The sequence below is a fragment of the Sapajus apella genome, unplaced genomic scaffold, assembly GCF_009761245.1.
Source record: "Sapajus apella isolate SASKATOON/1434 unplaced genomic scaffold, GSC_monkey_1.0 scaffold13, whole genome shotgun sequence".
NCBI classification, from domain to species: domain Eukaryota; kingdom Metazoa; phylum Chordata; class Mammalia; order Primates; family Cebidae; genus Sapajus; species Sapajus apella.
The window spans coordinates 30,545,814-30,615,252 of record NW_022436953.1 but is presented as its reverse complement, the minus strand read 5'-3'; the positions used below and the strand labels follow the sequence as shown (position 1 = coordinate 30,615,252).

General features: G+C 42.4%; 1 protein-coding gene across 1 annotated transcript; it reads right to left on the bottom strand.

Moving 5' to 3' along the window:
- Nucleotides 1–24,921: 24,921 nt before the first annotated feature.
- Nucleotides 24,922–29,119, bottom strand: NPS (neuropeptide S). The gene is made up of 3 exons (XM_032281137.1): nucleotides 29,058–29,119; nucleotides 28,866–28,947; nucleotides 24,922–25,976 (listed from the first exon to the last, which is right to left on the bottom strand). The coding sequence occupies exons 1-3, from the start codon at nucleotides 29,063–29,065 to the stop codon at nucleotides 25,797–25,799; spliced, it is 270 nt and encodes an 89-aa protein (XP_032137028.1). The 5' UTR covers nucleotides 29,066–29,119; the 3' UTR covers nucleotides 24,922–25,796.
- Between the last annotated feature and the right edge of the window lie 40,320 nt (nucleotides 29,120–69,439).

Sequence of the window (69,439 nt, the reverse complement as noted above, 5' to 3'; positions counted from 1 at the left end):
AGTGAGCACTTACTAGTACCAAGCTCTTACTGTAGTGAGCACTTACTAGTACCAAGCTCTTACTGTAGTGATCACTGTGTGTGTGGATGAGTGGGCACCACACAGGCTCACACAGTCATGGCTGGGAGAACCTCGGAATGTGAGAACACCTAAGGCCCTCAAGAGACCATTTTAGTCCAAAGCCCTCATTTTCCATGTGAGAAAGCTGAGGTCCAGAGAAGACAAGTGAGATGTCCAAGGTCTCCAGCAGGCCTGGGGTCACTACCCAGACTTCATGACCTTCTGTTGCACTGTGTGGTGTGGAAGGAGCAGGAACACATACATTTGAATATCAGCCTGTTTCCCAACCTTGCAGTAGGGCTGGGGTCACCTACCCCCAGGCTGGAGGTGAGTGGGGTAGCCTTCCTTACAAGGCTTTTGATGTGCCTCAGTGGAAGCAGACTCCTAGAACTCAGCATGGTTACCTGGCCCTGGCCTTTGGGGTCCGTTCCACTGGTGCTGGGAGTGAGGTGGAGGGGATCCCATGGGTGGGAGGCAATAGGCGCTGCCAGCCTCTTGGTGCCTGTTCCTCAGTACAAGTACTGCCCCATGCTCTGTTAAAAGGAACTTTATAGTGGAGTAAGTGTGAGGGATCCCAACACATTGTTCAGCTTTGTGTAATTTGGCAGATCTAGGAATAATGGTTCCCCACCCACCTGCTGAACAAGCATCGTCAGGAACAGCTCAGGAATTGTTATTCCAGCCAGGGGTGATTAAATATGAAACCAGACTTCAAGAAAACAAAGCCAAATCTAACCTGTGGCAAGATTCTCGAATGTGGGTCCCTTGGGTGATCCCTCCCCATTCCACTGTCCTCGTGGTTGAGATGGGCTGCTGGCCCGGTACAGTTCATGCTCCTTCGACCCCAAGCCTGTAGTGATCCCCACCTGCCTGACCCCCAGATCTATTCTTGGTTCTTCTTTGAACCTGGCTTCACCTGGGCTACCACATTCAGTGGGTCCCCCCTGGGACATTTCCCATGCCCACCCCTGGAGACCACACTTGCTGACCTTGAAAGTTCAGCTCAGACCTCTCGAGGCAGAGCCTGGAATGGAGCCTGGCGTAAGCATCATGCCTGTGCGAGCTCCTCTCACAGCTCTTGCCCTACTTGGTGAGGGACGTTTTCCAGCAAAGTGACAGCCACAGCGTCTCGGCTCCTGGTGCTACACTTGACCTGGATGAATGCATAAGAGCGTACAGACAATGGTTCAGATTTTACAACATATGATCAGGTGGAAGCCGAGTTCACTTTATGTTCATTGGATGTAGCTGTTTTGATTCTTCCCTTTTCTTTCTCTTTTTAATTTTTTTTTTCTCTGTGCCTTAACACTTCAAGATAGCTAAGGTCACTTAAAGTTCTAAAGTCAACATAAGTTCTCTGGAGCATAGCCAGTACAAAAGCAGAGAGAGAGCTGGGCTCCTTTTCAATAAGGACCAAAGGATTCACCCACCCCCTGTGGGGATATCTTGAGGCTGCTAAAAGTTATCGTCTGTGGTCGTCGGCTCTGTAAGCTGGGCTCTTCCTACTTTTATAAAAGTGAGGACAACTGTCCCATTAACTTAATGAACCAGGCTGTGTGATTCACTAGACTGAAACTGTGAAATTCAGCAATTCCCCCTGGAAACCACCAGTGTGCCCTCTAACGCGCTGCCCACCGTTTATTGGGGAATGGAAAGCATATGCCTTTTTCAGGTCATTTTTACTCTGCAAACGACTGAAGAATGACAGGCAATTATGAGTTGCTATTAATTTTTATGAAAAGAGAAAACAATAACCTTTAGTCGAAATTGGGATCCCTTTTTAAATGAAGAAAAAATGACTTTGCTTATTCCAGTCAATAAAAAAGTAGACAAAACCATTTATTAACCAGTTGGTGGCAGTGTTTTCATTAAGAAAAGATAAAGTGATATTATTATGCACACTTTACTTTGGATTCATTTTATCAAATGTTTAAGAGGATGGACTTTAGGTACTTCTCACTAACATGCTTAAAACTCCAATAATATTTGAAACTTCCAACAGAATTTGGAATTCCAATGGGAAACACAGTTTTTAAGAGTTCCTAAGTCTCCACCTCCAGGAAAATACATAAATTATATGATGCAAAATTGAAACCTTTGCTATATTTTCTATTGCTAGCCCCTTTGCTAAGGTTTATACAAATGGTAAACAGCACTACTTGGCTGGGAACACACTTCCACTGATGGGTTTACAAATTGACTTGAGCTATATGGATATGATGCGCTTTTACCAGGTTAACAGTTCCTCTTTCCTGTGTTCTATCAAAGGGGAGAAAGGAAGTCATACTCAGCTTTCTTCTCTAAAATTATCCAACGAGTGTTTTTCTTACTCATTCCCTGCAGACAAGGAAGTCTGCCTGCAGGGAAGGGAGTCGTACGTCACAGGCAAGCAGAGCACCCCGAGTTTTATTTCTGTAACACAGTCACATGACAACATCCTTGCCAACATTTAAATTTCATTACGCCAAGAGAGATTGCCAATCAGGTGTGGGAATAACATTGTCCTCCTACTGAAAGGCACCAAAAATATCCATAGCCTTGACCTCTCCATCTGGGAATATGATTTTACTCCTTCTCCAAGGGACTGAACCCTCCCACTCATATGTGCTACTGGCACCATCTGTACCTTCTCCATCTGGGAATTGGATCCTAAGCCCACACAGATGTACTCAAAGCCAATGTCTCTACCCAGCTGATACTCTGACCTCTTGGCTCCAGAGGAGACACAGAGTAGCACAAAGTAATTTGTCAGTCTGTATCTTCCCCTCCTCATCCAGAACCTGTGCCTTCTTACTCTCCCTGGGATTCGAATTGGGTTATTGCGTGCTCAGAGTTTTATTTCCAAGGGTATGTTGTTCTAACTGGCATTGCATTCAGGATGATCCTTACTAATTAGTATGGCAAATCTCCCTCGCCCTTCCCTGCTGCCCCCAAGATGCCCTCCAGGCCCATACAGATGGAGGATTGGGGTCACCCACTGAGCACTGCACAGCAAATTTACAGGAAGATGAAACTGGCAGGTTGGATTTGTAGGTTTCAGTTCATGAAAACTATTGCATATGAGTGAAATGTACATTGTCAATTCAATCAAGTGGGAATGCAATGCCTGCCCTAAGAACAGGAGCAGGCTGGCCAAGGGAAATGGGCCTTGAACGCTTTTTTACTAGTGGTTACTCCAGTCTTCACACTGGCCAGCCTCATAGAAGCTTGTAAAGATGACTAACTAAGCCTAATGCTTGTAAGAAAAGCTGTCACAAAGGGCTTTGTGGCAGGGCCTTCTGAGGGATCTAAGCCTCCACTATCCTGCAACATCCACACAAGTCTACATGAAGTTTCCAATTCCCTCAAATGGGACTTTTTCCAATGACCCAGGACATTCATGTCTTTATGGATGCTGGTGCCTGGAAGGCACTTAGCATTTGACCTGCAAATGGGGTAATTGAGTCTTGGCTTCAAACCATTGGGCAGCAGGTCAGGGGGTCATTGCAGGGCAGAGTAGCTGTTTTTTCAAATGTTGGAAGATTGTCACATTGAAGAAAGGAGTTAATGTTAATGAGTGGCCAATTCCCACTCAGTGTAAGGAAAAATTCAAACTGCTCCTGATGATATACAAGTGAGAACAATCCTAAATGTGGAATTAGAATGATTCAGGTTCAAATCTTCACTTTCCTACTCCCCAGCTGGATGACCTTGAGAAGGCTATTTAACTCCTCTGGTCATCTGTTTCACCTGCTCATTCTGTTTCTCAGAATTGTTATGGTGGTCAAGCTCAAATGCATGTGATGGGTCCCAATTTGAACTGTAAATATTTTCACCTGAAGTGGTCATCATTTTTAAGAAGCAGAGCCAGTGGCTACCAAGGTCATAGGCAAAATAATTCATAGGGTAAAATAGTTTCATTCATTGTTCATTGAACTGTACTGTTCATTTACATGATTTCAGATAATCCTCTCAAGAACCTTTGAAAGAGTGTTGGAATTCTCATCCTGTAGGCAAAGGAAAATGGGGCTTAGAGATGGGGAATAAATTGCTCAGATGACTGGCATCACTGAAACTGGAATCCACATCTGCGAGGGCTCTTATCTCTTCTGGGTCTCCCACATGCTCCTCTTAGTCAAGGAAAAAGGTTGTTCCCAGTGATTCCAACAGAGTCCACTGCAATGCAGAATAGAAAGAGAACGGAAGAGAAGCGTGCACATCTTACTACAAGTCTCTACTCACTGAAATCCAGTCACACCAGGAGATCAGCAGTAGTTTAAACGTTGTTTGCAACTTACTCTTTGACAGAGCTGCCCTGCTCCTCTCTGTACATAGCAGCTAAACCTGTACGTGTATACGGTTTGAGAAGATCACAGGTTGTCTTCTAAAATATGCTCTTAATAGCTCTAAAATTCCACTTTAATCTGAAGTATATATTCTATAAACACAGCTGTGATCTCCCAAGTGTACCACGAATGTCTGAACAGTTGGGCAAAAGCTTCACTGGCGTAAATGGACTTGCCTCAGGCATGTCTGTTGCAGCCTGGCATGAAGTGGAAAAATTTTCCTGTGATATTCCTTTTGTTTGCTAATAAATGATTATAGGCAGACTGAGAGTGAGCTAAGCCCTACAATCAGTGTTGTAAAGACAGGAGGAGGAAACGTGCCTACCTACGCATTGCAGATCAAACTGTTTGCTCCGAAAGTCCTGCTGCCTGAAATTCTCCTGTACAGCATCAAGAGCACATATCAATCAACCAAAATGTCATCTGCTCAGAAAAAAAGAATCTGTGCAGCCTCTTTTTCCTTCTCTTATCTTTCATTCTTTCCCTTTCTCCCACTTCTCCCTTCCTTTCTTCCTCCCTTAGTCCCCTCGTCCTTTTTCTCTGCTTGTCAGTTACTTTTTAGTTTTATCAAACTTACACATGTATATAAGTTAAAGAGCCAGTTAATCATACGCGTTTCCTCACTCCCTTTTCCCCTTCCCAGAGGCAATGACTCTCAACACATTTCATTGATTATTTTGTTGTTCACCTCCGTATCTCCAAAAAAGCTTGTATTCCTTCTTTATTTTTTGGTTGCAGACATTATGGAGTTAAGTCATCATTTTCATGAGATCAACAGTTGTTTACATATTGTGACTTTGTAACATCAGACACAGGGACGCCATACAGTAAGCTAACAGTACTCATCTTTTCTGGCACAACTTTTGTTTTCTCTGGAGTTAATAAACTTATCTCTCTAATTTGATGAATTATCTATGGATTCATCCTTAACCCAGCCACAACAAAAGCTTCATTAGTAGTCTAATCTCCTCTTAAGACATTCAGACGCATCTGGATCATTGTCTGTTCAGTCTTCTTGAAGAAGCCTCTCAGAGCCTCTTGACCCACTCCAGCCTGAATTAGTGATCCTGTAAGCTTGGGGCACAGCTGTCCCCTGGAATCACCCTTCAGCATCATTTGCACGGATCCTTTATTTATCTTTTGTCTTGATCACATGCTCACTTTCTTGACCTTTCATGTTACTTTCTTGATCTATACTCTATTTTGGTGTGAAGCACATCTATCTACAGACTCCTAAGAAAAGATGCATGAGAAGTGAATCTTTGAGACAGTGCTTGCCTGAAAATATCTTTATTTCACTTCCACAGTGTCCTTCAGAATTACAATGATCTCATGTGATTGGCTCTCAGCTTTACATGAGTGTAATTGAGAAGACTGAAGCCTTTTTGATTCTGGATCTTTATGTGACTTTTTTATTTTTTAACTTACAGATGCTTGTAGGATCTTCTTTCTTTGTCCTGAATGTTCCAGAATTTTATGATATGTGAATAGACTTGGTGAGGCCTACTTTCAACTATTATATTACATGTTGGGCAAGCTCTTTTAAACTGGAAATGGATGTTCTTCCATTATTGGAAATTTTCTTGCATTATATCTTTGGTTATTTCTTTCCATGTGTTCTCTCTTTTTGGAACTACTATTTCCATATTATTTAAAGGTTGAACCTCTTAGGCTTTTCCACTAATTATTTTCTTCTGTTTTACATTTTTAAAATCTATTGTTCTGCTCTCTGGGAGACTCTCTTGACTTATATTTCAAACTTTCTACTGACTTGTGATCTCTATGGTAATGCTTTTTATTCCCAATGGTGTTTTGTTGTTGTTACTGTTCTTTAAATATTCCTTTTCTGTAGTGTCCAGTTCTTATTTCATAGTTTCATTATATCCTCTTATCCCTGTAAGGATATACTCACAGTTACTGGATGTTGCTTTGGTCCAGTTTGGTTTTGATGTTGTATTCCTCTTCCCGTATAGTTCTATTTCCTCCAAGTTGCTTTTTTAAATTTATAAATGTTGGGTCTCTATCTTCCAAGCTAGAGACTTTCCTCAGATGTCCCTTAATATTTGGTTGTCTTCTCCTATTAAGTAGAATGCACTGCAGAGTTGGCCGTGAGCTCTAAACACATCAGGTGGAGGTTTTCCTCTATGTATCTCATTGCTAGGTGGGCTGGATGACTGCTCAGTTGGGGAACCTCCAATGTTAGCATCTTTGTGTCTTTCCTTTGGGTGGCCAAATAACCAAGGGTTGAATCTCCAACTCTTCTGACTGGAGGGTGAAGTGTCAGCCTTATGGGAACTGAGTGAGGGTAAAGGATTGAAAGAGATTCTTAGCACCCAGGATATCCATATTCACCTGACCCCTAAGTTCTCGGTAGTGTACCTCTGCATTCAATTAGGCCTAGTTCCTCCAATCCAGAAATTCTCTTTTTTGTTATTGACAAAGAATAAATTTCCAGTCTTGTATCATGCAAGGGGCACAGGGGAGAGGTATAAACCTAGAATGAGAGAGGGAAGCTGGGGTCTGATTTCTTCCTAAACCAACTTCAAAAATACTTCTTATTTTAGTCAACCACTTTAACTCTACTTCCAGAGGTATCCAGTGCCACTAAATATTAAGTCTCTGGAGGTATAAATCATCTTTTTTGGGGGGTGAGGGGGAATGGGGTCTCACATTGTCACCCAGACTGGAGTGCAGTGGTGCAATCTAGGCCCACTGCAACCTCTGCCTCCTGGGTTCAAGAAATTTTTGTGACTCAGCCTCCCAAATAACTAGGATTGCAGGCATGTGCCACCACACCCAGCTATTTTTATTTTGTATTTTTAGTAGAGACGGGATTTTACTATGTTGGCCGGGCTGGTCTTGAACTCCTGGCCTCAAGTGATCCACCTGCCTTGACCTCTCAAAGTACTGGGATTATAGGCATGAGCCACCACACCCAGCCGAATCATCTTAATTCTAATTTTTTTCCATTGTCAGTTTAGGATTAAGTTTTCTAGGGTCTGACAAGTAATCTACCCCCTTTTTAATCTTCTTTGTCCCTTTCAAAATTTTATTGCTGTGGTTTCCTCCCTTATTCTCCTTATCCTTGGGATTTTTGCCTGTTTTAAACATCCTTTTGTTGTGATTTTAGAGGAGCTTCTGGAGGCTATAAACATAGATGTATATGTTCTATCTTTCACCTTTAGCAGAAAGCCAGCCAAGATTTCCTTTTAACGGCTGATGTCATGAGAAATTACTTGTTTATATCTACCTCTAATAACACATATTAATGTTTAAACTCATTTTCTCTTGTCCCATTTTCCATGATGATGAAAGACAGCTAATCGATGTTTTTCTTGTGCACATTTTCAAGTACTCTATTAAGACACCATTAAACGTAAATGGAAGTGACTCCTCTTTTTCATTAAGAATCATCTTAACTTTTAATTTCTGCTTAAGTGTAGTTTCTAATTCATTGTGATTCCTTAGATATTTTTTAGTTCTGCTTATTCCTAGTCACTTCTTAAAAATAAACCAAGGTTTAAGTAAGTAAATAATTTATTCATTTAATCAGTAAGTATTTATTATTTTCCAGTCACTGTGTTAAGTACAGAAATAGCAATAGGGAATTAGAGAAATATGTCATGTGCACAGGGACCTCATTTCCTGTTCTAGTGGAGCTTAAATTCTAGTAGTCATTCTCTAAACTGATGATTAAAATTTGGCATGGCCTGTGTTTTTCTGACTGGCTATTTCTTTAGTGTTTGCAGTCACTTTGAATTCTTTTCGAAGTTCTTTTCTGCAGGGTAATGATCCCATTAACAGGTCAAAAAATTCTCACACAAAAAAGTAATTGTTTTGGATGCCATTATTTGGGGAAAAGATTAGATTTTGGTTTCCATCAATTTGCTATGAGAGCTTCACTTGTCTTCTTGGCACATTAGTTATATTTACATGTAATATAGAAATTCCACTTCACAAAGCTTATTTTCCAAGTTCTAATGGTTACACAATAGAAGAAAGAAGCATCTCCTTATATTATTTTATAATCTTTAACTACAGTTTTCAAACAAACATTTTATGTAATATATTTATATTGGCTTACCACTAAAAACTATGTTAAGATATTTATGTATTTATAGGAACCATGTTTGGGACATGGTTATTGTATGGACATATAATAAAAATTGAGAATATGAAAAAAATCCATTGCAAGTTCTATATTTTGCATTTTGCTATATTTTTGCAGGCTGGAAAACTGGCATAAAACTTGCACCTAGCAAGAAATATGCGAACCATATTGAAGTTTAGAAATAAATGCATCCTTATGAGGATATATTTAGCTATAAAATTGCCCAGGGAGTTCCTCATAACCCGGTGGAAGTGACTACTCATGCCTAATGTGCCTACCGTTGTCCATGGCCTGGAATCCACATGCAGCCATATTCCTTGAAGCAAGCAGTGCTGGATGCTGCCTCTTCTCCCTGAAAACATGCTTTTTCTAAGGAAAGATGGCGGACCCAGGACACATTGTGACACCGCCATCTCCTGTCACTCAGGCCACCTGTCCTATTCCAAAAAGCTGAGGGAAGGTGGTTAGACATCAAGAATGATCCATCCTGAAGACCCAGTCCAGTTTGTATGACATCACAGCAACTGGCAGACTTATGTATCTTTCAACCAATTCTTCCTGGTGTTTAAATGTTTTGTAGACACTCTGGAAGACACAGAGAAAGCCTGTCTTCGAAGAAAAGTCCAGTGGACATTTCTCCTTCTGTGGACTTCCATGAGATTGTCTTCCATGAACTGCTCCCTCCTGAGGCTGATCCTCCACAACATGGTTTTGTGGTTGTCATTTATAAATGAGGTTCATATGTAATGAGACTCAACATGTCACGAACCGTGTTCACACAGATGGGTCTTTCTCCTGGCCACAGTTGATTGAGCCAGGAAAGAGTGCCCGCCTGGAGCCTAGCCAGTCAGAATCCCTCCACCAGAGTTTCCCAAACAGCAAGAACTCAAAGCACAAGTTTCCTTCTCAGGGAGATTCCCTCTCCCTGAGCAGCTGAAGCTGTTAGATGAGCACAGGGTACTGCCAGGTCCAGCTATGTGAAGGAAGCTGTTCTGTCTAGTGGGAAAAGAGAGAAGCCAACAGAGAGAGAATGGAGGAGAGCTTTCAAGACAGAGTCCGGCTGAAGCTGAGCCTGAGATCAGTGGCTTCTGCGGCCCGACTGCCCTCCTTCCTCCATGTCTGAGAACACGCTCTGTGTTTCAGAAGCTCCATAGAACTTGGCTCTCGCCACCTGCCATTGAAGGAGTCTTGACCAATAGCCCACCCCAGTCCAACACATGCTCTTTCATTTTCCTTAGAACTAGATGTTGCTGATTTCCTGTGGTTCTTCCTCCAGCCCATTGAACCAAAAGCTTCTCAAATTTTTTTCTGTTTCCAGAGCTCACGTCAAGCAGTGTTTCAAATTAGAATAAAGAAGGGGAGACAAAAGAAAAAGAGAGAGTCTGTTGGGATCAAAGTTGCTTTGAAATACACAGGAAACATCTCTCTGAGCCAGCAACAATGAGAGTCCAACTGGCATGTGTGGTCAAGCCACCCTCAGAGGGGATGCTTCTTCCTCTGCTTATAAGAGAGTCCCTTTTTGGAGCGTGGAGCTAAATGAGGGTGATTTGTCACATTTCTTTCTTTGCTGGTTCACTTACTCAGCTCACACACTATTTTAATATGCCTCCTACTCAGAAGCAACTGCTTAGGGACAGGGGATGCATCTTTTCCTCCTCCATCTCCTCCTTCTTCTTTGAATCCTGTGATCTAGAGTAGAGGAGGTGCACCACAGATCCTTGTACATGAGTAGATCAACTGTCTTCCTTCTCAAGGAACTGGTTACCATGCAACAAGCCAAATGTATCTCTTGATGCTCCCTAATGAAAAAAAACTTTATGCCTATCTCTAAGGAACCAGAATTATGATGTCTTGATGTTTCTCCTGCATCAAATCCCCAAACCTACCATATTACAACCAAAACAATACCAACACACAGCTTGAGAGGGCTGTGGCTACAATTTCACAAGGGTTGGAATTATGGATTTTGTACTCACAAAGAAGTGTTCTGAGTGTCAACAGGATTTGGGGTTAATAATAGTGCAATATGCTTAGTTTTTTATATGTAAATATTTTCTGCAACTTGAGCACCATTCTAAAATTAAACGTGAAAAAAGAAACTTGTGCACATAACTTAAGCAAAGAAAATTTAGCTGAAAGTAAACAGACATCCCACACAACCACTCTACTATAAGAATTCTAAAATCTTATGATTTTTTAAAATATGTAGTTTAAATCTTACAATCGCTTTTCTTCTTTCCAGCAACTGAATATCTTACTGTAGAGGAGAGGAGGGAAATGGGACTGGAATAGATGTTTCTAATCCATTAACATTTTTTTAGCATATCTTGCTCCAACATCTGTCTCAGGCCATTTCACCAAGTAGAAAGACTCTTTTCTTTCATTAAGCCAAATTATATTTTGAAAGTTTAAAAGCTTTTAGCAGCACCCATTAGCAGTATTTTCTTTGTGAAAATACACAGATGGAGGGGTCTCCTAATGGCAAGCGATTTTCCAAGCCAGGGCTATTTAAAATATATAATAATCACAAGGAGGTATTAATCAACAAGACTTTGACAATAAAGGCATCAGATTTGCACCTGGGAGTAGCTGCTTCAAGTAAAATATACCCCTTGACTGTCTGGGGTCCTAATGAGAAGTCCTGGATTTTCTCTTGGGCTGTGAAATATTAGAGCCCTGTGCGAAGCAGAATCAGAGAGAACAGAAAACGCAGAGGTGACTACAGTCAGCAAGTAAGGTCACTTTTCATCACTTAGGATTGTAACTATAAAATTGTAAATATCCACATGAGCCCCTAATTTGTTAGTGGAGTGTTTATAGAGCTACTGAGTCATTCAACTGGAATTACATAAGACACTATGTTACCATTTAAGAATTATATTTCTTGTCATATTTTATACTGACTCCCGTGTATGATGCTGGGGGTGTGAAACAGAGCACAAGCCAGGCACGGTGGCTCATGCCTGTAATCCTAGGACTTTGGGAGGCTGACGCAGGTGGATCTGTTGAGGCCAGGAGTTTGAGTCCAGTCTGGCCAACATGGTGAAACCCTGTCTCCGCAAAAAAATACAAAAAAAAAAAAAAAAAAAAAAAGCTGGTATGGTGGTCCATGCCTATAATCCCAGCTACTTGGGAGGCTGAGGCATGACAATTGCTGAAATTCAGGAGGCGAAGGTTACAGTGAGCCAAGATCATGCCACTGCACTCCAGCCTGGCTAACAGAGCAAGATCCTCTCTCAAAAGAAAAAAAAAGAAAAGAAAAGAAACACAAAGCACACCTCCTCTATATCAAAAGCAGACAGGCAAGGTCGTAGCCATGGAGTTAAGACACTAAACTATGTTGGATCTCAGGAAGATCTATAACTAGAGTCTCAAAGAGAGACCTCACATGGTTTTTATGACTGTGATGGTGATGATGGAGATCCAGGGGATGAGGGGAGTGCTTGCTATGAATTATGCTAAAAGTAGCAATTTTTTGAGTACTTACTGTCAGGCTGCATACTGAGTACTGTATGTGTATTACCTCATTTAATCTTTGCAAAACCCTGTTAATCCATTATTGTTATTAAGGACATTTCACAGAGTAAGATCTAATTCCCTGATAAGTAAGTAACTTGCCTAAGGCAGCCAGCTAGTGCATGGTGAGCTGGGAGTACCCCTAGGTCTATAATGCCAGAGTCTGTGACCCTGACAGGGATTGGATAGCAACCAACGCCTTCTAGTCCCACCTGGTTTTGCTCATTGATCTGAAGCCAGGAGCCCAGGGAGATCTGCCTACCCACACTTGATTTGCAATGTAGCTGTGTCTGTTTCTTAAGTGCAGTTATATTAACTGGGATCTTGCAAATGTCTGTTCTTCCAGCCTGATACAGTTTACTGCTTCTGAGATGGCAAACTTAAGGAGACCTTAGAAATTGAATAAAGATTTAAACCTTCCAAAGGTTCTTATAAAAAAAATTGGACATAGACTTTAAAGTTACTTAGCTTGAAGAGTTACTAGTGAAAGCATAATATCAATGGAAACATTGGTCCTTTGCAAAATTCTTACATAATTTGAAACTTCTGGGATCGTGGACAAGAGAGTTCATATTCTCAGTGGCAAGTTTGTGCATAATCTTTTTGAAATATAACATAATACATTTTTAAGTCAGAAAACAGAGAAGTGCTTATCCTGAGAACCCACAGATCGCGGATGAATAATTAGAAGTATGTTCCTGGTTTATTTCTATGGAGCTCAGTTTCATCAACTGTAAAAACTGAAATTACGGCATCTTTTCTCTCCATGTCACAGAATTATAAGGATCAATTCAGATATGGGTGTGAAAGCTTTTTGAGATATAAAAAGGAAAAAGTCTTATCCAAATGGAAGTGATTTTTTATTTTATTTTATTTTTGAGATGGAGTTTCGCTCTTGTTACCCAGGCTGGAGCGCAATGGCACGATCTCGGCTCACCGCAACCTCCGCCTCCTGGGTTCAGGCAATTCTCCTGCCTCAGCCTCCTGAGTAGCTGGGATTACAAGCACGCGCCACCATGCCCAGCTAATTTTTTGTATTTTTAGTAGAGACGGGGTTTCACCATGTTGACCAGGATGGTCTCTATCTCTTGACCTCGTGATCCACCCGCCTCGGCCTCCCAAAGTGCTGGGATTACAGGCTTGAGCCACCGCGCCCCGCCCAGAAGTGATTTTTTTACAGTTATAGCCACAAGATAAAACAAAAGAATTTTAAAAGCCTCATTCAACGCCCCCTTCTCTTGTCCTCTGTTATGTCATCTTTTTTCATGCTTATTGGTAGGAGTTTATAACCAAAGATGCCACTGACTTTATTCTCTCTCCCTGCTTCCAATTTATCTGAGATAGCTAGTCAGTGCACATTTCAGATGGAGGGCAATTCAGAGCTTTCTCGTACCCACACAACCTGGAAGCTAAGGAAAGGAAGTCTCCCACCCAACAAGAGGGCACCTTTATATTAATTGTGCTTGTTGAAAGTTTTATGTAATACTTCCAGTAAAACAACACCCTAAGGCAGATGTGTTGGGCAACTGAAATGCTATGGCCAAATTATTAGAGAACATCAAAGTTGTTAGTAAAAACCAAGACATTGGAGAAAGTGCTGACATCTGACTTCAATGAAAACAAAGAACAATAAGGCTCTTGCTCAAGCATCCAAGCAGCCAAGGGGAGCAGTGTACCATAGAAGTACTCCTTTGCAAGCTGCAGAAAACTCCCCTCAAAGATGTTTAAATGAAAAGAGAATTTATTGGCTCACATCAAGTGAAGGGCTAGGGTGGATATGGCTGCAGGCATGATGGACTCCAGAGCCCCAGCCCTTGTCTTCAGGGACTGGTGTATCCCCGTATTCCTGTATCCCTCAACACTATTGAAAGTTTCCCCTTGCTATGGAAAAATGGCTACCAACAGCCCCCAGGCCATAGAAAAAAGGAATTTTCCTTCTAGGTAGGTTCAGCAAAAACCTGGGCTCCACATCATCACCCCTGCACCCATCCCTGTAGAAGGGCGCTCAGTAAGCTGACCAGTTGCACGTTGGTCACATGGCCACCCCTGCAACTGAGGCCAAGCCCAGAGAAACCACACAGCCAAGAGTACAAGAATGTGGGTCCTCGATGTGCAATGTTTTGTTACCAGAAGGGGGAATGGATACTGGCTGGTGGCAAGCAGCCAATCCACTGTGCAAACCTGAGGAAAACGAAAGGACATCACGACCAACTCACTTCATGACATCTCCTTCTTAATTTCTGCAAATACAGTCCAAATCCTGGCCTCTGTGATTAAATATCAGGCATGCTTCTGTCCCTAATGGGGAACCCATCTCATCAGCTGAGTCCCCACCCATATCCCCAGCATCCTCCAATGTCTTGAAAACCAGAGGAAACTTCTAATTAAAAGAATTTTTGAAGATTTTAAAAAATCCACAGAGATGTACCCTCTCCCATGGGACAGTATTTTATGTTATTAAAAGAGGCACTTTCACTCACTATCCTGGCCTGAGGTGCTTGCCTTTGAATTTGTGTTCACACAATATCTGCAGCAATGCAGAGGATATAGAGTGACCACTTGGCCCACACGTGGTGGTCAAGAGGGCTTTCTCCAGTGATCCTTCCTGGAACCAAGAAAGAGTCACACCAAAGCTTTGTTCCTCTCTTGAGCCCTGAGAAGCAACATTCTAGAAGTTCTTTCCTGTGCCTGGTAATCACCAGTGCCCTGCATCCTGCTACCCAAACGAGAATAATGCTGGAGGCAGGGAGGAAAGCCAGGCATTTTCATCTGACTTTTAAACCTTTCTTTTGGCAGATGAGGAGCTGAGATTGCAGCCCTATCGTTTCAATCCTGGACAAGAAGCAGCCCATATTGAAAGACTAGTTTGTGTCTCCAAAACAATACAGCATAGGGGAGGGAGAAAATAGAGCCAAGAGGCTCAAAGCTGAAAGAATATTAATTTAAGCTTGGTGTTTCACAGATGAGGAAATTGAGCATAAGTAGTGCAATGACTTGGTCAAAGTTCTGCAGCTAATCAGATGAATAAACAAGGCTGAAAGGTCTGTTTGGGAAGGCATAGTAAGTGCTTGTACATAGAAAGCCCTCAATACATGAAAACAGGGTTTGGAGCCAAGCACAGCTGGATTTAAGTCTCCTCTGTTTCAGCTGTGCAGTCTTGGGCAATTTAATGGATTTCCCTATGCTTAATTGAGATAATACTACCTATGTCATACTATCCTCGTAAGGATTCAGAATGCTTACCAAAATACTTGCCATTAGCAAGCACTCAAAAATGCATGATTATTCTGGAATTTTACTTTTAGAAAAGATGTAAAGAAGGAAAGAAGGGAGAAAGGAAAACACAAAGTGGTCACTTTTGAAAATCAACTAAATCAGAAAATTTCTTCACATACTTAGAAAGTAAAAATGAACAAAAGATAAAAGCCTAAAGAAGACAATAGAATGAGATTAAAATAGACCTGGCAGGCCTAAGTAAAGATAATGAAGAGAAAAACAGTGCCATTGCAGAAATCCAAAATGTTTTAGAAGCTGCGGTTGCCAGAATTGACGCTGCAGAAACCAATTCAATAACATTCAGGACAGGACTGAAAAGTCACAGATAACATAGAGACAGAAGACAAAGAAACAAAAGAATGACAGAGAAAATTACTGTTCTGGGCTACATATTTGAGCCTCCCAGATTGTCTAGGCCGGACACCTCTTTGCTCCCTGGGGAGCCTCAGCAGGGAGGCTGCCACATCCCCCAGTGAAGACAGCCTGCATCAGGGGCTACAGCCACACACACAGTACAACGAACACATGCACCTGGCCCCAGGTCAGGGCCTCAGGCACTTCTCCTAATACCACGGGCTTAGGTTTACATCTGCATGCAACCTCCTTCTCCTCCCACGACCTCCAGGCTCAGATGAAGCATCACCACTGGGACAAGGACTGTGACTCCCGGCAGCTGCCAGAGGGTCCAGGTAGCACAATCAGTATGAAGGAGTAGGTGGTGAACCCTGTGGCAAACTTGGATGGAAAGGAGCAGGCAGACACATGTGACCCAAGAGTCGGTGACAAATGATTGGTAACTCCGCCCTCTGCCTGATGAACTGTTCCAGAACACAATGGTTCCTGAAGCCACGGAACACCAGCTGTCTGCTGCGGCCTGTGAGACCAGCTCAGGAATGCACAGCCTCGCTGTTGCTGTGCCTCTGCCCTTGTTTCACTCGCTGTCATTGTTCTTTCGTCGTTGCTGTCCTGGGATTGCATTCCAAACAAAGGGTTGCCATGAAGTTTTGCTCATATTCTGCTTTGGGGGGAATTCAGACTTAGATAATGACCCAAATGTGATAGACAATGGAGATGATATTGGCTTCCATGAATTAGAGAATACAACCAGAGAATAGAGAACAGGCCAATGGAATTAACTATAAAAATGTAAAAAAAGAGGACTTTCTAGAAATGTACCATGACCTAGAATATTATTAGGGAATGATAAATGTTGGGGTTTATCCTGGTAAGATTACTAAATTTCAAAACAACTGAAAGAATCTTACAATATTCAATAAGAAGAAACAGGTGGCTTAGAAGCAAAAATAAAAAATAAAAGATAGGCTAGAATGCCTCCTCAACAACACAGGACTCCAGGATAAAATGGAGCAATCAAGTGTCTACAATATTTTGACAGAAAAAAATGCAAGTCTGAAAACTGTATACTCAAGAAACTGTTATTTATGTGAAAAGTCTGCAGAAGGACATTCTAAATATGCAAAAAGAATTAACACATGAAATGCACCTGACATAATCTCACCCAGTAAGTAATACTGTCCTGGAACAGAGATTTAAATAAAACCTTAAAACCTTTTATTATCTTGAAATGGGAACATATTTTCTTTTTTATGACCAGAAGCCAGAAACTGTAAAGGAGAAAAAAGAAAGATATTTGCAAGGCAAACACAAACAATGCAAAATATAATTACAAATATGACAGAAATGCTAACATCCAATTACATAAGGAAGTTTTAACATCAGTAAGAAAAGATGCCCAATTGAAAAATGGACCAAGTACATAAAAAAGCAACTTATAAAAGAATTCCAAGTGTGTGTGTGTGTAAAAATGTTTGTTCTTACTCATAATAAAAAAAAAAGTACAGATTCAAACAAGAATGTGACATTGCTTTTTACTTAACACACTGGCAAAATTGAAAAGGATAGACAATGTTCAGTGTTCCTATAATGACGTGACTGCTCTGGGGGGCAAGTTACAATAAGCGTTGAGATTGTAAACGTGTATATCAGTTGACCAGCTTTCTCACTTCTAGCATTTTATTATTATAAAACAAGAGGACAGAATTGTAGTAGTATACATTGTAGCAGTCTTCCCGTTAGCATAGTGCTGTGAATTATCTAAATGTGCATTAACAGAAGATAGCTTAACTAAGTATGATATAGCCATTCAATTGAATATCATACAGATGTTCAACACAGTGGTATATTTCAGCATTCTTCAACCTGGAAAGATATCCATCAATACTGTGGAACTGAAAAAGTGGATTTCAGAATGAGAATTTTATAATCATGTTTATATAAAAAAGTATGTGTGTGTGCACGCACGCATTCTCCCACCAACGTCACACGGGTAACTGAACGCATGAGGGTGGTTCCGTATGGGGAGAGAGATAGGGGTACATTTTTACTTCTTTGTCCTTTCTTAGTGTAAATTTTCTAAATGTCTGATTTTTAAATTTACAGTAAGAGTCACATTAACACAACTGTCTTTATTTAAGAAACAAACACTTAATCTTTTTATGCCAAGAGATTATGACTTTCATTGGAGAGTTCCTGTGAAGTTGGTCTTTCTGTTTGCCACTTTTACCATATTAGGGTTCCAGAAATAAAGAGCTCCCAAGTTAGGACAAACAGAGGCTATACATTCAGAACTTCTATAGCAGGGGTCAGGCATCATCACTTGCATTTGACAGGGACTTGAAGGCAGGCAGGGGAGTGGGAAAGTTTCATGGTGAAAGAAAGGATGGCTTCCGATGTGATATGCTGGCAGCGTGTCGGTGTGGGGAAATTGGAGGTGGAATAATGTGAAGTCAGACATCCCATGTGATTGATGGGAGAACATACTTGGCTTTCTCTGCTGTTTCTGAGTTGGAAATGGTGGCGGGGGAGTGGGAATTAGGAATACTGGCAGTCATTGACCATGTCCTGGCTGTTCTGAGCCCATTGCTGCAGTGATTGGCTTCCTGGACTGGCTTGCAGCCTTGTGAGTGTGCATTGTTGTACACGGTCTGACCATTGCCCATTTGTATATTCATCTCTCAATGCATTGCAATTAAGTTACATTATTGGCCACATCATTTCTAAAAAATATAGAATTCTTCCCTTGGGACTCAGCCATACCAGCCTCTATATTAGCTTAGCAATATACTCAGAATAATATCTAATCCATATTTCCATTATCAGCAAGTATTATCTGGCCTTTATTCTTTACTGATTTAATTTATAAGTATGAGTTATACAGCCAACTTTTGATTCAGCATTAAACTGGAATGTTCATAACACCCCTGCTGTGGCTGGCTACCATTTATGGAGCACTCACATGAAATTAAGCACTGGGTTGAGTGCATAACACGTATTATTTCCCTTATCTCTCACTACAGCCCCATTGGGATGTCACTGTGAGTTCCATTCTATGGATGAGGAAACTGAGGCTTGAAGAGGTCCAGGAACACAGCCACAGTGGACCTTGCTAAGTGGAATGCCCTTTGAGCTTGGGTATGTCTGACTGTAAAGCTGGTGCTTATAAATCCCAGGAAATGTGAGACCCTGTAAAATGATTTGACCACATATAAAGCCTGGGTTACCAAATCCCAGAGAAGCCTGAGAGAGAATGCAATGCACCAGCTCTGAGCTGCAGATCTTGCTTCTTAAAGACTATAAAGGAATCTTAACCCATAATTCTTTTTATGTACCTGGAGAGTTTCCATCATGATTGCAGGAAGCAGGATTCTAGCTAATGTCATCCTTTGGCAGTGACCAGAATGCACTTTGATAATTACTAACCTGCTTCTCCAAGAATGCATGGAGTTCCATCGTGAACAGGGAGCAAGAGTGACAAACCCCCTGTAGGCTGTCTTCTCCAGTGAAACTTTTAGTGCATTTACTGTTGTAGGTGGCAAGATACCACAGCTCCATTCTTTACAGAAGGGTTACTTTACAATGTTATATCAGTGTTTACCAAGTGCATGGGCAGCTTCTTTATAATTTCATAATTTTCCATTTGAACTGGGTCCTGTCATTTTCTAATTGCTCCTTTGTTCTTTCCCATGGGAATACATTTCACCATGGGAAATATATCTTGAAAATTTCAAGACATCTTTGTTTCCCCTCACTGTGTCCTTTTTGCCACTTCCATTTACTTACTCTCCACACTCTCTCTCCTGTAATTAAATGCAGCCAACTTTTCTGAACCAGCCCACGACACTCAAAAATGTTGGAACACTTAAGTAAGATAAAGACTTCAGACACTGGGTTGGAGGCACATTCATGTACTGGAGTCAGACTGCCTGGGTTCCCAACTTGGCTTTACTGCTTACAAGATACATGATCTTCGGAAGGGAACTTAACCTCTTTTCACCTAGTGGCTTATCTGTGAAATGGGGCTAATAAGAGTATCTACCTAACAAGTATTTTGTTGCATTTTTAGGATTGTTATGGAAATTGAGTGAAACCATATGTAAACATCCTGCAGATGGAACAATCCTGCAGAACCTGGTCTTGGTCTTTGTTATTCTGGAAAGGGATGTTGGCGCTGCATGAGCTGCATCTGTGGCTCCATCAAGGTTTGTGCTCCAGGGGAAGGATCTTGCCTGTCATTTCCCTTTGTGTGAGGCAAGCATGAGAATGACCTTGCAGGCTAGGAACAAACACTGAGCTGGTGGGGTCAGCTGCTCAGAAAACCTGTACACCTGGCTTGGGGGAAGGTGGCACTGGGGGAAGTTGAAAGTGTGCACAGCCCCCATGAAGAGGAGAAGCACAGGTGAGGGTCCATCCCAGACAGCCCTGCGAGAGCCATCAGGGTCAACCAAAAGACCATATTTACCCCATAAAGGAGAATTCAAGCCACAATCTTCCACCAACACAGAAGCCTGCCTCTGTCCTCACCAGATGAGTGTGTCTGAATATTAACAAAGAGGAGCTCAGGAGGGAAAGAGTGGAGAGGAGGCTCCTGGATGCTCACCGTTATTTTCTGATAGGACAACAGGAGAAATGAGCGTAGTGAGTGTAGGAACAGGCCTTGGATAGCAAATTGCCATATTCTCAGCCTTGCTACATGTGGGAGATGAAATCCAATTGTTTTCAGATTTCCCTTCCGTAAAATGTTGATCTCTTCCTGCAAGTACTCAAAGATGAATGGGAATGAATTTTTGGAGTAAAAATTTTGTAGCATACATCTTTGTTTTTTAAGGATTGACATTAGAAATAAATAGCCAACAGAAAAAAAAATGAGAAGAGCACCCTAAAAAGTCAACTGCAAAAGTAGAAATCTTAATTATTTTATTTCTTTGCTTGAGCTTTAACCCCCACTCTCCACTCATACTTACGTGTATAAGTCAGGGTTCTCTGGAGGGACAGAACTAATATGTTTATGGAATTTACCAGGTACTAACTCACAGGATAACAAGGTCCCTGAATAGGCTGTCTGCAAGCTAAGGAGCAGAGAGCCAGTCCAAGTTCCAAGACGGAAGAACTTGGCATCTGATGTTTAAGGGCAGGAAGCATCCAGCACAGGGGAAAGATGTAGGCTGGGAGGCTAGGCCAGTCTCTCCTTCACATTTTTCTGCCTACTTTATATTCTAGCCACGCTGGCATCTGATTAGACAGTGCCCACACAGATTAGGGGTGTGTCTGCCTTTCCCAGGCCACCGACTAAAATGTTAATTTCCTTTGGCAACACCCTCACAGACACACCCAGGATCAATACTTTGTATGCTTCCATCCAATCAAGTTGACACTTAGTATTCACCATCACTTCATGCATCCCTCCAAAAATAATGGGGGATATTTCTGTTATAATCTCAGTAGATATTTCTGAGAACAAAATGTTTCTCATTCACATATGAAAAAGAATTCAGAGCCATGGCATTCTAGCTTCAAGGCGAGTTTCGGAGGATGGGCCAGGAATCTGCTCTACTGTCCCCAATTCCCTCAGCACTTTGGAGAGCAACTGCGTTCCCACCCCAGTGCCCTGGTCCAATCAAGGGCTTCACATCACAGCTTAATTACTTCTCAGGGCAGAATTGCGAAGCGGGCAAGGAAGGATGAATCTGTGTTGCTGGATGTCGTTCACACAACAAACTACTCCTACTTTTATTGAAACCTGCTATGTGTGTATTTCAGTTTCATTCTTAGGAATTTATGAAAGCCAAAAATACATTTGATGATTTTTTTTTTCTTAAAAACCCTCCAGTGGTTTCCTCTGTCACTCAGAGGAAAAACAAAAGTCCTGCAGGAGCCCTCCTACCTGTGTGATGCCATCTCTCTCCACCCTCGCCCTACTCACTCCAATCCAGGAAAGTGGAATTCTCACAATTCTCAGCAATGCCTTACCTAACCACTGAATCAGAAATTGTACTCCATCTCTACCCCACAATACTCCAGCTCCCCTTCCTTCTGAAATACTATGTACACACACACATATATACACATATATATAGGATTATATATTAAATATATATTCTTGTTTTCTCTAATTCCGTCACCGCATCCAACGCCAGTAATTGTGTTCTATTTTCTTCACTGCTGCATTCCCAGCACCTAAAACATAGAAGGTGCTCAATAAACGTTTGCCAAAAATGTGAATTAATAAATGAACAATCTTCCAACATAAATAATACTGGCCCCATTTTATAGATAGATGATGAAGCTTGGGCTCAAAAGCATTCTAGAAGCTTGAGCAACATGGTACCATTCAGTGAAAGAGGAACCCAGGATTCAAGCACAGTTAGTGTGGCCTGGGTGTCTTTGATATCCGGCCTCCTAAGCTTCCCTTTGCCCTCCCCTTTTCCACACCAGCATTCTCTGTCTCCAGGTACCTGTGGCCCTCATGAATTCTTTTCCTTCCCTTCTGATACAGTCTCTCCAAATAGAACATGAAGCTCAATCACATTCAGGTAGAGTTGACAAAAATTGACTAAAAGGTAATTCATCCCTTGGAATGTTTGCATTCCAAGGTCTTACAAAGCTTTGCTGACGCATCCAGCTCTAAAGGTGAAATTCAGGTCTCCAGCTGCAGCATCCCTGGTGTTGGGGGATAGAGGGTCACCAGGGTCCTCTCATCACTGCCCCCCTGTCCCCACAAGCCACTCTCCTACCTGCCAATGCAGCCTTGAGAGCAGGCCTTGCTCTTAAACATTTTATTCCTAAAACTTTAGCAAGAGGTACAATTTTTCTTCAAAAAGAAATTTTTCCTGCCTACCAGCATTTCATCTGCTATGATTTTTGGAGCACAAATAGTTTTTCATAGGCCTTTTTCCCCCTGAGATTAAAATGATATTTTAGATCTAGAAGTGGGAAGCGAATTTTTCCAATTATGTTTTTGGCTTTTTATTATTCCAACCAATCCATATAAATGCAAATAATAGAAAATTAGGAAGATTCTCCTGAAATAACAATCTTTTCTCTTCTGTACACAAGATGCCCCACTGACACCACACTTACCATGAGCTTATTAATGCAGTCGTAACTTGTTTTCTACTTCGCAGGAGTAAATAACGCCTATCAGGCTATCTAATTAGCTTTCCTGCCAATAACGTTAGGCAGATAAGAAATGCCAATTTCCCTGACAAGCTTCTGTCAGATCTTGCACATTTTATTGGAAGCATTTTGCATGTTACCCTTGAAAACTCACAGTGCTGCAGAGCCCCTTTGCCGCATTTGCAGATGCTCTGAGAGGACTTCAGTTTCAGGGCCAAGGGTAAGGACAGTGGCTGATGGCTTAGATTTTTAAAGCCGCCTCATAGGAAGAGGCCATAGTGACAGAAAACAGAGACACAAGTGTTGCCTGAGGACCTCGCTTCATCTGTGTCCATGTACACAGGGAGAAGTGGGAAATGGAATGATTGTTTGGGGTTAAAAAAATTAAGGTACATTCACTTTGAAGGTGTTTGTTTGTTTCTGATTTCAGATATTCCTTTAAAATCTCAATGACTTCAGTGATCTCTGTGGCCACGAAGCAGGAAGGCAACTGGATGCCATCGGTGGGTCAAGGGAATGGCTCCAGATCCTACGCCAACATCTGGAGCACTGCTGGGCTGATTTCTCGTTTCAACACCTGCACAGCAGTCTCCCACCTGCCCCACTCCACACCCCCTGGGAACAGAGACAGAGGCCACGGTGCCACTGAAGGGCTAGTTTAACCTCTCATGTGACTGCTGGTGGGGGAAGGTGCTAGAAGGACCAGACCCTCCACAGGCAGACGAGGGAGCAGCAGAGGACCTGGTGGAGGACGCCTGTCCTGAGCTAGCTCTTCCTCTCCCAGTGCCACCTGTACCCTATATCCCCACCTGCTTATCCTTGTGGATACCCACAAGCCATGTTTGCATCAAGACTCAAGGCCATGCCTTTGCATCTAGAAAATCGGCCCATAGCTGCCCGCTCTGGTGTGTGTTCATATGCACTTGTGTGTTTTGGGGGAGCACTGATGGGCAGGAGGTGATCTTAGAAAGAAAATATGGATTTGTTTAAGCAAATGTTTAAAAATTATTGAAGGGTACATCTCGCTTTCCTATACATGGAACATCCACTGAAAGAAGGACCAGACCGAAAGGCCACATGTGTCCTTCTGGACCCAGGGAACAGCGCTGGTGCAGTGGGTGACACAGCAGAAGGAGCAATGTCCTCCTCCACCTCCTGCTGTCTCATACCCCTGCGTAGGGGTCTGCCCTGCCACAGCCCACATGTCCATCCCATTCGGGAAAAAGTTACTAATGGACCACATAAATTGTTTTTTCTCTCACAAGTGGAGCTTTGAGACAGGTTTACTTTTTTAAAAAAAACTCAATTTACTCTGTACCAGTTGGGAGAGGAAGGACATTTGAGAATCGGTAGCATGCGAACACTCAGTGATAAGGAGACGATGTAGTCTGTGACTACAGGCACATGACCCTGCCTGCATCTCTGACTGCTGCAGAGAGAACCAGGCATGGATCCCTGACCCCAAAGGGAAATTAAAGATGCTGACCTGGGGGAGGTGCTGGGCCTCATGCTGTGAGGCCCTGAAGAGCAACACAAAGCCCCAGGTGGATGGAAGTTATGGGAGAGCAGAAACAAAGGTCTTGCAGACCATCCAGTTTGCAGGGAAGAAAACACAGCTAGAAGGGGGCAAGGGACCCCGGAGGGCAGGGCTGCTGCCTGATGGCTTCCACTTCTACCAAGCTTCTCTGTACCTTACAAAATGTTTCCCTGAGGTTCCCTGATCCTTAAAATAAATGCTCCTTCCTGTAACTCACATTTACATGATCTATGTTACTTCGTCCCTTAATGCTTAGGATGAATCTATGCAACAAGAGTGAAATAAGCACACACCACAAACATGAAACCACTTGTTTTTGTAGAAGTCACCAAGAAAGCACAGAAGACCTCTAGGGGCCTCGGTTTCTTTCCGTGGGCACGTGGCACATCACCAGCAATACAGCATGTGTGAAGACCGCTTTGTGTGGAAATTGATTTGGTTGAGCAGACCTAGCTGGTTACAGTGAGACCAGCTCACCATGAGTACTGTTTTCTGAAGACTCTGTGTCTCTATCCAAAGCTGATGACTAAGGACAGGTCACCACAGGCAGCTTCCACTGCCCCTAGTCTAGGAGCTGTGTATGGCTTACAGCAAACACCCTTAGTGTGCTGCAGAATCCAATATGCATGAATAGATTTATTAACTTTATGCTTTTGAAATAACACATCAACCAATGTCACATTATCCTTTTAAAAAAGCAATGTCAGGAGTTTCAATGCAAAGAGTGGGGAGTCTTTCCTGGAAGGAAAGGGGAAAGAGAGGGCACTAATCAGTGTGATTTGTGGAACACGTTTCCAAACGGCTGCCCCAGCAACACAGGGCACTGCCAGTCTCTCTGTTATTGTTGTTACCGGCAGCATTTCTTTGTTTAAAGATTTTAAAAGGCAACGAATTTCTGAGACAAGACAAAAGAACAACCTATAGCTAAGCACATTTGGAATTGGAAAAGGGAGGCAAGAATTACATCTAGAGGACTGTGGCGATGTTTGTTCTTGGTATCAGCTAATTAATTAATTGATACAGCTGTACCACTCACCTTAACTTTAGTTAATTTCACAAGCCCCTTAGAAACAGAAATAGTACATCCCTAACCCCAAGAATTGGCCCTGTTAAGCCATTTGAGAAAACAATATAAAAGGAATAATAAACATCACACTATTCGTGTTACGATATCATAGGCAGGAAATAAAGTACCATTGTGATGACTGTGAACGTGGTCATGCATTCTGGCCAAGTTAAGACCAAAGGTAATGTGTCCATCCCATTTGGGAAACAGCTACTAATGGACCACATAAATTGTGTTTTCTCCCACAAGTGGAAGCTTGAGACAGGTTTACTTTCTTTTTAAACTCAATTTATTCTGTACCAGTTAGGAGAGGAAAGATATTTGAGAATCGAGAGCATGCCAACACTCAGTGATAAGGAGACGATGGACCTTGAGCATGTCAGTCACACCCTACAATCTGAGACTAACTCCTGGAGTCCTTTGCACACTTAGTCATGATTTTGCTCTTCGAAAGGAAGTTTTTTTCATCCCTGTGCCAACTCCATTGCGAAAGGACCTTTTCATAAACATCTTCTCCGAAATTGGCTTTAGGAAAGCTAGTTCTTTGCTCCTGTCCAGTCTAGCTGGGCAGCTGTTCAGCAGAATGAGAAAGTAATCAGATTTTCCAGACACCTGTCAATTCAGATGGGGGAGGAAAAAGAGAATACAGCCTTAGGGCTAAAAGTGTATTTCAACAGTAACAATTTTCAAAATCTTATGGCGATAAATCTAATATATCAATCATCTTAAAGGCAGAAGTTTTACTAAAACACAATATTTATCTAGATACGAAATATTATTTGGAGTGATCTACTCACTTGTCTAATTTTTGCACTACTTGTATACTTGCTGCTATTCCATATTTATATCATGCACTATACTTAAGTTATCTTGTTGCTGTTATTTTATAAAGAATATTTCAAGCAGCACTAATTAGCCCTGGGAATCATTTTTGAAATTCACTTAGGAAAACAGCCCATGAAGATCAGACTCTAGGTTTCAATCAGAACCGCTTTTCTCCTGGGGCTTGTCCTGGGCCATTTGCCAAGTTTTCCCATAAGAATGTCTTGCTGCTTGAACAATGGCATCTTCAACTTCTGACTTTAGTTCAGGTCCTCATCAGCGGCTTGGGATCCAGATAGTACAGGACAGTGGAGGGTGCTTAGTGGTGAAAGAAATAGATCTGCAACCTTAGAGTTCAATCGGGACTTCAGGAACCTGAAGTTCAACCCGCTATTTTGCAGATGAAGAAACAAAGCACAAGACCAAAGGTGCATGCCCCATGTCACAGGGCTGGAGATTCCAAAAGGCAGCTCTGACCCAGGGCTTAGGTACGAATCATCAACAGCTGTCATGTTTTCCCTCTTCCGTGGTTTCAGAAGAATTAGAAAACACTGATAAGATGCTAACACAAGGTTCACCAATAATGCAAAGCACAGATTTATCCATGATCTGTGTGCTGCTTGCTTTATGGGCATCATCTTGTCTCACTCCTGAACAAAGCTCTGTGACATAGGTGCCATTAGTTTCGGGGTATCTGACTCCAAGTTTAGGTTTCTCAACTATACTAGAACTACAAGAGGAAAAGGAAACTGAGTGCTTTTATTATCAATAAAGAGACATAATACAATGTAAAAACCAGACATTATTTCTATCGTGGTGCACAAAAACAAGTTTAGTCTCAGGTTACTGTATCTGGAAGTTGAAATGGAGCCAGAGTGCATAAAGTATTCCCTATAATTCTTCACCCATGATGGGGTGGTTTACTGAAGATTCAGTGTATCCCAGACCAATCCTTCCCTCTGTCCTCTGGGGAAAAAAATGGGCTTTTTTTTTTCCTTTTTGATCTCAGAGAGTTTGGTCAGAGTTTCAGAAGTATTGTTAATGAGAAAACCAATGAAACACTCTTAGTTGGACACCCACTACGTGTTTTTCTGTGTGTTAACAGAGGAAATCTAAACTTGATAGATAGAATGCCTTCTATTTAAAATCCCCAGCCGGGAGGGGCCTCTGAGTCATTCCAGGAAGGGAAGCAAGCCAGTTCTTTCCAGAAATACTCATGATGCCACCTTTATACTGCAAAAGAAATGTATCAGTTCTGGTTATGAGATTCCTGAAACATCCCCAAAAAGGTACTGATGTTCTTTGCTGATCATTGAAGGCAGCCCTTGCCAGGGCAGACTCATTAACATAATAAGATTGTATATGTGCCTGGTTAATGGACTCAGTGAAGTTCACAACAAATATAAAAGCCTACGTGTCATCTGCCTGCATAATCATTCACCCTAAGCAATCAAATTGGCATGGATACCATCCACACTCTTACTACAGGACTCTGTAATAACAAGAACAAAACTGTCACATGCAGAAATAGAAACAAGGAAAATGCAGTGAAAGGAGAAACATTGCATTTATGGACAAGGAAGTCTCATGAGTATTTTAGAACAAAGTACATTCTTAATTTTTTTAAAAAGAAGCTACAGAGAAGTGTCTCTTATTCAACAGAAATGTCATGAGTAAACCTTTGAGGAAAGAACGGAAAGTAATTAGGGAGACACTTGAGAAAATATACCAATTTATGGATTGTGACTCATCAGCTTGATCAATGTGGTGTCTTATAGAATTGATGACTAAATTAGCATTGAATGCTCATAGGAGTAAAACCAAAAATAAATAAATAAGAAGCTATATAAACTAAACAAGAAATTTTAAAATGACAGATGCAAAGATTAGCGAGAAGGCCAATAATATAAATAACTAGAGCATTATGTGTAGACATATATTTATCATTTGGGATTTATGTGACATCTCTTTATCCTAAAAGTAGTTTCATAAATCACATTGATTTCAGTAATTATAATGTGACAGATTAAGTTTTAGTGAAAAAAAGTTAAAGTTCAAAATGCTAACAATGACAAAAGATATTTTAAAATTTTAAACAAAATATTGACATAAAAGCAACTGAAATGTCATGTAGAAATAGTATTAAATATTCCAGAGAAAGATATTTATTTTCTGAATGTCTTGAACAGCTCAATGAACACAGGAGCTCAATCAGCATTCTTGAATAAATATATGAATTAATATTTTATGTGATATTTTATTTAGATCTAACATTCTATCTATATTCTGCAGCTGAAAAAAATTAACTGTTTTTGAAAAATGACCACTGTATTTTTAATATAGTTTCCACGGTTAAGTGTGCACTTTGATTATGAATGAATGCATGTGGAATAAATAAATTACCACTGGCAAAAAATTATTTTACATTGAGATGAATATTTCCCTTTGCAGGAGCCAACCCTAAATGACTCAAAACAAATTTGAATATAGTCCAGTATTACTTGTCACACAAATATTTTCTTTTACTAATTTCATCAGTCTGCTGACTTTTTCCCATTGAGAACTCTAATAATAAAGGAAATAACTTTTCTGCACATATTCCTTCAGAGTATTTGGAATTTACATACTTTGCCATTTTCGTCATCTATTTAGGTATCTAAATTAGAGGCAAATCCTTACCTTGGAAGATAGAACTGGATAACACCGAAACACATGCGTTGTCGACAGCAGCAGAAGTAGGATGAGATTGAGTTTCAGTGAGCTGCGAGGCAGAAAAAACACAATCAACATTTAGTCTCATTTAGGCAAGAATAAGTAAAACAGCTTATAAAAATTCAGCATTTTTCTTTGCAGAAAAATGTAGCCTTTTACCTAATCATTTTGGACTTGCCAAAATCTGTGCAGATTGGTGGTTTTATTGCCAAATTTCTCACACTTACTGTCAGATCCTTGTTGGGTAGCTCTTTTATACCAGAAAAGTTCAGAAGTAAAAATGTCATCTCATCCCTTCTATATGACTAATTGGTCTGGCTGTGGCCTTTTGTTCTTGTTAAGCAGGAAAAGGACATAACATATAGGTATTGTCATTGAGCTGCCCAAGATTGACTTCATTTAAAGTTTGCCATTAAGAATGTCCTTCCAAAGCATTGTCTTCTAGACTGCGTCATTGTGGGATGGGTGGCCAGAGGTCTCAACAGGAAACAAAAGGTTTTTTTAGCTTCGAGTTTAAACCTTTAAGAAGGATGACGTTCTTTCCTTGAATGTCCCAGGCATCATGTTTCAGAAACTAATGCAAAAGAAATACTTACAGAAATAAAGATCATCTACCTGGCTGGGCGCAGTGGCTCACAGTGCTGTAATCCTAGCACTTTGGGAGGCCGAAGCGGGTGGATCACCTGAGGTCAGGAGTTTGAGACGGCATGGTGAAACCCTGTCTCCACTAAAAATGCAAAAAGTAGCCGGGTGTGGTGGTGCACACCTGTAATCCCAGCTACTTGGGAGGAAGAGGCAGGAGGCAGGAGAATCGCTTGAACCCGGAAGGTGGAGGTGGCAGTGAGCCAAGATCACACCACACTGCACTCTAGCCTGGGTGACAGAGGCAGACTCAGACTCAAAAAGCAAAAAACATTTACCCAAACAACTCATGCAGATTATTTACATTTTTTACATTAGATTTCTTTCCTTTAGGACTTGAGCAGTCAAAACAGGAAAGTAAATGTCACACTTTTTCTGCTTGTCATCCAAATAAAGGAAGAACACTGTGTCTCTCCCCTGTCAATGCCATGTGCAGTCCCAAAGTCCCAGGCCCACAGTTCTGGGAGAACCTGTTTGTCATGACTTCCTTTTTCTCCCCAGGGTATGAGATTTCTCTAGGAAGCCTTTGCTGTCCTTGCACTTCAATGGGCATCTGCATTAATAAATGGATTCAGGAGTGCTAAGTGTGAACAGATGTTGCTGAGGCTTACAATGGAGAAAAACACCAAGGGAGGTGCTTTCTGCTTGGATAACTAGTGTTTCTGAGACGATGCCAACAGTTTTTGAATACAAAGCAACCGAGGATAATCCATGCCTCCTTGAGATCAGCACCTTTTGGAGGACAAAGCTGCCCTGTGTCTGGGACAGTTGCTGCCAATTTGTTGGCACTGCATTTCTTTCTTTGGGGAACGGCCATTTGCATGATTTTCATGTAGTTGTCAATCATATAGTCACAGGTTGCCTATCACAAAGAAAAGCACGTGACCCAGACTCTCAAGAGAACCAAGCTCACAGGATTAGAGCCAAGTTGAGAGGCTGAGGCAAGGGATCCAAACATCTTTGATCAGTGTTCTTATGGGATATTTTGTGGACATTAGGAGACAAAGGGCCTAAGAGCACCAAGGGACCGAACATGCACATTTACTTTTGGTTGTTACAGCTAAAACACACACACAGAGGAACCCACAAAGAATGTGGAAAGATTTTATTAAGTAATAAACAATTGATCAAGTAGATCTGAGAAAGGTGTTTACTGAACCCTCAACAGATTCAAATTATTTTTGCACGTAGTGAAGATGGCACCAAAATGGAGGGTTAAGTGGAAATTTGCTTAAGAATCGGCTCAGTCAATACCACACATCCCCTCCCCACTTTCCATTCCCAGATGCTGCCTACTCTCTAGCATTGGCAGGAGATGAGAGGTTTATTATTTTTATTTTTTATTTTTGAGACAGGGTTTCTCTCTGTTGCCAAAGTTGGAATGCAGTGGCACAATGATGGCCCACTACAACCTTAACCTCCTGGGTTCAAGTGATTTTCCCACCTCAGCCTCCGAGTAGCTGGGACCACAGACATGCACCAGCATACTCAGCTAATTTTTAAATTTTCTACGGAGACAGAGTCTTTCGGTGTTGTCCAGGTTGGTCTCGAACTCAAACTCCTGGGCTCAAGTGATCCTTCTGCCTTGGCCTCCCATAGTGTTGGGATTAGAGGTGTGAGCCACTGTATCTGGCCAGAGAGGTTTATTCTAAGGAGAAGGTAAGCAGAGGGAATCAGGTATAGTGAAATGAGAGGGTATCTTTCTAAAAACAAAGATTGAATAAGGATTACACTCAATGCTGAGACCCATGGATCTCTTCCTTGACACAACTCTCAGCACACTGCCAGACAGGTCTTAAACCTCAAGACAAGTCAATGGAAGATCCTCCTTTGAGGAGCCCAATGGGAAACTCTAGAGATACAGATGTTAGGATTTCCTAATAAAAACATCTCAGCTAACTGCAGTCCACAGAAGTCCACAGCTGACAATTCCCAATAACACACAAAATCCTGCCTTGGACTTTTTAGTGTCCACTATTAAACAGACAACCCAGAGACACACTAAAATGAATGAAGCATATTTATGAAGTCATAATCTAACAGAAACAAAGAAGATGAGACCTCTGCAGCAACAGTAATTTATCAGGAAAAGTTGAGACCAAAACATACAGAAAAAAATAACTCAAAGGAAATAAGAGAAAACATAGGAGAAGAACACCTTAAAAAGAAACACCTTAATCTTCTTCATGAAAAGGGTATATACTGAGATATTGTATCTACAAAATAAGAAAAGAAAGCTATAAAAGAAAAACATTGAAGACTCAAAAAAAGCTCATGAAAAATTAAAATGATAAAAAACTTAGAAGAATTAAAAGATAAGCTTAAATAAATCTCCCAAATATCAGAGAAAAAAGACAAATGAGAGAAAATTAAGATATTTAAAAAAAAATAAGAATAGTTTAACAGGTCCAGCCATGCTTGAAACTAATTTATTTTCTTTGATTCTCCTTTTAATACACCAGCCCCCACATCCTAAACTAATGATTATAACTGAGAAAGTTTGACTCACATACCCCAGGCTGAATACAAAATAATAATGGGCCTCCTTTCAAGATAACAACTTTTGGTTTAGACATAAATCTATAACCAATCCAAATAGTCTCATCCCCAGACAGATAGAAGCCAGACAGATTGAGTTCCTTATAGATTTTGGATATCATTTCTTTGTGAGATGAAAGAAATGATCTTCCCACCTCTTCCCACCTCTGCCACCACCCCCATGGCACTCACGCATTTACTCATTCATAGGAAGAGGCTCATAAAGGGAGCAAAGAGTACAAAGTCTAACCATGAATGAGGTTAATGGGATATTTCTGGCATGTATTTGGTCTGATAGATAAGAATGATACAATGGGCTTTCAGGATTCAAGGGAAAGGGTGGGATGGGGGTGCGGGATACAAGACTACACACTGGGTACACACAGGAAGCAGCTGTACACTGCTCAGATGATGGTTGCACCAAAATCTCAGAGACAAACACTAAAGAACTTATTCATGTAACCAAACACCACCTGTTCCCAAAAACATATTGAAATAAAAATAAATAAATAAATAATAGAATTAAGTTTTCAAGGCCTGGGTCTGCCCACAGGAACACCTCCTGCCTTTGAAAGTAATCTCTGCCACGTGAATCAATCACAACGTTTAGTTCAAGAGGTGTTCAGTCCACCATTTATTCATTGGATCCATACTGTTTGGTCATCACCCCCATACTGGGTCCTGTGCCAGATGCAGGGGACCACGAGTGAACAAGACACCCTCGACCCCCATCTCTTGTCTTCATGGAGCACTCAGCAAGTGCTCAATATCAGAATTTGCTTTCTAATTCTGAGCTTATTAAAAGCAACACCCAGGAAAGAGCTGTGCAAACCCTTGGGAAAAGTTGGGCCTCAGGTTGTGTAAATGGCCCTGACTTCTGAGGCAGGGCCAAGGCCTCAGCATCTCAGCTTCCTTCCCAAATCATTGATGGAGACCTGACTTCCTCAATGAGAAGCAGAGCCTTTCACTACTTTAATTAGGATCTAGAATGTCCCCACCCAGCAGCAGGATCACCCTCCCCTGCAAATGACTAATGTAATATCTTTCTTTAAATCAGGTTTTAATTGTAGGGAGGAGAGAAAGAAACCCATGCTCTGGATATTTAAAATCACAGGTGGCTGCCTGTCACACACGATAGAGGGCAGAAATGGGAACCAAATGTTGGGAACCTCAGAAGGATTCTGTCTGTTACAGGATCACGAGGGTTTGCCTGGCATTGGACCATCTCTTGGTGATGCTTCTGAAGTGTGATGTCTACAGTGAGTATTTAGGGTGCGATAGAACATGCAAAGACCAACTGTCCACACCGAAAGTGAAGGTCAGCACCCAGTCCCGTCCTGGAATTTGTCAGAATTCTCATGGAACATTGACCCTCCTCTTTGCCATGAGGTAACTCACAGTCCCCCAAGCCCTCTTCACACATTTCCTCTGACAACAGTGTGAAACCAAGAGAGAATAAGCATTTTTTTTTTTTACTTTTGCTTCTCATTTGTCAACGCAAAGGTGTTGGAGACATTTTCTGAATCACCCCTCAGAAGTTCAATATGTCAAATCAGACATATTTTGGACTGAAAAGATCAAAAGAGGACTTTTCTCATTCCCAGAGCTTCCTGTACCAAAAACTTCTTATAAGGACCAGCTTTACGGCTACTGGGTTTAGCAGCTTGCCAAAAGCAGGACTTAGAAAGGTGTTAGACTGATTTTAAGGAAACAAGTGACAAGCTGGAAGAGGTTGGCAGTTCAGTACAATTTAGGATTTTTGTGACTTTGAAACAAAATCTACAATTGATTTCGTTGTCCTAATTATAATGCACATTAAGCCTTGCATCTTTCTGCATGTATGGAAAAATCGATTTAATTTTACTGCTTCTTAATTTATACAACCGTTATATCCTCTGAAAGTATAATTAAAATGCAGAATGTGTCTAAGTGCATTTTCTGGTTTTATACTATAATGTGAGAAATAAAGGCTTGTGCAGGGCTTAGGTTAATTTATTGAAATAAATCATGGCTCCAATTCATGTAGGCTTCTAAAATGCTTTGCTACAGTTTTCATATATGCATTCTGAATGGACCCCGTCCTTAAGATCAATTCTCTATGGGAAAAAAAAAAAGGCAAAGAAAATCCAGAAGATGATGGTACTGACGGTAGCGGGGTATAAAAAGTGCAAGCAATTCTCCTTGTTTGTTCTAGAGCACAGTTTCTCAACACTGGTGCTACTGACATTTTGGGCTGATGGTTCTTGGTTGTTGAGAGCTGCCCTGTGCTTTGGAGGAGATTTAGCAGAAACTCTGAGCTCTACCCACTAGATACCAGTACCCCACTTTAGACAAGTGAAAATGTCTCTAGACATTGCCCATGTCTCCTGGGGCAAGGGAAAGCAAACGCCCCCCCCCAGTTGAGAACCCCTCTTCTAGAGATAAGCTCTTAGACTTTCCTGGTGGAGGTGGACAGGCAGGACGGGCATACGCTTTATAATCCGGGGCCACAGTTATTTGGCAGCATATTTTTATTGATTGATGGTGAATAAAATAAGGAAAGGGGTGCATGCTGATCTGAGGACCTGCAGATGGCTCGGTCTCACTGCCGCAAGGTCCATCTGGGAGGACACAGGAGATCCCCATCGTGCAGGGCATGGGCTCCAGACCACAGGGTCTGGGCTTAATTCTGAGGGTCCCAGAGGCCACCAGAGGACCACAAGCAGGAACTGGGCCTAATCAGATCTGTGTTTTGGAAGAATGATCTGGCTGCCAGACGCAGGCAGATAGCAATGGGAGGGGGAATGAGCAGGGCAGTGCCGTGCATAAAAGAACAGCTCATCTTATGATTGATCGAGTCTTAGATTCAATGAAAGATGGTACTTATTTTTAGGTACTACGGAAGGCAACAGCATTTGTGACAAAAGGCTTATGTATTAGATATTGGCTTAAGCAATTAGTAATAAAATATATTATTAGGTTTTCTTTTCACTGACATATGTTCTTAGTTACAAACTTCTACATATGCTTTTATTTTTCTTGCACTTTGGTAGTTTTTTTTTTAATGATGCTCTGAATTCGTTTTTAAGAAGGCGGATGTTCCCCTAGGCATGATTTCATCGTATCCTAAATGGCACTCTGTTTGGTAAATTCCATCAACTATTGATGTGGTATCTAAGGTTTACTATGTAGGTGCCTGGATCTTTCTGAATAAGTAATGACCTTTCTAAGGAACCACTGTAGGAAGGGAAAATCCTATTATAAAGCACCTTGTTCTGCCAGGGACAGCACAGCCTCCTGAAAGCATTTTCAAGGAAGGCTCTTTGCTGGAGCCAACACTGCATTTATGCATTTCTCAAAGAACCAGTGAGGGTCCTCTACATGCCAGGGACGGGATGAGGTTCTGGGGTGCAGTGATAAGTAGGTACCACAGAGGGGTAAATGCAGGAGATATGGGAAGGCCAGAGTGAGGCTGGGGTGGGGCAGAGCCCAGGAGAGGGCAGGAGCAGCATGCGCCGCAGCCAGGGCAGGGACAGAGCCCACAGTGAGATCACTTGAGGACCTGCAAGTGGCTCAGTCTCACTGCCTCAAGGGCCCATTTGGGTGGGTGCAGCAGGTCCCCATTGTGTGAGGCATGTGTGGGAAGCCAGAGCACCTAGACTTGATTCTGAGGGCCAGAGAGGCCACAAAATGGCTGTAAGCAGGGGCGGGGGCCTGAACAGACCTGTGTTTTGGCAGAGTGCTCTGCCAGAAGCAGGCAGGCTGGAAGGGTCAGTGACTGAAGCAGAGAACCCACCCTACGAGCTGTGGTGGGAGCCCAGATGAGAATATGGGGCCATTGACAATGAGATGGGCACTGTCACTAATTGGATGTGTGAGTATGGTGACGAGGCCTGTATCACCAGCTCACTGCAGCCACTCTAAAACGTGCCCCTCCAAACTCCATCCCCTTCCACCTGAAGGGCCCGGTCACCTGCCCCTCACACTCTCCCACCCGGCCACCCTTCACTCTCACCACAGATACCTTTGTTTCTTCTGTTTGATTATTTTTGGTGTTCTGCCCATTCCAACCAGAAACAGGCAGTTTACCATCTTGTTCACTGCTTTATTCTGCCAGCAAGAACAAACGTGTCTCAATAGTCATTTGTTGAATGAATTAATTAATGAAATAAAGAGAAGAGAGTGAGTGCATTGTAGGCAGCAAAAGGATAATGGCAAAGTTTGTTTCATGAGGGAGATAATATGTTCGGTTTTCCTCTAGAGAAAGCATGTATTTATTTAACAAGTACTTCTAAGCTTCTCTTGGGGCTGTGCCTTGTTCTCAGCAGCCACAGGGCGGACAAACGGGACGCCTAAACGATGAGAGCAATGGGGACTGTCTTCTCCCTCCTCCCTTCCCTTCCCTGCCTGATGTGCCACCAGTCACCCACCCCCATGCTGTTCGGGCCATGGTGGTGCCAGGCTCAAAACAGGTGAGAAGGTCACACCGCTGGGAAAGTCTGGGGAGACACGTGTCACCTTTGTGGGACACAGCCCATGAGTGTGTTACATATTTTCTCCAGCAAAGGGAGCAGCACTGACAACAGCAGGGGGACTGGTCCTGCCTCCAGGAATTGGCAATGAGTATCCAAGAGTCTTCAGGGATAATCTATGGTAGCCATGAGGACATGCCCAGGATGGCTGACCAGATGTTCAGGTGAGTGTCATGGCCGAGTAGAGCTGGGGTTAGGGAGCAGGGCTGATTGATTAAGGGTGGCAATGGTGTTGAGGGAGAAGAGGGCACTGCAGTATGCAAGGGGAAGAAATGAGGAGGAAGAACAGGAGACAGGGTCAGAGGAAGAAACTGCAGCCCCTCACCTGGTGGGCATTGCAATGCTGGAGAAGTCAAGTGGATATAAAGCTCCCACCATAGGGAAGGGGAAGCCAGGATCATGAACAGTGTCTCCAGACAGCTGTGGGTCAGGCAGAGGGGCAGAGCTGAGCCAGGTGCCACATCCTGCTGGAAGGTACAGAACCTTCCTTTTCCTTCTGTGCCTCTCAGAAATTAGACTAAGATGCCCAGGGGAGAGAACCATGTGTGCTGGTGCCGTGTAGCTGCTTCACACTCATTTCTGCACTGCATCTTCCCCATGGTGTGATGGGGAGCAGCGGCTGTTCTCCCTGCTCAGGAATGTGGACTCGCAGGCATCATCTGGGCTCTGGCTTAGACATGTGAGGTCGCTCTCATGACGCCCCAGCCGGGGTGTGACCCCATGCAACTGTACCCAAGGATGAACTGGAGCCTGCAGAGCCACCAGCTCCAGGGGCCCAGCCCTGCCTCCCCTTCCTGCTCCCCTCCCTTCTGCTCCAGAGGCAGCTTCCAGAATGATATCCCTGAGCATGGCAATGCAGAAAGCAGTGATGGTGCAGGGAGCGACCTTGGCCTGCACAGGGAGGCCCAGCCAGCCCGCATCGTCCCTCACCTTCTTGCATCCCAGACAGAATTTTGTCTGGGATCCAGAGCTGAAAGGCTCAGAAACAACAAAACAACAGGGTTCAGACCCCGGCTAGATCGAAGGCTCTTCCCTGGAGGCAGTGCTCCAGGCCTCAATGATGCCGGTAAATTCCGTCTCTCAGGACAAACTCACAGGGCATGTTCTGTTTTCCACCTCTGTCCTCATCTCTCGCTCTCTCTTTTTTGTTTTTTGCAAGGTTTTATTCCACTGTGGAGTTTTTATGAGTACCATAGTTACCTTCCAACTACGTACCCCTTTAAACTTTATAGTCTTTTATTAGGGTTGTATTCATGGACAAATAAATACCAGGCACTTGAAACTTTATCTACTGGGAGCTTCTGCTTTGGTCTACAGAATGATCCTGATCCTTCAGCTGAAATAATTTTATGTCATTATCGAGCTCCTCTGAAAGACAGAGCTTTCTGAATCTCAGACTCCTAAGCAAGATAACGACAAATTTAACTCTTCACTCAAACTCCCTCTTGTTATTTTGTTAACTTTAAAAAAAATTTTTGAATTTTATAAATTTAGAATTCTGAAGTTATCTGTGAATATTAAGTATATTTAATTTCCCTGCAGAAATGAACATTAAAGACTGATTATAAACATGGCATCAACACTACATGTAGTTCGGGCTTGGAGTGGACTTCCGTTGGTTGTCACCTTGCATTTTTAGACTGATTATGAATACAGTTGCCTGTGAAAATTGCAAGGGCATCCAACTAATATTTTAACTGCACAATTAGTAACAGATACCACAATTGACTCCTGCACAAATGAGAGGCTGCTGAGCCCAATAAAGCAGCTCATTTCCTCTAAATTTATATGTCCTTTATTCTTATCTTGTCAGATGCTTGAGTGGGAAGAATTTGAAGTACACATTTGACATTGGCCAGAAGGAAAAGTTAGATACCTGAGAAGAGTAGGTGTGACTGGGGGCAAAGATGAGCAAACACGAAGGCTCTGGTATGGGGCGGCTGTGACAGAAAAATCTCACCACGCTGGGAGCAGAGCCAGGGCACAGGATCCCTCCACCAGGATAGGAGCAGCGGCTGGCTTTCTGGTGAAGGTTTGCGATGGCTGGTGTTGGGGCAGCTGTGTTTATTCCCTGCACCTTCCTTCTGCTAGCTGAGGATGTGTCACTGTGATCTACAGATTCTACCCAATGGCCCCCTTCCCTGAAAGGAGGGAGGGATCAGCCATGACTGTCACCTGCTTTCTTCTTCGTGCTGAAAGGCAAGAAGATAGGTGAAGAATTTGCCTGTGGGGCTCCGACCCCAAAACCACTAACGATAGTGTGTGTTGAGCCTTGCATTTGGATAGCACACTCACTATTTTTTCAAGCGCTTTCAGGTATTTGGCCTTTAAAACAACTTTGTAAATTTGGTCATATGGTTTGGCTGTGTCCCCACCTAAATCTCATCGTGAATTCCCATGTGTTGTGGGAGGAACCCTGTGGGAGGTAATTGAATCAGGGAGTAGGTCATTCCCATGGTGTTCTAGTAATACTGAATAAGTCTCCCCAGATCTGATGGTTTTGAAAGGCAAGAGTTTCCCTGCACAAGCTCTCTTTCTTTACCGGCTGCCATGCGTGTAAGATGTGACTTGCTCTTCCTTGCCTTCTGCCATGATTGTGAGGCACCTCCAGCCACGTGAAACTGTAAGTCCAATTAAACCTCTTTCCTTTGTAAATTGCCCAATCTCAGGTATGTCTTTATCAGCAGCATAAAAACAGACTAATACATTCGGGAATTTTTTTTAATTTTTATTTTACATATGCAGTGCCTGAGACACAGAGAGGTGAATGAGAAATAAATATTGCCCCTCTATTTTCTCTATCTGTTTCCTCTTCACACTCACACCAGGATTCTTTGAGGGAGGAGGCATCTGGAATATTTTAAACTTAGCATTGAAAGGTAATTCAGTTGCTAATAAGGGTCTCCTTGTATTTAAACGGCAGCATTAGGTCAACCATGTGTCAGTGGGTTTTTTCCTTCCACCTCCTGCTCCTCTCCCAGAGGCACCTGGGTAAGGTAGGCACTGCTCTGCGGTGGCTGCAGGGAAGGGATCCCTGTTTCTGGGCTGCTTCTTCCTGGAGTGGGGCTGTCCTGCAGGCATCTGAGGCTGGTGTGTTCTCCTGTCCCCACCCTGTCCTGACAGCTTCACCTGCCCCTAGCTTGGTCACCTGCAGCCTCACCAAAAGGCCTGGCCTTTCTTACTCTAGTTGCCTTCCACTGAGAGCAACAGAAACTCCTCTATTCCTTTCTCTCCACCTGGTGGTTCATGGGGACTTGGGGAGTTATCTTTGGTCCTCTTTCTGGCTTAGAAAACCCTAAACTGTGGTTTATATTCTCCTGTGGTCACCCATTCCAGCTCAGGAGTCAACAATGAAGTCCTTCCAGAGACTGAGAAGAGAGATCGAACCCCTCTGCTTTTGCACCCTTTCTATTTACCTGAGGCTTGTCTATGGGTCCCCTCTGCCACCAACTTTCCACTGTGGACAGAACTGCAGGGGGAAGGGAAGACAGCAGAACACTGACCTCTCACCACGGGCCTCCTTCCTTCCCTCTGGGAACCAGAAAGGCTTTGTGTGACTTTCACTTTCTGAATTACAAGGAATCCCCCAAATCATAGCCCTTGCCTTTTTAAGGTAGCATTCATGTTTCCCCTCCCCAGTAGAATCGCAAAAGACAAACATGGTTGATAAGTTACGTAAGTTTTCTTACTTAACAGTCTCAGAAAACATATCGATTACACTAGTTCAGCCGGCTAGGAAATGTTCTCTAACTGGTGGCCTTTCAGAGTTTCCTGGGCCTGTTAAAACAACAGTGACCATTGCAGCGCACTGAAATTAGGTAGAATCGGCAGAGTTCTTTAAAACTTGCTTCCATTTCTGCAATATATAGCTTTGGTGGGAAAAAAATGTTGGGACTCCTTGTTGACAATGACAAATTCTGTATTCTATCCTGGATCAACTTGGCCCAAAAGACTGGAAGACGACGGGAAGGCCCCTGAGGGTCAAAGCTGATATGGTTTAGGATTCTGGGGGGTAAACTTGCAGGATTGTTACATAGGTATATGTAACAATCTTCCGCCTATGCCATGTTCTGTCCAAAATGTTCCTCACACCCCTTTCTGCAGCCCTGGCTGAGTTCTCTTGATTTCCCAGCGGGAGCCAGTGGGGATTTTCTTGTAAATCAGTCCTCCAGCCTCCATTTGCTTTTCAACTTCCCTGAGAGGGAGGATGCTGGCCCCTCCTGCTGAAAACTTCCCCCAGGCTTAGTGCTAAACGCTGCACTTACTCAAGAATGCATCGGGGGCGGGACCCTTCCCACTGGACTGGATGCCCAACAGCACAGCCAACCACCTCATCTCAGCAGCCAGAGCTCTGCCAGCCCACCTGAGTACTGCTGGCCCGAGAAATAGGCAGCAAAAACAGCCATGGTGGACATTACAAAGAAGAGAGGCAAGATTCCAGCCTGGGGAAGAATCGCATTGGGATGGACTCACTGCCTAACCCGTGCCAGGCCCACCCCTGATAACCGACCACACCCTCTCTATGCTGTGGCCATTCCTTACAAGACTTGCCTTGAGTTTTAGGAAGTTTTTAGGGCTTCTTGGCACTGCTGCATCCTTCCCTGAGAGTTTGTGATTCCTAAGCATGGGTGTCCAATCTTTTGGCTTTCCTGGGCCACATTGGAAGAAGAATAATTGTCTTGGGCCTCACATAAAATACACAAAATATCATTAGAACACTAATGATAGCGGATGAGAATTTTTTAAATCGCAAAAAAATCTCAAGCCTTAAAAAGTTTACAATTTTGTGTTAGGCCGCATTCAAAGCCATCCTGGGCCGCATGTGGCCCCCAGGCAGTGGATTGGGTGAGCTTGCCTAAGAGATTTATCAGTCCCAAAGTTCGTCTGGTAGTTGCATATTTTTTCTTCTTCTAAATACAGATTTCTGGTGAATCTTCAGGATATCTGCCCTCCTCTCTTCCCAGGGCTGCTCTGTGCCAAGACTGCCCTCGCTCGTAGCCAAGAGCTGGCAGAGCCTCCAACAGCCAACCTCAACTTCATGTCTGAATAGCACCAATAACCTGGTTTTGAAAGATTTGTGAGGATTTTTGAATTTTACTCCTTTTGGAATTATTTTACTTATTTTCCACGAAAGCCCATCAAAGACTTGACCAATTCAGTCTGAAGAATCAACACATCTATGTGGCAGATTATTCATTTCCCTTACATTCATATGTGAAGCCCTGGGAGGAAGGCAGTGGGGCTGCAGGCAGACAGGGGGACATTCTTTCTGTTTGGAATACAGCTTAGGAGGCTCAGAATGTGCCTCCTCTACTCAGCAGCAGCTAGAGAACCTGGGAAGCTGTTTGGACCCACCAACTGGGGGGTCCATTGGACCATTTGGATGACAATTTGGACATCCATTTGGATGACAATTTCTTTTTTTTTTTAAATATATATATATATTTATGATACTTTAATTTCTGGGGTACATGTGCAGATCTTGCAGGATTGTTACATAGGTATACACTTGTTATGGTGGTTTGCTGCCTCCATACCCCCATACCCTACATTAGGTATTTCTCCCAATGCTAACCCTTCCCAATCCCCCCACCCACTGCTATTCCTCTTCTAGACTCCCACCCCCCAACAGACTCTATGTGTTCTCATTGTTCAACACCCACCTATGAGTGAGAACATGCGATGTTTGGTTTTCTGTTCTTGCGTCAGTTTGCTGAGAATGATGGTATCCATATTCATCCATGTCCCTGCAAAGGACACGAACCCATCCTTTTTAATGGCTGCATAGTATTCCATGGTGTATCTGTGCCACATTTTCTTTATCTAGTCTATCATTGATGGACATTTGGGTTGGTTCCAGGTATTTGCTATTATAAACAGTGCTGTGGTAAACATACGGTGCATGTGTCTTTATAAAAGAATGATTTATAATCCTTTGGGTATATACTCAGTAATAGGATTTCTGGGTCAAATGATATTTCTACTTCTAGATCCTTGAGGAATCACCACACTGTCTTCCACAACGGTTGAACTAATTTACCTGGAGAGGATGTGAAGAGATAGGAATGCTTTTACATGGTAGGAGGGTAAATTAGTTCAACCATTATGTGATGATTTCACAGGCAGCTCAGAGAGCTTCTACGGGAAGCTGCTGCTCGAGAAAGATGTCAGCGCTACAGAAAAGATGCCTGTCAAAGACGAAGCCTCATCACACTTTAGAATAAAGAGCTCCTTTGGCTTCTCAGCTGAGCATGTGATAAACATGGAATTTCTCTGAGCAGCCACAAGGATAAATTGCCAGTAAATTTGCAGGAATGTGAAGAGCGGAGTCCTTGACATTGAGCTCAAATGGTCACAGCCATATTTTTCTGAGCACCTACTGTATGCTGGATCTGAGCCAGGCATATGGCAGGCATTGTTCTGTTGCCACAATCCAGCATGGCAGGTATTGTCACCATGTTCCACAGACAAGCACCCCAGGCCCTGTCCAGGGTGGAGCTTTCGACTGTATGACACAGAGATGGGATGGGCTCATTCAGCCAGACCAGGGAAGTCTGTGGGAGGCTCACAGGAGGAAAGGAGTTGAGCCACGGGGCCTGGCACTGGCAGATCCAGGCAGACCCAGGGATCTTGGCAGCAGAAATGCGTGGATATAACAAGGTGACAGATCACTTAGCAACTCTGCCCCCAAGGAAAATTCCAGAGAGGAAAAAGTCAGATTGGCTGATCTGGCTCATGAGACCTTGCTAGGCTGGGCTCAGGGCAAGCATGAACTACTCCACTAGAGCATCTGGGAAGGTGGCTGGGCCTCGCACAAAGGGCTGCTACCCAGGAATCCCAGGAATGCCAGGCAGGCAAAGGCACAGAGACAGCTCAGGGAGGTCAGATACTTGCCTCAGAAGCAGTGGCGTGTGGGACTGTGAGTAGTAGACTCTAGAGCTTACACTCCCACCTTCTAGCTTTGTGACCTCAGACAAGTGGCTTTACCTCTTTGTGCCTCAGTTTCCTCATCCATAAAGTACAGCTAATAATAAATATCAATAACTACCTGATAGACTTGAAGCGAGATGCATGCAGACACCGCAAGTGCCTTGAATGGTGCCTGGCACAACTCAACGGGGTTGCTATCATCGTCACCATCTTGCCTGAAGGACATGCTGCATATTTGCAGAGCCACCGGGTGAACAATGAAAATACAGGGCTCCTTGTTCAAAAATTACTAAGAATTTCCAAGCAAGATCAGCAGAGCATTACACAAGCGAGGGGCCCTTCTGAGCATGGGCCCCACGGGACCTCATGGGTCACACACCCATGGAGCCGGCCAAGGCTGGGATCAAAACACTGGACCATCTCTGCTCCCCAGCATCACCTCTCTATGGGGTTCCTCTTCCCATTCTAAAGAACTACATACAGGAAATAGCTGAGTTCCCTGAGGAGCTCAGGGCCATGCAAACCCAGGAAGAGAAGCCAAGATGAAGCTGCCGGCTTTCTCCAGACGACCGCAGAGAGACTGTGGCGCAGCTTAGTTACCAAAATCAGCCAGGCCACTCCAGCAGCTCTCAGGCATGGCGTTCTGGGGAGAAAATGTTACGGGTCCAGAGCTAGGTTTCTAGTGATAGGAAGAAGCCCAGGTGGCAGAAAGAAAGGCCAGAGGCAGCTTGGCACCTGATCATCTCAAAGTGACAGGCTTTATTAAGAAGTGTCTGGCTGGAGAAAGAGCCGCGCAACTGACAATGTCAGCAGGAGCCCAGGGGTTGATGCCTATTGTCTTCTGTGCAAAGATCCCCTTCAGAGAAAGCAGCCGGCGTCACGGCCACATCATCCCAGCCCGAGTGACACCTTGTCTGGGTCTGAGCTCCTGGCCTGGTTTCCGCTCAGGAACAGACACTTGTTTAAGACTATCATACACCTCGGGCCAGGGAATGGTTTCCATTTCAGTCCCCTTTTCACCAAATCCCAGACTTCTACCTCTCAGCCATCTTTCTGGATGGCTGTGTCCCATTTTGTCTGTGTTAGTGACTTGAGACCGTCTGTTGGAAGTCAGCCCCGGCAGCCTTCAAGCCCCTGTTTGCTGATTCTGTGCCCCAGATCCTCCTCCAGCCTCCCAGGGCCACCACCTGCTGCTCTCCTTCAGAGGCTGCTCCCGGGACATCCTGGAGCAGAGAGCCAAGTGCAGGGAGCTCACACGCCTGGACAATTGCTAATCAGAGATGGTCCCTGCATGAGGGCAAAAGCCCCACTTTCTTGTCTCCATTAGGGACAACTCTGAGCTATCACTTGGATGGTCAGCCTGAAGCAAGGCCACCTTGTGACTTTCACAGGTCAAAGCCAGTATTGCCCTCATAGTCCCCTTTCTTTAAAAACCCTGTTTTAAAGGAATATTAAAATTTATATATTATGACTGTGGTGGCATAAAGACAAATATAATCAGGCTGGCTTCTAGTCTTCTGATTCCAAAAACAATTAAAACATCTTCATGGGTTCTAAAATGCCATAGGTCCCAGGCAGAGGTCCCACTGTGCCTCCTGGATAAGCTGGTCCTGGGCAGAAGTCCGCTCTGGGGCTGTCACTGGAGCTCCCACCTGTGTAGGTCCCGGCGCTCCTTCCACATTTGGTGCTGCTATTCCCCAGGTGCTCTTTCTGCCTGCATCCCCCTTCACCAGCCTAGATGCCCTGATGTCTGTAGAAGTCACGTTCACCCATGTTTCCCCACACTCTTATCCATGTGTGAGCCTGCCCCCAACAGTCTAAGAGCCCCATAAGACCGAGACATACCTTGTCCAAGTGTGTGTCCCCATGACCCAGCACTGTATTAGACCCATAATAAAGGACACATATGAACACTGAACAAATGGTTGTTAAATTCATTCATTCATTTGTTCATTCATGAATACTTCTTCTTGATAAAAAGCCTACAGACAACTTTTTAACCAGAAAACAATTATCTGAAAAAAAACCTAAACCTTAATTCCAAGTTTGGGAAAATAAGAAACACGATGCCTTTGAATTTTCCTTGTGGCTTTCAACCATTTGGCCTTGGATGGTGCTGACTTTCAGACAGAGGAAAAGTCATTGAGAATCAGGGCTGTGAATTCAGTGGGGGATCAAACCGAGCAATACAGTAGTATCAGGGTGAAAAATGAGGCATAGCTGGGAAGCCATGAGAATGATTTTCTGGAGTATCCAGAGTTTCAAATAATGTAGCTCTGAACACCAGATCAAACAGCTGCTTCAGGGATCACAGAAGCCCTGGAAAACATGAGTAGACTCGAAAAGTGATGATTCTGAAAGGGGATGGCACTTTCAAAAATGCAACAGTCGAGGGTTACATTAAAAATCACATTCTCATCCCACTGTAATAAAATCTTGTTAAATTTCTGAGCTCCATCATGTGATGACGATCTGACAGTTCTTTGAAAATATGATGTACTTTTCAAAGTCAACTAAATCCACAAAATTGCAGTTTATCCAAACATTCTAGCAATCCCTAATAAGGACCTAGGATCTCTCTAACTCCCTATTTCCATAGTAAAGTGGAAATTTGATCATACACACATACACATACTTCACAATAATTCATTGTCAGAAGCATCAGAAACTAGGAGGAGGAAATTTTTCTGCTGCTGTTGGATGCAGGCCACTTTTGGTCCAGCAAGACACAGTCTTTATCCCAATTTGGCAAATAAGTACAACCAAGAATTTCCAGTCTTTCCTCTATTGTAGCTATTTGACATTCTCAAGTCCTATTTTCACATCAGAGTGCTAATTCGTGATTTCAGATAACTGCTGTATTATGTTCTTCTTTTAGTAACACTTCACAGCTCACAATCAGGGCCATATTTTCAGAGGATCTTCAGGAGGTTTCGGAGCAGTCAGGTTTTCTGAAGTGTCTCCAGCATGGCAGTCCCACCCACAGCTGGCTCTTCTCTCGGTAAAGCTTGGCTGGCTGTGAACATCCTGGTCTCACACCACAGCCCCTGACGATCACTTCCTGTCATGAAAACAATGACAGCTTCAAACAGGAAGCGGCTTTCCCAAATATGACAAAAAGATGCAAAGATACCTTCTCATACATTTTATTTGGCTTTCTATTGTGAACATGGATTCTCTCACAACCATTTCATCTGACGCCCATCACAACCATTTCATCATGAGGAGTAAATCTTAGGTTCATCATCTCAGTGGGACCCTTAGCTAGATTAGGAAGCCAGCTGCCCCACTGCCTCTGAGAGCTTCCTTCTATCCTGTGCAAGGAAATAAGGAAAAGGCGCTCTCTTCTACCCGGGGAAAATTTGGCATCGGAAGTTCTGTTGCTCATTTGGTAGGACAGCTTTTCTCACTTCTAGAAGATTCTGGTTTTATGAGTTCAGCTTCATTCCTCCTTGAGGAATTGCCAACCAGCTCTTGTAAGGTTTTGCATTGTGTTTTACAGCTGGTAGGTGGGCCAGGTACATGGAGAGGTCATGGGAGAGGCATGAGGGGAGTGGATGCTGGAGGACCGGAGCCCAGGAGAAAGGCAGACAGAGGAAGAAGAAGGCTTGGGAGAAATGCCACCCTGCATGACACACGCCATTCAACAAGAGCGAAAAAGACAAGGAGGGAATGGAGTTAATTTGTAGTCGCTTTCTGGTGGCTGAGCTGTTATTAGGCCTTTGATAGCAGCTTTCATGACGTTCCACTCCAAACCTCAGTCCCCCTTCCCTCTTTCACTCTTAAGCCCCCAGCTGTGTCTGTCCTCAAGTTCTGCCGAATCGATCTACCTGTTTTGGCCCCACTGTTTTTTCTGACACCGTCCAATGTCCGGTGCCTTCTTCTTCTTCCACTTGAACAGGCATCCCCCTCCCCAGGGTGGCTACTCCACACCTCCGAGGGCATCTTTCACAACACCTGATCTGAGCTGACCATTTCTATGTTTGAAGACTCTGCTGGCCCCTTGTTGCCTGTAGTCACAGGAAATGGCCTCTCATGGCCAACAAGTGCCTCCTCCTTTCCTAGTCATGCCAATCATCCAGCCTCATCCCCACGGCCCCCACCACACCTATGTCGCCTTCCCAGCTACCCTTTTCCCCAGCTATGATTGTGTGCATTCTTTCCACTCCTGTAAGAGGAACAAGCCATTTCCAACCAGAATCTGGAGGTTTCTCTTGGTTTCTAAGACACCATGTTGTCTAAGCATCCCTCTTTCTATTTCCCAGTCTCCGGCTTCTCATTCCTGCATGTCCTCATGTGGCATGTGCAGTGAGTGCCCCAAGGCTGAGCCGTGGCATTTCCTTACTCACCGCACCTTCTCCCTGGGAGACTATGCCCATTCCCATAGCCTGGCCTGCGATCCACACACTGATTATCTCCAAGGTGCATCTCAAGCCCAAGCTTCCCCTTGGAGTTCCAAATTCATATTTCATGCTATGTGGCATGCACATGAAGATCTCCAGGAGATCTTAATTTAACATGTTCAAAACTGAACTTTGACTTTCTCCACACTCCGCTCTCTCTCACTCTCTGTGTAAATAACGCACCTGGTTGTTCATCCTGAAACTTGAATACGGACCACCCCCCACCTCCACAATGCAATGCTTTAACAAATTCTGGTCACTAAACTCCAAAACATAGCTCACATTTTTCTCTGCTAGTATCACTGGAGTCCAAGCCCTCTCGTCTCTTGCCTGAGTTACTAACACGCTCCTAACTGGGATACCTGCTTCTCCATGGCGTCTCTCAACCCATGTGCCCCCACACAGCTGCCAGAGTCCTCCTTAAAACTCACGATCAGACCTGGTCTTTCCCCATAGCTACCTCCTAACTCATTACCAAGTTTGTGTCCTGCCTGATGGAGTCTCCACCTCCTCTCCATTGCTCCACTCCTGCCTGCCTTTGAGCCTTTGCCCATGTGGTGTCCTTTGTCAAAAACACTTTTCTCTCTCTCTCCATAGACCTGGCTCCTTCTCATCCTTTAGAGAAGCGTAAATACCACCTGTCCAGGAATGTCTTCCCTGAATACCTTATCTGAAGTACATTTCAGGCCCCTTCCTCATTCCTACGCAGCTCATATAGCACTTTGCAATTTGTATTTTATATTTTTTTCATTGGCACCATTTTCATTGGACTACCCCTAGGTAATTCTTTCTTTCTTTCTTTTCTTTTCTTTTCTTTTTTTTTTTTTTTTTTTTTGAGACGGAGTCTCACTCTGTCACCAGGCTGGAGTGCAGTGGCGTGATCCCAGCTCACTGCAACCTCTGCCTCCTGGGTTCAAGCCATTCTCCTGCCTCAGCCTCCTGAGTAGCTGGGATTACAAGCACACACCACCACACCCAGCCTATTTTTGTATTTTTAGTAGAGACAGAGTTTCACCATGTTGGCCAGGACGGTTTTGATCTCCTGACCTCATGATCCACCTGTCTCAGCCTCTCAAAGTGCTGGGATTACAGGTGTCAGCCACTGCACCCAGCTGGACTACTCCTAGGTAACTCTAATAGCCATGATACCAGAAATCATACTCTCCTGTGTCCTGGTTTCCCCAGAGTCAATCAGAATAACAGCCAACCAATATTTATTGAGCAAATGCATTTAGATAATCTTTGTCCTTTTAAAAAATAGTGTGCATATTAATCAGCAATCTAGGCTATGGCAACAAAGAGACCTAAACATGTACCACAAGTCCAACAGGACAGATTTCACATATCCAATCACCCATAAGATGTTTCTGGTCAGTGCACAGCTCCTATTCATAGGTGCATCTCCTTCATGTGGCAATTAAGGGACCAAAGCTCCTTCCTTCTCAGGACTGCAAAATTATCTAGGAAATTGCAATGGCATTGTCTGTATTCAGCCGGCAGAAGAGGAAAAGAGTACAGAGGAAATCCTTGAAAGTTTTGGTCCCCAAATGGCACTCATGTGCATTAGCTAGAATTTAGTCAAGTGGTGGCAAGAGAGAGTGGGGAAGGAGCCTGCACTTTTTCCCTAGTGATGGAGCACATGACTGTAACCTGACCTGTGATCTATATACTGGTCATCTCAAAAGTGCATCTGAAATGAAAGCTTCCCCTTTGAATTCCAGACTCATTTTAAACTGTTTGACATGTCCACAAGACTATTCCGAGGAGATCTGAATTCACATATATGAAACTGAACTGTGGCTTTCTTGCCAATTCCCTGTCTCTCTCACCTTCCTGGGGAAGAAAAGGAATTGGGTTTTGATGAAGAATGGCATGCCTGCTGCGATATGAAGTGTGTGGCTCCCTAGGCTAGGGAAAGAATCTGAAGGCAACCTCTGCTCAATTACTGCCCATCTGAAAGACCCAGAGCACTGTGCCTTGAGGACCTTAGACCATCAGTCATGTGTGAGGGCAGTGAGGCCATGCCTTTGTGATAAGAAATCATGGTTGGTGATTGTTGCAATACAGAAACATCCAGATGGGTTTGGGGCACTGCTTCTTTAAGGCAGGCTTTAAATATATTGTCATGAGAGCCTTGTATCTGCATGTCCCATTTTTTAAAATCTGTAATTGAAATTGTTATGAGTAGCATTAATTTTCAAGTTCTTTTTTGCTCCTAAATATTTAAACTCTCACTTGATATCACCTCCCCTTATTTTGTACCAATGTAACCATTCCCAATTGGAATTTTAAGTAAAGCTAATTGAAACCGTATCTTGTAGCTGGGTAATAAGCGGAGAGTTTGTCCATCTGTTGGCAAAGAAGGTAAGTACTGTTTACCTCTTCATTGTACCTGCCTCCTGTAATTTGGGTTGCAGACAGCACCATCTGTTTCCAAAATCCACTTATCTGCAGTCAGGCAAGAGGGTAATAACCTTCCTGGCCTGGATTCAATCTGCCCCTCATTCTGACCATCCACAAAACTCCCCATCCTGTCCACCTGAAAGATTGGAAACTGAAGGCTGGAAGCCCAGGTCAGCTCGACCAGGACAGCTCCACCTTCCTCCTGACAAAGAGAATGCGTCCTACGCCCAATAAAACCCACAGGTCTAGGAAACAAAGAGCCAGGGAAAAGACCCAGAACCCGATGAATATGAAGACATTCCTGTTGCCTGGGAGATGACTCCCTTTGTATCTTGGGATCAGCAGACATATTCTATAAATTTCCTCTCAATGATACTCTCATCTTGCTGATGTGCAGCATATTGAGAAAAGCCTGACATTTGATAAAACTTGGATGGCAAGCCACTAAACCGGATTAACCCTTTTTAGCATGAACTGTCACTTCCTGACATTCAAAGCAGTGCTAAAAGCTTTAAGCATGAGTACAATGCATTTCCAACAGTTAATACAGTATCTTGGTTACAGGCCTGTCTCCCCAACGGGTATCGGGGGAAAGATGGGGCTTAAGCCATCTGGTGTATACTCAGTAAGCCAGAAAGAACTCTGTGTAGGACAGCTGGTTCGTAGTCAGGCTAAAGGAAGGTTTTAAGAGAATTAAACTCCATCTATTCATTTAGCTGAGTCATCTGTGAATGACAGTTAAATATGGGAGGACAATTTAGAAGGAGAATGTCTTCATCGACACTGGTATGATAGGTGATTTATTCTTAACCACAACATCGTTAAGAATTTGAGATCATTATTCCTGCTCAATCCAGCATCACAACTGCGACTTTATCGGCATCCTATTCCACATGCTCAATTCAAAAATATGTAATAAAGAACCTTATTCGTGTGTACCTGGATTTTCAGTGGTTGTTGCTAACTACCATGTTGCTACCCAGTTTAGAGATGTTGTCCTAGAGAATTAACCTGTGCACAACTACTTGAATGCCAGAACGAGAGCTCTGCTATTTGTGCATGTCTTAGACTCTAACAGGAAAGGCTTCTAACTCATGGAAGGCAGAATAAAAGGAATATAAGTGGAACTGGGGAAAATCAGCAGGACATTGTCAGCAGTGATCAAAGCACGTTCATTTGTGCCTGGGCTTCTCTGCAGTGAACAGAGGATAGGAACCAGACAAGGCTGCTCTCCAAGGGGTTTAATAACATACAATAAGAAACTCTGACTCTGAGATCATATTTTAATACTCAGAGAGTGATGAAACAATTGTCTATAAAAACCCTACTGCGTGCCTGTCACTGTGTCATGGGTTGGGGACTCAAAGAAGCCTACGTCCTGGTTTCTGTACTCAGAAGCTTATAACACAGCTGGAGAGAGGCATGCACAAAGAAAATAGGTGATTCACAGCAGCACAAATATGCCAACAGGGTGGCATGGAAATGGAAAATTCATTCTCCACCTCTCCTGCCCACAGCAGGTATCACTCATCATGGCACTCTTTGTGTCTGAACAGAGATGTCGCTTCAGAATTTTCCCCAGCATGGTCCTCCAGGCAGCCACAATGAATCAGTTACCGCTGTGTACAAGGACACCTGTGCGCCATCCCTGGGGTAGACTGTCAGTGCTGAAAAGGAGAAGACGACCCCTCCACAGATCCATGTCTGCTGGTATTCTAAAGGCCAGTCAGCACACTTCTTACAAGCTAAACTGGAAGCAACAAAAGGGTTAAAACCCTTGTTAATGGTTGAGCGTGACTTATGCCTGTAATCCCAGCACTTTGGGAGGCTGAGGCAGGTGGATCATGAGGTCAAGAGATGGAGACCATCCTGGCCAACATGGTGAAACCCTGTCTCTACTAAAAATACAAAAATAAGCTGGGCATGGTGGCACACACCTGTAGTCCCAGCCACTCGGGAGGCTGAGGCAGGCAGGAGAATGGCTTGAACCTGGGAGGCAGAGGTTGCAGTGAGCCGAGATCGTGCTGCTGCACTCCAGCCTGGTGACAGAGCGAGACTCCGTCAAAAAAAAAAAAAAAAAAAAACCCTTGTAACAAAATGCCTGAGTATGGAAGGATTCTTATGACTGCTGCAGGCAACCTCAGATTCCCTGATGTTATGTCAAGCCTAGGCTATGAGTCCATCCCGGTGAGATGTGAAGCCACTTGGACCAGCCCACTTACAAGGAGATGGGATGAGAGGGTCTTAGCTAAGTCCTCATAAATAATTCTAAAGATTGGCAGAGAGGGCCGGGTGCGGTGGCTCAAGCCTGTAATCCCAGCACTTTGGGAGGCCGAGGCGGGTGGATCACAAGGTCAAGAGATCAAGACCATCCTGGTCAACATGGTGAAACCCCATCTCTACTAAAACTACAAAAAATTAGCTGGGCATGGTGGCGCGTGCCTGTAATCCCAGCTACTCAGGAGGCTGAGGCAGGAGAATTGCCTGAACCCAGGAGGCGGAGGTTGCGGTGAGCCGAGATCGCGCCATTGCACTCCAGCCTGGGTAACAAGAGCGAAACTCCGTCTCAAAAAAAAAAAAAAAAAAAAGATTGTCAGAGAGTGCAGCCTTGCCTGGAAGGGGCATTTTCATTGTCTTGGCAAGCATCCCAGTCCTACCATTTGGCTGAGATAAAGCATGTTGCCTTGGGACAGAAACAGGACCTGCAGGGAGGCATGAGATGGAGGTGTTTTGACTTTGGAAAACAGATAACATAGTGGGAAGTAAGATACTCACATCTTGCAGAGACTACAGGCCAGACACCACGAGAATGAAAAGGAGATTGGTCCTTGAGACTAGCAGATGGTTATCATCAGAGCAAAAGTTACCTTTGAGAAAGGGAACAATTCACTCATGCCTTTTGTAAATACCTTCTGTCGGCCTACCCAGGCAAACTCAAGAGGAAGCAAAATAGACCTGGATTCTACCCTGTGATGTTGACAGTCCACTAGGGGAAAGGCAGCATTCTTCACCCAACCCCACCATTACTGACGTGTCACCACATACAATTTTGACGTATTACTACACTAGTTTCCTATTGCTGCTGTAACAAATTCCCATAAACTTAGTGGCTTTAAAAAACTCAAATTTATTATCTTACAACTCTGGAAGGCAGAAGCCCAAAATGAGTCTTACGGGGTTAGCATCAGGGTGTCAAGCAAGGCATTCCTTCCAGAAAATCTAGTAAATAAATCTGTTTCCTTGCCTTTTCTGGTTTCCAGAGGCTGCCTGAATTCCTGGACTTTGGTTTCTCCCTCCATCTCCAAAGCTCATCCCTTCAACCATGCTTCTGTTGTCTCATCTCCTTTTTCTGATTCTGACCCTCCTGCCTCCCTCTTATAAGGCCCCATTGATTACATTGAGCCCACCCAGATAATCCAGGATAATCTCCCATCTCAAGCTACTTAATCACATCTGCAAAGTCCCTTTTGCCATATAGAGTAAATTGACTGGTTCCAGGGATTAGAATGTGGTCGTCTTTGGGGGGCTATTGTTTAGCCTGCGATAATTACCATCTGTTTTTCTTTGAATTCCTTTTACTTCTTCCCTCCCCTCCACCCCTCAAGCAGTATGAAGGGCTTTTTTTATGAATGCCTCCCTCACCCTGGAGGAGCTCTTGGAAGATGAGAGGAGGCTGGGGCAAAGGATGGTTTTGAAAGCCACAGCACTGAATGGTGAAATCCAGGCCCTTGAGAGAGAAAAGGCTGATTTGAATTTCAAAAACCCTCGTTGGGAAAATCAAAGGCTGAAGTCTGAAGGATGAAGGCATAAATTAATCCGATATAATAGATAAGAAAGAGAACTTGTTTGTTTCTGTCCAAAAAGGGATAAAGCTTTGCCCAACTGGTTATAGGAAAGACCAGATGGGACTGACATGAATTTAGAACTTGTAGGACCTTGAAGAATCAGCAGCGCTGACCCACTGCTGAGGTCAAAACTCCAAAAGAAGGATGAGCAATGGGAACCACCAGGTCACCATGAGACTGTAAAGCTGCCCTTGGGTTTCTCCAAGGACAGCCAGATGTGGGTGCCCCTCCAGCCTCTCATCCTGTGGGCTTTGGAGTTCTGTGCACCCCACAGCAGGGTAGAAACACACCTGAGATGCTCTCATTTCCCTCAAGACGGGAACAGAAGGGCTGAAAAGTAACCAGAGGGCCCAAAGTCTAAGGAAAAGAGAGAATTCAGCCTTCAGGAGCTACCAATGGTGGACAAGGACAGTGGTTGGATAGATGAGCCACACCCAGAGGGGACCAGCAGAGTGACGCAGCTTGACCCAGACCATGCTCCCAGGGCCAGGCAACACAGAGCCCCTCACCACCCCACGCACCACTGTGTGGTATCTGGACTCCAACCCAAAGGAGTGGGAGACAAAGGGAGAAGAGGACCCTGAGTTGCTTAAGTTTAAGCCTCATGTTGACCACATTTAAAGCAGGAAGGCATAGGGCCTCCTTTACAGAGACTGAAGGAAAATGGGAGCAAGTGATTTCTGTTTCAGTAAACACCTAAACTCTGACGGTGATGTAAAATTCTTTTGAAAGGTGTTCAGGGAAGATCCTGGTCTAGACAGCTACAGTGAGGGTCACCCATGGGACGTGATGTTTGCCCTGAGACCTGCAGTCTTTTCTGTCATTTGGTAATCACCAGTTCTTTAAGTCCCCTTCATGCTTTTTGAAAGTGTCAGCCCAGCATTTCATGTGGATGTAGCGGTGGGTGATAATGAGGATGGCTAGCATCGATGGAGAAGCAGCCATGGGACCGTCACTGGACCAAGCACTTCACATGCATCATCTCAGCGACTCACCACCTTAGGCCTATGAAGTGGGATCTGTCATCGAGTCTGCTTTACAGATGAGGAAACTGAGGCTCCAAGGAGCTGTCACTGCCCCAGGTCACACAGTGAGGAATTCTCCATCTAACCAGTTTGTGTCTGGAGTTATTTTTTTTAAAAGGATTTGTCTTCACACAGACCTGGAGAGGGCAGCTGGCCAGGGCTGACCTGGGGAGCTGACCTTGGGCATCTCAGAGAGATAAGTTTATCTCCCACTTACAAGTGAGAACACACGGTATTTGGTTTTCTGTTCCAGAGTTACTTTGCTAGGATAATGGCCTCCAGCTCCATCCATGTTGCTGCAAAGAACACGATCTTGTTTTTCTTGTGGCTACATAGTATTCCATGGTGTATATATACCACATTTGCTTTATCCAGTGGCATTTACGTGGATTCTATGTCTTTGCTATTGTGAATAGTGCTACAAGGAACGTACTCGTGTATGTGTCTTTAAGGTAGAACGATTTATATTCCTTTGCCCAATAATGGAATTGCTGCATCAAATAGTAGTTCCATTTTAAGTTCTCTGAGGAATCACCACACTGCTTTCCACAATGGCTGAACTAATTTACATTTCCGCCAGCAATGTATAGGTGTTCCCTTTTCTCTGCAACCTAGCCAGCATCTCTTATTTTTGATGTTTTATTTATAGTCACTTTGACTGATGTGAGATGGTATCTCATTGTGGTTTTGATTTGAATTTCTCTAATGATCAGTGATGTTGAGCTTTATGTAATATATATATTATATATATTTTTTATATATATGCTTGTTGGGTTTGTGTCTTCTTTTGAAAAGTGTTTGTTCATGTCTTTTGCCCACTTTTTAATGGGGTTGTTTGTTTTTTGCTTGTAAATTTGTTTAAGTTCCATATAGATTCTGGATATTAGACCTTTGTTAGATGCATAGCTTGCAAATATTTTCTCCCATTCTGTAAGTTGTCTGTTTACTCTGTTGATAGTTCTTTTGTTGTGCAGGAGCTCTTCAGTTTAATTAGGTCTCATTTTTCAATTTTTGCTTTGGTTGCCATTGCTTTTGGTGTCTTTCTCATGAAATCATTGCCTATCCCTATGTCCAGAATGGTATTTCCTAGGTTATTTTCCAGGATTTTTATAGTTTTAGGTCTTACATTTAAGTCTTTAATCCACCTTGAGTCAATCTTTGCCTATGGTGTAAGGAAGGGGTTCAGTTTCAATCTTCTGCATATGGCTAGCCAGTTAACCCATCTCCATTTATTGAATGGGAGTCCTTTCCCCATTGCTTGGTTTTGTCAGCTTTGTCGAAGATCAGGTGTTTGTAGGTGTCTGGGTTTATTTCTGGGCTCTCTATTCTGTTCCATTGCCCTACATGTCTGCTTTGGTACCAGTACCATGTTGTTTTGGTTATTGTACCTTTGTAGTATAGTTTGAAGTCAGGCAATGTGATGCTTCCTGCTTTGTTCTTTTTGCTTAGGATTGCCTTGACTATTCAGGCTCTTTTTTGGTTCCATATAAATTTTAAAATAGTTTTTCTAATTCTGTGAAGAATGTCACTGGCAGTTTGATAGAAATAGCACTAAATCTGTAAAGTGTTTAGGGCAGTATGGCCATTGTAACAATATTGATTCTTTTGTCTATGACCATGAAATATTTTTCCATTTGTTTGTGTCATCTCTGATTTCTTTGAACAGTGTTTCATAATTCTTGTTGAAGACATCTTTCACCTCCCTGTTAGCTGTATTCCTATATATTTTATTCTTTTGTGGCAGTTGTGAATGGAGTTGCATTCCTGATTCAGCTGTCAGCTTGGATGTTGTTGGTGCATGGGAATGCTACTGATTTTTGTACATTGATTTTGTATGCTGAAGTTGTTTATCAGATTGAGGAACTTTTGGGCACAGACTATGGGGTTTTCTAGATATAGAATTATGTTGTCTGCAAACAGGGACAGTTTGACTTCCTCTCTTTTTATTTGGATGCCTTTATTTATTTCTCTTGCCTGATTGCTCTGACGAGGGCTTCCAATACTATGCTGAATAGGAGTGGTGAGAGAGGGCATCCTTGTCTTGTCTGGTTTTCAAGGGAAATGCTTCCAGCTTTTGCCCATTCAGTATGATGTTGGCTGTGGATTTGTCATAGGTGGCTGTTGTTATTTTAAAGTAGTATATACAGAGTTGAAGCATAGTCAACATGCAGAGACATTGAGAGAAGAGGGCTATGTCCACCTGAATACCTACTATCCAAATCAACACTTGCAATAATTGTTTTACCAGCTCAGATAGATGTTGTTGTTGTTGCTGGACCATTGAAAAGTAAGTTGCACACATCCTGATGCCTTAATACTACATATTTCAACTGGATCTCTTGAAAATAGGAACATTAAAAATATGGATCATCATCACAGCTAAGAGTTGACATAGTTTCTTGTTTAATGTACAGGTCATGTTCATACTTAATCTATGGCAAATGCCTGTTATAGCTTATTTTTTTATAACCAGAATCCCAGCAGGCTTCATGTACTGCATTTCTTTGGTATAGCTCTAAATTGAAATTGTCCCTTTACTTGGTTTTAATGACTTTGATTCTTTGAAAACGTAATTCCAGTTGTCTTGAAAAATATTCCATATTCCAGGTTTGTCTGATTATTTCTTTGAGGTTTTGCTTGATTTTTTTCTTTATCCATGGACTGCCAAACTTTTATAAGTCATGTTTTCATATGTACATATTTTTATAATCTTTGCAATTTATTTACAATTATGATAAAAAGATTAAAACTTTACTCTGATCCAGGTAATTGTGCAAAGTGTGTTGCATGCATTACCTGATGGAATCTTTACAGAAACTTACAAGGAACACATCCTGACACTTTTATCCATTTTGCAAATGAGGACACTGGTCTTTAAAGTGTCCAGTCATTTTGTTAAGACTACAGAGTAAATGGTTGGATCAGGATTTTAACCTCTTTCTGTCTCTCAAGCCCAAGCACACTATAAGCCTGACGCCTCTGTCGCTCTTTGAAGGTGAAGTCATATCTTAACCTCGCTAGCCTCCTAGCACAGGCCCCAGTGCTTCTGCCTCAGTACAGATTCAGAAACAGGAATGCCGAGTGAATATAGCCTTCTGCTAAATTCTACAATGTTCTGGATTTTTTTTTTTTTTATTTCCTGTGATGTCTATCTTCTCTCTCCACTAAATTTACTATAAAAGGGCAGTTAAGTCAAAGGGCTTTGTGAGATTCTGGTTAAACATTTTTGGCAAGAATGCTTCAAAGGCGATATCATGTGGGTCATGTTGCATCACAATTGGAGATCCAGGATGTCAGCCTGTGTCTCTGTTAGTGATGCTAAGACTGCCCGCTTGGTTAAAGTGTGGCCCTGGGATCTCTCCCTGCAAAGGCTGAATTTCCCACTGTGAGTAGTCAGCAATCCATAAGGCGATACTTTGGCACTATGTAAATATTTTGTTCCCCAACATTTCAGAATAGCTTTAGCATCATTTGAATCACCTTGCTTATTATCAGTTATTTCCTTGAGGACTGCAGAATGGTGATTTGCAACTTTTATCATAATTTCTACATTTATTAGCCAGCATTCTTCTGAAAGAAGAGCTTGCTAGTATAACCTGGAGATAAATGTCATTTTTCAAAAATGCACAGTTCATGCTTTTTCACCTTCAATTACCAATTTTCAGAGTAAAGAGTTAATGTAAAGCCACTGGAAAACTTATCCCCCTCCACCAACCCCCTCTCAGGGTGTACCATTTGGGAACTCATGTATTTTTATGTATTCTATGAATTAGTCTTTTTTTTTTTTGAAGTTCAGCTTGTCTTCTTCTACCCCATTTAACCAGTAGAGCCCCAATCATTTTAACACGTCCCTTTTAACCTTTGAGCATTTCCAGGTTTTCTCTATCACAATGATGTCCCAGGCTCACCATTCATCTTTCTTATCTGAAATCATTATTTTCTGCCCCAAGAATCCTTATTTCCTTTTAGGAGAAAAGAATATTTAGAAACCAAGGTCTGGGCATTAGATAGGTTTGTTGATACTGAAGAATCAGTCTCTAGTCTCTCTCAGGAGGCAAAGCTAGAATTTTATTTTTAAAAAGCGTGAGTTAATATTGCTATTCCAATTCAAATCAAACATTATAGGGTTTTGTTTTCAACCTTTTAGATTCTATAATTTTATTTCTTTTCTCATATAATGAATATCTTAGTATCTAATAGCATTAACATATTTACTATTCGCTTTACCCTACAAAATAGATTAAACTGTTTCAAAATTACAAGACCAATATAATTTCTACCCATGAAATCACTAAGTAACATTCAAATTTTCTTTGCTGTTCTTTTTGTTGAGGTGATAACTCTCACAGTGTGCTGACCATCTGGGGAGTCATCCAAATGTCACCAGGGATAGCTCACGGCTGCAGATTTTTTTAAAACCAACTTGATACATAGTTAGTTTTGTTGATTCTATTTGAATTTTCTTTTTCTTTTTTTTTTTTTGCCTTTTAGGATTTAATTTTGGTTTTTGTATATATAAATCATTTTCAGGATTCAAAGCCACGGCTGTATAAAAGATATTTGAGAATTCACATTTCCTTCTCTACCAGCTCCACGTTAGTCCACTTTCCTGCCTCTGTGGGCAGCTACTTTCATTCATTTCTAGCAATTCTTGAGGGGTTTCTTTTAATTTTCAAAAGCAGGCAAACACACATATCATTTTTGTTTCCTCCCCAAAGTAGCATTTTAGATACACTGTTCTGTGCCTTGCTTTTTTTCATGGAACCACATAGGCTTGACGTCACTTCAAATCAGCACCAAGAGGTTTTCCTTCCATGTTCTTCATGGCTGCAGAGTCCTTCGCCGTTTATTCAATGAGTCTCTTGCTAATGGCATTGGGAATGACTCTAATTATCTGCTATTGCAAAAGATGGCACAATGAATAAACTTGACCCTATGTGCTTTTGTATTTCTGGAAGTTTATTTTCAAAGTAGCTTTTTAGAAAGGAGATAGTCTGGTCAAGGACAGTAGGCTTGCTAGTCAACATTATCTCATAGTGTTGAGATAATTGTGTGTTCCTACCAGAAATATATAAAAGCCTATCTGTCCACAGACTTTCCAACAGAGCGTGTTTTTCCATGTCTTCTCTTTTTTTTTAATGATAGGTTTAAAAGTGACATTTCAGGGTAGTCTTTATTTATCTTTCTCTTATAGGACCGAGGCAGAGTCTATTTTTATATATCAAGTGGCCATTTACCTTTCTTTTAATCTAAACTCTGTGTTTGGCATCTATTTGTGAAACCAGGTTTATGACTCTTTTATTCTTGTTATTTTAGGGAACTTTTTATATGCTAAGATATTAACCATTTGCCTTGGGTTTAAGATGTAAATGCTTTCTCCTAGAAGACACAGAAATGGAATGTAAAAGTCACATGAATTTTGAACATAAAATATGAAATGTAAAGAGCTTTCTTTCTTAGGATCCTTGGAGCCATGGCTTTGCCTCAGTATTGCAAAGAAAGCTTGTACAGGGCTTTCTCTGCAATACTTTTGAGGGCATTGGAGAGGTATGGCAGATTGTGCTTCCTAATTTGGACCTTGTTGTAATCAATGATCATAATAACTGCCATTTATTGAACACTTCTTATGAGCCTGGTGCTAGGCCTAGCACTTTATGTCAAATTCTCCCACCAACTCTGTGAAGTAGGCAGTATGAGTCCCTTTTTACCAGTGAGGGAGCTGAGACACACAGAGAATTTAGGGCACACAACCAGCTAGCAGAGGATGGCGATGGGATTTGAACCCCAGTTAATTTAACCCCTAAACTGAAGCCCTTAACCTCTGGGCTTTTTGGCTCCTACTTTTAAAGGGAAGTCATAGATCAGAATGACCATTTTCCAATAAAAGTACTTGGCAGAGTCCATCTGTGTTTACGTAGCAGCAGCTTGTCCAAGCATCATAGTGGAGAAGACAAAGGGAACTTCCCTCTGGGGAGCCAGAAATGTGGCCCTGGAGTTCAGGGGACAGCAAACCCTCCTGAGAACTGAGCCATGGTTACAAGGCAATCCAGTGCTGAGGAGGGTAAAGAGCTGTGGGGTCCATGGGTCCGGCTGTGGCTGCGATTCCCTGAGCAAGGTCCTCCCACAGAAGCGTGCTTAGAGGTGGGGCACTGGAGGATTCGGGGAGAGGATGAGATTTTTGATGCTTTTCTTATTCCTCTGCACATGGTTTACTGGGCCTCTTAGGGATGAAAAGCTGGGCCATGGAGTCAACCAGCCTGGTCTGAATCCTGCCTCCTCACTCTGTTGCCCTGGTCTTGAGCCTCCGACTTAATCCTCGGCATCTCAGTCTCCCCATTCACAACCGGTGGAAAGAATACTGCTGCTTATGCTTCAATCCATATAAATCGCCTCGCACTGCTACTTGAATCATAGCAACTAGTCAATAAAAGCTTCCCATTATGTTTTTTTAAATTTTGTTTTAATAAGTAAACGTCAAAATGTTGCGTAGACTAGAGCAGCCACTGAAACACAGTTACCCTTCCCACCAGCCATTAGGCACAATACCCCTCCCCAAGCCCTAGGGGGTAAGAACGATGGCTTTTTCTCTTGACCATTCATGGGGTGTCCACAACCGTTCTCGCCCTCAGTTGTCACAGTCACCTAGGGCTGTGGGCATCATTATTTTCATTCCTATTTTAAAAGCGATTTTCCCTTATGATGAAGGGTATGACTGGCAGACCCAGTTCTCCTGTTTCCAAAGCAAAGCTGACTAGATGGTTAAGATCCATATTCATATCCCAAGATCATTTCCCAGGGTCTTATTTAGTGCTAGTCAGCGAGGCTCAGGGAAATGTACTTACGTTATCACATTTTATTCCATGTTGACAAAAATATGGAGGCAGGAAGCATTTTTGCCACTACACTGCAAGCTGGACTCTGTTTTGATGAGAAAAACGCAGTCTCGGCAAAGCTTATACCCAAGCGAAATAGCTAACAAGGCCAGGAGGTGTGATTTTAAACCTAGGTGGTCTTATCCCAAGTTTAGCATTCTTTCTTCTTTTTTGCCATTTATTCATTTATTGATCGACTAGTTTAGTGAATAATTTTAAGGCAAACTATGTTGCAGCCATCACTGCAGTCATGAACTTGGCCAGTCACTCCTCCCAGCCCTAGACTCTTGCTTGCTCTAAAAGTCACCACTCTCTCATGTTTAAAGTAATCATATCCTTGGGATCGTTTATGTTTTTGTCACCTGCATTACCTTCAGATCTTGCCCACGTTTTGACACTTGATTTTTTTTTAGCTTTTGAGTAATCCATATTCTTTTTCTTTTCCTACAATTTATGTGGAGAAGAACCCAGGCTGTTTGAATTAGAGTTTCCCATAGATTGGCTTTACTGGTTGCAAGATCCTGCTGTGGTTCAATGTGTTCCTGAGCCTCCGTATTTCCTGGAATTCATCAGCTGGATCTCAAAGCTGGGTCAGACTCCGGTTGGAACATTTTGGCAAGTCTACAGGTTGTATTCAGAAAAGAGGGTCTGATTTATGCTCTTTTTAAATGTTAGCAGCCATGATGCTTAATGCCTATATCCATTAATTCCCTGGGTGTTATAGAACAGTGATGTTCTGATTCCATCATTTCATTTCACTATAATAATTTTATTTTTTATTTAGTTATTTATTTATTTTTTTTGAGATGGAGTCTTACTCTGTCACCCAGGCTGGAGTGCAGCAGCACAATCTCAGCTCACTGCAATCTCTGCCTCCTGGGTTCAAGCGACTCTCCTGCCTCAGCCTCCCAAGTAGTTGAGATTACAGGCTCACACCACCATGCCTGGCTAATTTTTTGTGTTTTTAGTAGAGACGGGGTTTCACTGTGTTAGCCAGGATGGTTTCAATCTCCTGACCTCATGATCCACCCACCTAAACCTCCCAAAGTGCTGGGATTACAAGTGTCAGTCACTACGTCAGGCCTCACTGGAATAATTTTATAAGGAGATGCTTTCTTCTCCCACTCTTTGGTTATCAGTGGCATAGTTCTTAAAGAAAAGGCAAAGTAAATGCTTGATTCTTTTCTCTATTTTTTCCTAGCTTCCAAGACAATGAATTGTTTCCTGTCATTCTCCAAAGGTGACAAGCTAGTTGCTTAAAAGTCATTGTAAATTTGTAGATTTAAACATATTTGTTGGAGTTCAATCCATTGCAATTCTTATTCATAATGAAGCTCACTTTTACTTGTTCCACATTTGACCAGAGGAAGTAGTCTTATAAGCTTCCTTACTGCATTAGTCTGTTTTCACACTGCTGATAAAGACATATTGAAGACTTGGCAATTTACGAAAGAAAGAGGTTTAATTGAACTTACAGTTCCACATGGCTGGGGAAGTCTCACAGTCATGGTGGAAGGCAAGGAGAAGCAAGTCACGTCTTACATGGATGACAGCAGGCAGAGAGAGAATTTGTGCAAGGGAACTCCTCTTTTTGAAACCATCAGATCTCACAATATTCATTCACTATTACGAAAACAGCACAGGAAAGACTTGCCCCCATGATTCAATTACCTCGCACAGGGTCCCTCCCACAATACATGGGAATTCAAGATGAGATTTAGGTGGGGACACAGCCAAACCCTGTCACTTACTATCTAGTATTATATGATGTTCCAGGTTCCTCTTATCCATCTCTTGCTTCAGACCTGGAATCAATTACTTTTCTAAGCTCTTGTTTCTTTTATTGGAAAGTGATATTTGAAGAACACAATCTGGGTTCTTAACAATTTTCATTGCTACTGGATGTTCACAGATACAGTGGGCAGAATTGTGCTATATCTATAGATGATAGATAGATAGATAGATAGATAGATAGATAGACAGATAGATAGATAGATTTCTCCCTCCCTGAAATAAAAATAAAATAATGTGTGAGTTCATACTGATATTTTAAAATTACATTCAAAGTTACAGGATTTTGAACTGTATTACATTGAATTCCCCCCCCCACCCACCCACCTTTTTTTCCACACACTGAGTCTTGGTTCTAAAGGACACAGGAGACGGTAAACTTAGAATACCCTATAGTTACTCATTTGTTTCATCCTATTTACACATACTAGAGTCAGATGGTAATTACTCTGCTGTCAAATGATCTACCCCTCAGCCATACCCCCTTGCTTAGATGGTAAGTATTCTAATACTATCATCACCAGTTATAATCATTGAAAACATTTTAATTTTTTCATTTTGTTTATATTCTACCTATAGCCATTACACACTATGATATTTCCCTTTCAGCTTTTACTGAGTCTTCATTTTACAAGGAAATATATATGTAATGTGCACCACCAGTCATTAGGCTGAGACTGGTCATTTTGATTGCCTGAAGCATGCTCTTTACAAGTTCCTTAGGAAGATCTCATTTGAACAAGATTCCTTGAATTTTTTACATTGGTTACCATTTATCTGTGCTCTTTATACTTAAAGATAAACTTTATCAGACATAAAATCCTGACATATTTTCATTTCTTAAATATCTTAAATGTGCTACTTCATTTTCTCCTGGCACAAAATGTGCTGAAAAAAATCATCTGTTAATAATCTATTTTTATTTTCCTTTTAAATTGCATTTTCATTTTTGGCTGAATATCCAGAGAATTTATTTTTAAATACGTCTAATAATTTCACTAAAATGTATCATTGGTTTGTCTGTGTTGATATTCTCAGGCAAAGAGTGTGATGCTTTGGCAAGTAGTTTTATATATTTTTCTTTATTTCAAGAACGTTCCTTGCATTAAAGTTTGCATTATTTATTCTATATCTTCCCTTAACTTTTCTTCTTTAGGGACTACTCTTATCTGTTGGATCTTCTTTGTCTATCTTTAATCCCTTTGCATTATCTTCAATATTTTTTAAAAAAATATTTTTATTCTTCTTTTTACTAATTCTTTATTTTTTAAAATATATGTATATTTTATTGCACTTTAGGTTCTGAGGTACATGTGCAGATCATGCAGGATTTTTGCCTAGGTACATACATGGCAATGTGGTTTGCTGCCTTCATCCCCCTGTCACCTATATCTGGCAATTCTCCCCATGTTATCCCTCCCCAACCTCCCTACCCCACGCTCTCCCACCCTTAGTCCCCTCCAACAGACCCCAGTGTGTGAAGCTCTTTTCCCTGTGTCCATGTGTTCTCGTCGTTCAACACCTACCTGTAAGTGAAAACACATGGTGCTTGATTTTCTGTTCTTGGGTCAGTTTGCCGAGAATGATGGTTTCCAGATTCATTCATGTCCCTACGAAGGACACAAGTGCATCATTTTTTATGGCTGCATAGTATTCCATGGTGTATATGTGCCACCTTTTCCTAGTCCAGTCTATCATTGATGGACATTTGGATTGGTTCCAGGTCTTTGCTATTGTAAACAGTGCTGCAGTGAACATACATGTGCATATGTCTTTATAATAGAACAATTTATAATCCTTTGGATATATACCCAGTAATGGGATTGCTGGGTCAAATGGAATTTCTATTTCTAGGTCCTTGAGGAATCGCCACACTGTCTTCCACAATGGTTGAACTAATTTACACTCCCACCAACAGTGTAAAAGTGTTCCTATTTCTCCACATCCTCTCTAGCATCTGTTGTCTCCAGATTTTTTTTAATGATCGCCATTCTAACCGGAGTGACATGGTATCTCAATGTGGTTTTGATTTGCATTTCTCTAATGGCCAGTGATGATGAGCATTTTTTCGTATGTTTGTTGGCCTCAAATATGTCTTCTTTTGAAAAGTGTCTGTTTATATCCATTGCCCACTTTTGAATGGGTTTTTTTTTTTTCTTCTTGTAAATCTGTTTTCGTTCTTTGTAAATTCTGGATGTTAGCCCTTTGTCAGATGGGTAGATTGCAAAAATTTTTTCCCATTCTGTTGGTTGCTGTCTCACTCTAGTGATTGTTTCTTTTGCTGTACAGAAGCTGTGGAGTTTAATTAGATCTCATGTGTCTATTTTGGCTTTTGTTGTCATTGCTTTTGATGTTTTAGTCATGAAGCCCTTGCCTATGCCTATGTTCTGGATGGTTTTTCCTAGGTTTTCTTCTAGGGTTTTTATGGTGTTAGGTCTTATGTTTAAGTCTTTAATCCATCTGGAGTTAATTTTAATGAAGTGTCAGGAAGGGGTCCAGTTTCTACTTTCTGCACATGGCTGGCCAGTTTTCCCAACACCATTTATTTAATAGGGAATCCTATCCACATTGCTTGTTTTTGTCAGGTTTGTCAAAGATCAGATGGTTGTAGATGTGTGGCGTTGCCTCCAAGGCCTCTGTTCTGTTCCGTTGATCTATATCTCTGTTTTGGTACCAGTACCATGCTGTTTTGATTACCGTAGCCTTGTAGTATAGTTTGAAGTCAGGTAGTGTGATGCCTCCAGCTTTGTTCTTTTTGCTTAGGATTGTCTTGGCTATGCAGGCTCTTTTTTGGTTCCATGTGAAGTTTAAGGTGGTTTTTTTCCAGTTCTGTGAAGAGGGTCATAGATAGCTTGATGGGGATAGTGTTGAATCTATAAATTAATTTGGGCAATGTGGCCATTTCCACAATATTGACTCTTCCTAACAATGAGCATGGAATGTTTTTCCATCTGTTTGTGCCCTCTCTTATTTCCTTGAGCAGTGGCTTGTACTTCTTGAAAAGTTCCTTTACATCCTTTGTTAGTTGTATTCTTAGGTATTTTATTCTCTTTGTAGCAATTGTAAGTGGCAATTCGTTCTTGATTTGGCTCTTTTTAAGTCTGTTATTAGTGTGTAGGAATGCTTGTGATTTCTGCACATTGATTTTGTATCCTGAGACTTTGCTGAAGTTGCTTATCAGTTTAAGGAGATTTGGGGTTGAGATGATAGGGTCTTCTAAATATGCAATCCTATCATCTGCAAATAGAGACAATTTGACTCCCTCCTTTCCTAACTGAATACCCTTTATTTCTTTTTCTTGCCTGATTGTTCTGGCTAGAACTTCCAATACCATTTTGAATGGGAGTGGTGAGATAGGGCATCCTTTTTTCATTTTTAAGACTGTATTTTTCACCTACTATTTACTGCTTTTGTTGTTGTTTTTTGAGATAGAGTCTCACTGTTGCTCAGGCTGGGGTGCAGTGGCACAATCTTGGCTCACTGCAACTTCTGCATCCAGGGTTTAAGTGATTCTCCTGCCTCAGGCTTCTGCATAGCTAGAACTACAGGCATGCATCAACACACCCAGCTAAATTTTTTTGTATTTTTAGTAGAGACAATGTTCCACCACGTTGATCAGGCTGGTCTGTAACTCCTTACCTCAAATGATCCTCTGCCTCGGCCTCCCAAAGTGCTGGGATTACAGGTATGACACACCATGCCCGGCCTTCACCTACTATTTTTAATAAGACATTATTTGTTTGCTTATTTACTCTTGCATCCCTTCTAGTTTAATCCTAATTTCTAATTATGTTTTAAAATGTGTATTTCTAATTGTTTCTTGAGTTCTGTTACCTCATCCTGAGTTGTTCTAATTCTGATTTATGTTGTTCTTTTGTGTCATATGTTGTTTTCTTAATGTCTTAGCACATTTTGAAATGGTTTTCTTTTTTCTTAATATGACTTTTTGGAGTGCTTTCATTGTGGGGATGTTATTCTGCTCCATAATCTATTTTTCCTTACTGTACTTTTGCATGGGATTTGATCTTGATAGTATTCTGCAGTTATTCTTTATATGAAGTTAGTTTTTCTGAACTTTTAGCTGGCTTGCTCTGATACAGCTTTTTTTTTTAACTTCTGCTGTTTTCATATGGTGTTTAAATATGGCTGCTTACTCTCTGACCTTTCCTGGCTCTGTTTCTTCCACCTGTACAATTTTATCTCACTTTCTATTTCCATTATCCCTGGGCCCCTTTCCTGCTCAATTGTGATTGTACTCCTAATAGCATATTTTCTTTTTTTTTTTTTTTTCCCCTTTATTTTATTGCATTTTAGGTTTTGGGGTACATGTGAAGAACATGCAAAATTGTTGCATAGGAACACACATGGCAGTGTGATTTGCTGCCTTCCTCCCCATCACCTACATCTGGCATTTCTCCCCTTGCTATCTCTCCCCAGCTTCCCACCCCCCACCCTCCCTCCCCTATTTCCCCCCAACTGACCCCAGTGTGTAGTGCTCCCCTCCCTGTGTCCATGTGTTCTCATTGTTCAACACCCGCCTATGAGTGAGAACATGCGGTGTTTGATCTTCTGCTCTCCTGTCAGTTTGCTGAGAATGATGGTTTCCAGGTTCATCCATGTCCCTACAAAGGACCCTAACTCATCGTTTTTGATGGCTGCATAATATTCCATGATGTATATGTGCCACATTTTCCCTATCCAGTCTATCATCGATGGGCATTTGGGTTGGTTCCAGGTCTTTGCTATTGTAAACAGTGCTGCAATGAACATTCGTGTGCACGTGTCCTTATAGTAGAACGATTTGTAATCCTTTGGATATATACCCAGCAATGGGATTGCTGGGTCAAATGGAATTTCTATTTCTATGTCCTTGAGGAATCTCCACACTGTCTTCCACAATGGTTGAACTAATTTACACTCCCACCAACAGTGTAAAAGTGTTCCTATTTCTCCACATCCTCTCCAGCATCTGTTGTCTCCAGATTTTTTAATGATCGCCATTCTAACTGGCGTGAGATGGTATCTCAATGTAGTTTTGATTTGCATTTCTCTGATGACCAGTGATGATGAGCATTTTTTCATATGTTTGTTGGCCTCACGTATGTCTTCTTTTGTAAAGTGTCTAATAGCATATTTTCAATTTGAAGCTCAGTCCTAGAGGTTCCTAAGAGTCAGTTTCAAGATTCATTGGGGCTAGATATCCTCAAATTCTCCTTAATCCCTGTCCCTTGCCATTGCTCATTATTGGAACAGGCCAAATCTCTCCATGTTTCAACTACTGTTCTCAGATTGTCATGCTGCGCTTACCCATGAATACCTGCTGGCCATTTTGGGGTCCCCCTGTTCTCAAGTTTTTCTTCCACCTTCTCCCATATTGACTCCGGAAGTCTGGTGACGACTGGAGATTTTTCTCCATTTGCTTGCATTTTTGAAATTGCAGGAATACCTTGTTATCTAGTTTTCCTGTAAGTTTTGTCCACAGGTTTTGATTTGATATGTAGTTGCTCTGTCTCTTTTTATGTGGAGATTCTGGAAAATTCAAAAACTATGTCCCCTGTCATCTTCTCTGAATTGTATCCTT

What these genes read in the sequence shown, in the direction of transcription:
- NPS (XM_032281137.1), bottom strand. An exon ending in ATCCAGTTCTATCTTCCAAG is followed by an intron (nt 25,977 to 28,865) that starts GTAAGGATTTGC and finishes CTGAATTGACAG; the next exon opens with GTGTCTGGAAAATCTGATTA.